Source organism: Canis lupus, chromosome 12 (assembly GCF_011100685.1).
Source record: "Canis lupus familiaris isolate Mischka breed German Shepherd chromosome 12, alternate assembly UU_Cfam_GSD_1.0, whole genome shotgun sequence".
Taxonomy (NCBI): domain Eukaryota; kingdom Metazoa; phylum Chordata; class Mammalia; order Carnivora; family Canidae; genus Canis; species Canis lupus.
The window spans coordinates 30,306,554-30,378,642 of NC_049233.1; the positions used below are offsets into that span (position 1 = coordinate 30,306,554).

At 35.1% G+C, this 72,089-nt stretch overlaps 1 protein-coding gene and 1 pseudogene across 1 annotated transcript; both read left to right on the forward strand.

The window, feature by feature from the left end:
• The first annotated feature begins 26,586 nt into the window (after positions 1–26,586).
• Positions 26,587–28,341, forward strand: LOC119876849 (pre-mRNA-splicing factor 18). Its single transcript, XM_038553348.1, has one exon. It carries the CDS (start codon positions 26,671–26,673, stop codon positions 27,697–27,699), a length of 1,029 nt encoding a protein of 342 aa, XP_038409276.1. The 5' UTR covers positions 26,587–26,670; the 3' UTR covers positions 27,700–28,341.
• Positions 28,342–53,831: 25,490 nt separating this feature from the next.
• LOC119876864 lies at positions 53,832–54,980 on the forward strand (annotated as a pseudogene).
• Positions 54,981–72,089: the final 17,109 nt, after the last annotated feature.

Here is a 72,089-nt window from a genome sequence, read left to right on the forward strand (position 1 = left end):
GACAGGACCCATGAGCAGAAAGAGCTGCATTGGGGTTGAGACTTTACAGATGACTGATTATATACTTTCAAGCTGGGAGGGAGTTAGGGATAGCATAAGTCTCTAAGGAATTTTGGAAGCAAGGTTTCCAGGATCCTGAGGCAGCTGGTTATTGTTAGGAAAAGGTCATTTATTACTGTTTAATAAAACCTTAGTCATGAGACCCTTCACTTGTATGTTATATGCTTGGGGGATGATTGCCAATACATATCTTGGGAGGTAGCGATAAAGGAAGTTGCCAAAGGAATTCTTATATGTAGACTCAATGACCTGGGAATGGGGCTAGGACTAAGGTTGCCTCTTGCCCTTAGCATAGTATTAACATTGGGGCAGCTGAGTTCCTAGAGGAATGTCACTCTGCCTGTCTCAAGGACTTGTCAACAGACTGTAAGAAGTAAGGAAATTTAATTTTTCTTCTGCCTTCATTTCCCACATCATGAAGACCTCTTGAATGGGACAGGAATTCTTGCTCCCTGTCTCAATTATCTTGTTGTATTTCATTAATTAGAAAAATTTCAATATCCTCGCTTTTATTCAGGCTTGTTTTATTATTATTCTGAATGGAGAAATAATAAAGTTTTACACACACACACACACACACACACACAAAAAAAAAAAAAAACTTCTGTTTTCTCTCCATACTCTCTTCCTTTTCTATTTCAATACTCCTTTACTCTTGTAAAGAATTTATAGAACATTCAACGCTGATTTTTCTCATTTCTTCAATGAGAATGATACTATTTATGCCAAACCTGAAGCTTACAGTTCTCTACATTGAAATATGTCCTTGAATCTTTATTCTGAATTTGTTTTCTTTCATTTATATTATTATCCTGTCAGTTTTATTCAGGTCAAAGTAGTGACTGAAGTTGAAAACACATGGTTTATGATCGCATTTTTGATATTTCATGTACATTTAAATTTCTCAGGTTTTGAAGATAACAAGAATTCTTATTAAAACTCATTGAATGCATCTTAGAAAATGTTCTTGCTTTTTAAAGAAATCACAAGTAAGACACATGCTTGTCAAACAAATTTCCTTCTGTGACAACATGATAGGCTTCGTCGATAGCAAGAAAAAGCAAATATGATTCATCTTGTCTCCAGGAAGGCAATTCTTTCTCTTTCAAATAACTTTTTTTTTTCATTGACAGCACTGAATGGTTTAGATTATGTTATTGTTGTGTAGGTATTCTGCTGGTCAGGAACATAAACACAATGATTAACAATTCATAATTCAGTATTGATTTAGAGGAGTTTACCAGTTCTGCCATTCTTCACCTGATATAATCTATAATATTTTTAGCAATAGCTTAGAAAATAGAATGTCAAACCTAAATGTAGCTTAATTGGCTAGAAATTGAGAAATTAGAAAATAGTATTGCAGTGAAAAATAATCTTGAGTTCTTTTAATAATCGATGTAGTCATCATTTTCCTTGAGAATCCATTCTGACCTACAATTCTAGATGAGGAGCCTCTCCTACCATGTTTGGATGTATTCATCCAAAACCATGTGTTATCCTCTTATTTCATTATTTTATACATTTACTAGTTGATTTGTCTGTATTAAAAAACAAAATTCAACTGAGTAATTTGAAGATCTAATTGGCTTTATTAAATGATTCATGAATTGGGCAGCATCCCATGTAGCAATTAGAGAGAAGCTCCAAGGAGTTGGACAAAATAGAATGTTTTATCATGCGGATTACCTCATCTTCCTTTGGGGATGGAAAGGGATATGTGACAGATTACCTCATACGTGCTTATCAGAAAATTCCTGACTAATTGGTAAAAACTTACATTTCTGGGGGACATTGAAACTACGATCCAGTTAGATATTAAGTTCTGGTTGGTGATTTGGCTGAAGTGATGCCATTTGGAGCTTGTGCTTTTCTTTTTAACATCTGTCTCCTCCACTTGAGTAATAGCTCCTAGAAAGTGGATAATGTTTAGATGAATTTGAATCTTCAATAACTCATATGTTTGAACTTAATACATTTATACTGAATTAATGAGATATGCTGACTTTTTTCATACAATGTTCACCCAGAGGTGATTATTAGTTTCAATGGAGGAAGTAATTTAATGAAGTTTAGAGCTCAGAACATCCATGATTTTTACAGGTCTTTAGGAAATAAAGTTTCACAGAAAGTCAAACAATAGGTATGTGCATCTGCATTTTCAGAGTTAGAAACCTCTAAAAAGTTAGGATGCATGATCTAATCATGTAGTTGACAAATGTTTATATTAGACACTTTTCTCTGCCAGGCTCTATTCTAAACGTCAGGGGACAGTGTTGTCCTATCCTCACATGCTTATATTTAAATTGGCAAGAAAGACAATAACAGTTTTAAAAAGTGAATGGATAGTATACAAGAAAGCATTAGGAACTCCGGAAGAAACTAGTGCTATTTTAGATTGAGTGAGGATGTCCTCTGCATCAGTGACACCAGAGAGGAGGTATAAATCAAAGAGCAAGTGGTACAAATAAATATCTCAGAGAAAACATTTCAAAAGAGGAAATAGCAAATATGGAGGACTTGAGGTGGGAGCACGCTTCACATACTTACAGAAGGATAAGAAGACTGATGTGGAAGCACATGGTGACCCAGGAAAAAGCAGGAAGATACTGTTTTAAAATACCAGAAAGAGGCATTCTCTAGTTGTAGGAAGGGAAAAAGTTTTCCTCACTTCTCTTAGGGTCCCTGGCTGGGTCAGAAAAGTAACCTAAGGAAGATAGATTGCCAAGAAAAGCAAACCAATTTCATTGAATGTTTACATGTACATGGGAGCCTTCTTTTCTTTCTTTTTTTTTATTTTTATTTTTAAAGATGTCTTTATTTATGATAGACACAGTGAGAGAGAGAGACAGAGACAGAGACACAGGAGGAGGGAGAAGCAGATTCCATCATCCCAGGAGCCTGAAGCAGGACCGGATCCTGGGACTCCAGGAGGAGACGCCAAACGCTGAGCCACCCAGGGATCCCTAGATGGAAGCCTTCTTTAGAGAATAAAGACCCAAGGAAGTGCCTGAGCAGGATGCATTTATACCTTGTAGGTAAATAATACATTTATGACGAATTGACAAAGCAAAGGGGCTTGGCTAGGGATAACAAATGGTGAAGTGTCTGGGAAGATAAGGATTAGGTTAGCAAGGTTTGTTTGTACAGATTTCTCATCCCCATATTCCCTGTCTCTGGTGATAAAAATATCTCCCCTCCCCCTAGTTATAGGGAGAGCTCCTCTCACATGAGAATTTTGTGACTTGTGTCAGGAAAGAAGAGTTAAGGAAGTGAAGTCAAGAGTGAGCTCCTTGCTTCTACCATTTTCTCAAATTTCTTCAGTTTAAGATATTCAATATGTCAAGGGGTTATATTTTAGGGTAGTATTATCTTCAACCCCATCACAGACCATGTAAGTATTTGGATTCAAGTCTTAAGTGAATCATGAAGATTATTATAGAGATCTTTGAACAAGGCTTGACATGATCTGACCACGATTTTTAAAAGTCTTTACTGTTTTGTGGAAAATAGACTTTTCCAAGAAAAGAAATTAGACAAAACAAAATATAAAAACACAGAAAAAAGGATAGGTTTTAAAAAAATTCTTTGTGAACATTTTGAGCATTTTCATGCAAATGAATTAGCAATAAATAGATGATAAAAGTCACTAGGCCTAAGCTAAGTTTTACTAAACTTTCACAAAATAGATAATCAACTATATTTAAAGCTATGTTAAACAGTAGAAAAAAAATAGAAATACTTTGTATCACAAAGTTTTATATACTTGATTATGAGCTTTTCCTTAGAAGGAAAACACAAAGAAAGAAAATTATAGGGATGCCTGGGTGGCTCAACAGTTGAGTGTCTGCCTTAACCACAGGGTGTGATCCTGGAGTCCCAGGGTCAAGTCCCACATCAGGCTCCCTGCATGGAGTCTGCTTCTCTCTCTGCCTGTCTCTACTTCTCTCTCTCTCTCTCTCTCTCTGTGTGTTTCTCATGAATAAATAAATAAAATCCTTTTAAAAGGAGAAAATTATAAATAAATCTCCTTATGGACAGATTGGGTATTAATTGGAGTAACAGCATCTCCAATCCGTGTTGGCCTTAGCCATGTAACCTGGAGGCAGCAGGGCGCAGTGGAAAGAGCAATAGCTAAGGAGCCAGGCAGGCCTGGAAGGTTGTTAGTTTCCCCATTCTGACCTCAGCTGTATGACCTTGGAAAAGTCACTGAACTTTTCCAGATTCCTGCTTCTTTACCTGCAAAGGGGAGGCAAGAGGAAATTAGACCACCTAATGTGTTTACCAGGGTCCAGGTAAAGCTAAACATGGAAGGTAAAGGTGAAGACAATGAGAAGCAGACAAATTCCATATGTGTTAGAATTAACTTTTCCTGGAAAATATTATGTGATAAGTCTGAATTCAAACTCTCAGCAATTTTTTTTCTCAGCAATTTTTAACACTGACAATGATTTAAAGTTGCCCATCCAGTATTTTATAGTACAAAAACCCCAACATTATTTATCTTTGAATTTTTGATTCATAAAAAGAAATACATATTTGGTCTTTGTCCACTGTTCCTAGCACATAGCTCCTAAAACCCTGAAAAATTCCTATGTAAGAGCCTTAGGGTCCTCCTTTGTTAGAATGTTTAGTTTTGTCCCCAGTTTCTGAAATTACTCCAGAGCAAGAAGCTGAAATAAGTGTCTTTTGTCATTCATAGCAAGACCCTTTCTACTAGGCTGAGTTTACATTAATGATAAGACTTTTGGACAGCCTCTAAAGCTGGGAACTGGTTGCCAAGGGAAGCAACCATATGATTAGAAGGTTGTAACTTTTAGCTCTAATCCCTGACCTCTCCAGGAGAGGAGAGTGAGTGAAGATTGAATTAATCATCAATGGTCAATAATTTAATCCATCATGACTATGCAATGAAACCTCTACAAAATCCTAAAATGGTGGGGTTCAGAGAGCTTCCAGGTTTACCTGCACAGAGGTTCTGGGAATGTGGTGCACTCAGAAGAAACCATGCCCCTTCCTGCATATCTTGTCCAATGCATTCCTTTTATCTTGCTGTTCCTGAATTATATCCATTTATAATTAAATTTGCAACCTACTTAATAAAATGTTTTCCTGAGTTTTGTGAGCTGTTCTAACAAATTAGTCAAACCCAAGACAGGATTGTAGGAACCTCTGATTTATAGCCAACTAGAAGCATAAGTAACAATTGTAGGACATCAAGTTGGTGTCACAGAATTGCTGGGGTTGGGGGAGTCCCTACCTATCTAGTGTCAGAAGTGCTATGGAGTGTTCTAAGTGTGAGTGAAGTAGTGGAGAGTGAGTAATGAAAAACAGGAGTACTCTTTTTATTTATAAGTTTATTTCCAAGAGATTTTAATATAGCAATTATAATTTCTTAAACTTAAAATGTCATAAAAAAAGAAGAAATCAAATGCATGTGAAGACTCAGATGTTTGCTGAGAGTCATGTTACTATCTAATTTTTAGGTCTATTACTTGCATAACACTAGTCACAATTTTAAATGTTTGATAATTCTATTAAAATTTCCATTCTTGGGATCCCTGGGTGGCGCAGCAGTTTGGTGCCTGCCTTTGGCCCAGGGCGCGATCCTGGAGACCCAGGATCGAATCCCACGTTGGGCTCCCGGTGCATGAGCCTGCTTCTCCCTCTGCCTCTCTCTCTCTCTGTGTGTGTGACTATCATAAATAAATAAAAATTAAAATAAATAAATAAAATTTCCATTGTTTTTAGGGATGCCTGGGTGATTCAGTGGTTGAGCATCTGCCTTCAGCTCAGGTCATGATCCTGATTCCCAGGATTGAGTCCCACATAGAGCTGCCCACAGGAAGCCTCCTTCTCCCTCTGCTTTTGTCTTTGCCTCTCTTTCTGTCTTTGTTTCTCATGAATAAATAAATAAAACCTTTAAATTTTTTTCCATTGTTTTTATTCAACATGTACTATTCAGAAAGATGAAAATTTAGTTAATTTTATAAAATTAAAGACTATTTTCAGTTTGCCAAAAAATCCATGAATTAAATTTATAAAAAAATAAAATAAATGTATCTAAACAGAATAGTCAAGCTAATTTAGAAGAATAAAGCTGAATATTACTAGATATTAAGACTGATTATACAGTGACATGAATTAAGAAAAGGTAGTACTGGCACAAGGAAATATACAGAGGCCAAAAAAAAAAAAAGAAGAAAAAAAAAAAAAAAAAAAAAAGGAAGAGCCTAAGTGATAAAGTAGGCAGTTTGTTAGATATGAGCAAGTAACAAGTGTTTTCCAAATGATAAAAATGGAAGAAACCAAGGTCCAAGCAGCTGGGAAAAACACACATGCATTCTTCCCTATAACTACTGCTTACAGAAAACTATAGCTTCATTATAATACATTTACATTGTGGTTTTGACACCCCCACTTCCCCACTTCCCCGCTGCCCCGCTGCTATGACAGTTCTGACAAGGACCATCTAAGGTAAAAAACTCCCCCTCCTGACAAGTAGGAGGAGTCCCTTAGATGACTGGCTTCAATGTTAGTCAGGAACCACTTTAGCTATGACCCATAACCTACTCAAACATAAAAAGAAAAGACAAAACAACCCCAAGTCCTGGTGCAGCTGCCACCCTTGGTGACTGCCCTCTCTGCTATCTTGGGAGTGTGCTTTCCCTCAAACTACTATTAAATTCTTGCTTAAGAATTTAGCTCTGAGTTCCTTCTTTGCTGAGCTCAAGAACCAAGGCTAGAGCATGAAACTCACTGTGGACTTGGGGATGGACCCAACATAATTATAATTTATGTATGATTTATGTGATTCACTGGGAGAAAGACAATCTGTTCATAAAGAGTATTGTGTCAATTGTATATCCATCAGGGAAAGAGTGAATCTTACTTCTACCTTACAACACTCAAAAATTAGTTTAAAAATATGAAATTGTAAGGGAGAAAAAAATAATTTTTCCTTTACCTTTCTAGGTTCTTGGCTAAGATGCCCCGTCTCATAATAAAAGACAGATTAATATTAGAAAAACAAAAATGGAAGTTTAATAACATATTTATCTCCTTTATACATAGAAGAGACCCGGGAAAACTAAGTAACTCCTTTTTTTTAATATTTTCTAATACTTTTTATTATTTAAAAAAATGCGTTAAAATATACAAAATGCAAAAATAACAAAGGAAATTAAAAATCACTTCAATCTCACTACCCAGACATAGCTACTGATAATGAAAAATGGAGTAAGTCTTAAAGACAAAGTCCATCTAGTCAGTTCAGATGAAAGAATGAACACTAGTGATCATATCGCCCCAGGCATTGCTGGACTGGCCAAAGAACATGCAGGCCTAGGTTCAAGAGATGGGAGTGCTTGTTTATCACTTTAAGGTACATGTGGGAATGCAACCTCACTAGCTTAAAAGTAATCATCCAAACAAAATCTCTAACATAAAAAATAAAGATATTTTTTCAGATTTCAAGTCTCTTGGGAGGTTACAGACCTCCAAGGGACCAGATGAAATAGCACCAGAGCATCTGCTAGCATGACATCCAATCAATGGTCTCCATCTTCTCAGGACACCCTTGCTCCAAAATAGCCCCTTAAAAACTCTCACTTGCAAGCCATTGAGGACTTTGCAACTTTTTAGCATTAGGTCCCCATTCTCTGGAATGACATCATACTGATAAACTACCTATCTTTCCTCACTGCATAAGCTGTATGTCAGTCTTACTGGCAGATGGACTCTCCTTTGATCTGGTTACACTCTCTGAAACAGCCCAAGCCAACAGCTTAAATACTATCTCAGCTAAAGACCAAAGAAAATGTTGGGAAAAGAGAAGTTACCAGGCAAAGTTCAGTAATCAGGGATATGGTTTTTTTATAGATTTCAGTCCTTACCTTCTCCATCAATAATAATTTTTAGAGGTTTAGACATACTCCTCTTCCTCATACAGAGAAGTAGTTACCCTTGTAAATGGCGATTTGATTTGTAAATGTAAATATCTCTTTACAAAAAGTAATTTCTACTCAGTTTTCAGAGTTTTTCCTATGTCCACTGTTTCTTATTTTCCTTTTTTAAAGATTTTATTTATTTATTCATGAGAGACACACAGAGAAAAGCAGAGAGATAGAAAAAGGGAAAAGCAGGCTCCTCGCGGGGAGCCTGATGTAGGACTCCATCCTTGGAGGGAGATCACACCCTGAGCCAAAGGCAGATGCTCAACTACTGAGCCACCCAGGCGTCCCTGTCCGCTGTTTCTTAAAAATTATCAGTCTGAAATAATTCTCATGCCAAACAGGCACATTTTAGGGTGGTATATTTTGCTCCCCTTTCAAAACTGAAAGCACACTCTTTTAGAAGAAAATATAAGAGAATGTCTTCCTGACCTTGGGGTAGGCAGACTTTTTAAAAAATAGAAGTACAAAAACATTAATCACAAAGGAAATAATTGATAATATGGATATCATTAAAATTAAAATTAGGAACATCTGTTCATCAAAAGACACCATGAAGGTGAGGTACAGATAGGAGAAATACTCAAACACATCTTACAAATATGTTCAAAATTCCTACATATCAATAAGAAAAATAAAAACCAATCCAATACAAAAACGGACTAAAGATTTCAACAAACCCTTCACATTGAAGGATAGTCAGTAGTCTATAAACAATTAAATCTTACCTATTTTATTGGATATCAGAAAAATATAAATTAAATTCCTATGCTACTCTCATATACAGACCCACCAGAATGGCTAAAAAGAAAAAAAAAAAAAAAAAACAGAGAATATGTATTATTGGTAAGGATGTGGAAAAATCAGAACTCCCATACACCATTAGTAGGAGCATAATGTGGTACAATCATTTTGGAAAATTGTCAGCATCCCATGATTAGCAATTCTATGCCTAGTAATAAACCCCAAAGATATGAGTGCTTATGAAATCACAAACATGTACAAGAATTTCATAAACTGGTAATAACCTAAATGTAAATAAATATACCATGACACATTACTCTGTAATGAGAGTAAATAAAATATGCTACATGCAATAAAATGGATGAATCACAGAAACAAAATACTGAAGCAAAAAAAGAGGACAGTATGAACCTACAGTGTTAGAAATTGGAAGCATGGTCACTTTGGGCAGGGCAGTTTCTTCAGGTGATCATTCTGGAGACTGGCAATACTCTGTTTTTTGTTTTGGAGTTCTGGTCATACTGGAGATGTGTTCATTTCATGAGTATGCATCAAGCCATTTAATCATTTGTTTATTTTTTTAGGTGTATACTTACCACGTCCAGCACTGCTACCATAGTCGTGTCACCACACCCCTTACCTATACTTCCACAAACTACCAGTTCCTTATTTCCCTTTCTGTTCAGATCTCCTATAATATGGGCTCCTCATAGCCAGAGATCATTTAAAACATTCCTCCATTGGTTGCCAGTCTAAGTATGAATCCAGTTCTTTACCATGGTTCCTAATCACTTCTCCAGTGTCTGTAACTGATGTCTCCTCTATGGTCTTTTTCCTTCAGACAATTTTGCCTTTTTACCATTCTTCAAATGCACTGCACACAGTCATGTTCAGGGACCTTGAACATGCTGTTCCCTCTGGTTGAAATATGCCTGCTTTCTCTCGTTTCAATAAAATCTCTTGAATCTTGCCTTCCCAAAGAGGCCATTCCTGACTTCCCATCTAAAATAGCACCAATACAATCTTAGCATTTACTTTGCTTTATTTTTCTTGATAGTACTTATGAGCACCCACGTTTATTTCTAATTGTTTACCATTTCATTTCTACTGGAATAAAAAAGAAACATTAGGCCTGAGTCTATTTTGTTTTGTTCACTTTTGTGTCTAGATTTCCATAAAGAATATCTACATATATGTCTGTCTTATGTGTTTAAGAACTATACTGACTGGATTAATGAGTATAAAATACTACATAGAGAATAAATAATATATTATTTAGAAAGTTTGATATATCCAGAAAAATTGGCAGTCGTTTACTATATATATGTGTGTGGTATCTGTGTGCTCACATGTGTTCATGAGTATGTGTACATTCACATGTGTACATCTATCTGTTGTTTCTGCTGTTATGCCTAGGGAGATTTCCTAGAAATGAATACTTTCTACTTAGTAGCCATAGTCAAAATCTGTTTGAGCAAAGGGATGAGAAAAGGACAGTCAGGAAAGGAATACAAGAAGACAGAAAGGAAAATCTTCTAGAAAATATGTTTTCTTTGATATGTAAATATCATTCAAATATAAAGAAATGGGCTTATTGGTATAAATCTGAACTTCAATTGATATTGTAAATTAAGCATACATGCACACACATATACACACATGCATGGACTCACACACACATACACTACCTCACATACATCCTAAGCAGTCACATTACTTAAAGGAAATATATATTTTAAAGATTTAATTTATTCATGAGAGACACAGAGACAGAGAGGCAGAGACATAGGCAGAGGGAGAAGCAGGCTCCGTGCAGAGTGCCCAATGTGGGACTCAATCCCAAGACTCTAGGATCAGGCCCTGGGCCAAAGGCAGGCACTAAACCACTGAGCCACCCAGGCATCCCACTCCAAGGAAATATTAAGGCTATGTCATTAGTCCTAGGATCTCCAATTCTGGTCAAAAGAGCCACCACTTAGGTTCCTATTCCTGAATGATAGCTAGGGAAAAGTACAAATGAGTTTATAGCTCTTCATTTATGGAGAGAATCTTATTTTTAACTCCTAATGTTCTTTCCCATCATTCAAGGCAGGATATGAAAGGACTGTGAAACATTTGCATATCTAAAGGAAATAATCAGTTTTAATTAAACATTTTGATATTAAATTATTCTAGTTTCCTTCATAATTTCAGAATTACTATTTTAAAACTTAAAATAAGAATACTGTATGTCTCTGACTCCATGGAGTTTTTGTTACTTTCCCAGTAAGAGTATGCCTACAATTTTACCCCATAGCATTTTATTCTTATTGCTATTGTTGTTCTTATCCATTTTTATCTTCTGTGTATGTCTGCTATGGACTGAATGTGTCCCTCCAAAGTTCATATGTTGAAGCTTAATCCCCAGTGTTTGGAGTTAGGGCCTTAGGAAATTAATTAGCTAATAAGGATGGAGCCCTTACCAATGAGATTAGTGATCTTATAAGAAGAAACAGAAGAACGCTTGCCCCTTCTCTCTCCAGTCTCTTTCCAAAATAAAAAAAAAAAAAAAGGAGGAAATCATCTGCCAACTGCTGACCAAGAAGCTGGTGGTTTTCACCAGACAATAGATTCTCTAGAAACTTGTTCTTAGACTTCCCAGCCTTCAGAACTGTGAGAAATAAAGTGTCTGTTGTTTTAGCCACCCAGTTTATGGGGATTTTTTGTAAAAGCCTAGACAGGGTCCCTTGGTTGGAGCAGTTGGTTAAGTCTGACTCTGTTTCAGCTCAGGTCAGCTTGTGATATCAGAGCTGTGATCTCAGGATCACAGATGGAGCCCTGTGATGGGCTCTGCACTCAATGGGAGTTTGCTTAAGTTTCTGTCCCTCTCCCTCTGCCCTTCCCCTCCCTGCTCTCTCTCTCTCAAATAAATAAACAAATCTTAAAAAAAAAAAAAGCCCAGACCAACTAAGACCATGTCTTTTAGCACATATTATTACATTATATTATCAGATTTTTAATTTCTAATAATGTAACATAATATATTGTAATGCAATATAATTTCATCTTGACTTTATTGTCTAGCAGTGTTCAAGGAAGGTGTTTAGGGGATATTTATTGAAGTACTGGAAACTATATTTGCAAACATTAATTTGTATTGTATTATGGTTAAATTTCTTATGAGGTCAATTACTGGTATTTTAAATACTTTAATTTGTACTAGGTTCATCTGTTTAACTGACTGTGACTTATATCCTTATACTATATTTCATCTTTTCTACTTTTTACTCATTTATTTTAATTAAACCATTATAGTGTCATTAATCATGGTGGTTTCATTAAATCTGATGACCCATACATCATAGTAATATTAAGGGCTGTTAATACATGGAAATTTTACTTCATAGTTGAAGAGGAAAAATAGATTTAAAGTCATAAGTCAATAACTACATATCGCTATATTAATGATAGGGTAAAACTAAATATTGGAGTACCCCTTGCACTGGTTAAAGTGACTACTCAAATTGGAGGAAACAAGCATCCTTACTGTTTATCACTGCAAAAAGAATGTATATGAGAAGGACATTTTCCTGCTCAAATTCTAATATTGTATGCAGAAAACAATGAAATGTAACCAAGTCATTAAGATGTGATATCAGTTTACCAAAGAGTCCAGTTCTATTTTTTCTAAATTATCAGTTACTCATTAGTTAGAAAATAAACTATTTTCCTGGTCTTAAAAATAAATTACCTGCCAAAATTCACTTGAAATGGTTAATATTGTAGCTTCTTGAAGGTATAATTGGCATTATAGTGCATTATTCTAAATTTCAGGCTGATTTTTGTACTTATTTGTATTTTTATAAAAATTTCTGTCTTTGCTCACAACAAAGTGATAAAATTAGACTCATTTCTATCAATTTTGTATATGTGTGAAGGTGTGTATCAACATTCTTCTTCCTTACCCTTCTATTCTTTCTATAACCATGTAATATTTTGGGGAGCCAAATTTTACCTAGAATCCCCCTCCTCCCCAGATTTAGTGAACTTTGAATCAAGGAGATTTTAAAGTAAAAACAATTATTTAGGGGGCACCTGGGTGGCTCTGTGGTTGAGCATCTGCCTTTGGTTCAGGTCATGATCCCAGGGTCTGGAGATCAAGTCCTTTATCAGTCTCCCTTCGAGGAGCCTTCTTCTCCCTCGACCTTTGTCTCAGCCTCTCTCTCTGTGTGTCTCTAATGAATAAATAAATAAAAAAATTATCTATGGATCTGTAGAACTTTTGTATTTGAAGCACATTGGTTTTAGTTGTAGAAGATACACACATGTACTTATGCACATATGCATTCACACCCACACATACACAAATTCAATCAGGCCAGAAAGTCAAGGTACATAAAGCTTTTGCTATTTAAATTGAAAATTATCTAATTTGTACTTTACCCATATAATTTAAATATGTATATTTTACATTTGTGCATTAATTAATTTTATACATTTGTGTATATACAACAGAAAATAAATGTAGCTTTTATAAAACATTTTTTAAATCAAAATAATCATTCATCGGAGTTATCTTTGTAACACTAGTCGTATTTGTCAGAAATTGAGGTACTTGTTTAACAAAGAAAAGATTCTGTAGAATGTTTCAAAAATTTTACTTTCATGAGTAAGACACTATCCTGAGGGGGTATTGTATCTAGGTTATATATATTGCCACCTTTATTAGGCTGATCTTCCTTTAGGTAGGATTAGGGAATCACTTCTGTGCAAATAGCAAGGATTTCCCTTTAGGCATATGCTTTCATCAGCGTATAGGCAGGGTTCATTCCCTAAATTAATATACTGCTAATGTATACCTGAAACCCTAAAGAAGGGAAAGTGTCTATTACAACACAAAAGTGGTATTCAAAACAGAACTTTACTTGACTGATAACAAGCCTAGATTTCTGCTTTGCCTGCCAGAAAGTTCAGAATTCAGTTAAATGCTGAGATGTAATAACGAATTCAGGTAGATGTGTTTTACATCTAGTTTTTATCTTTGTTCATGAACTTTATATCTCTATATTTCCCTTTACTTTTTTTTTCAGTTTTCCTATTTCAGTAATTTTTAATATTAAAGAATTCCTCAAATTGAAAATCAGTAGAATATAAATTATATTATAATAACCTTGAGAGCCAGCATTTTAATTATAAAAATATGATTTTACTTACAAATACAAAGGTCTTTCAGGTTCTTTTAGTCTTGTCTTATTAAATACCAAATGAGCAATATTTTGGCCTGTTGATTCCTCAATGTTGATTCAATTGGAGGCTAATACTTGTGCATTGTTTAATAGAAAATAAAAACATTAGTATTCCAAAAGCCTAATGAAATCTCAGATTTCCATTTCATGATATACAGAACTATAAGTAGTAGCATCTCTCCACCATTACAACAAAAAAGAACTTGACTAGTGTCAAAATCATGCTTTTTTTTCTGAATGCATTGAAGCACTTTGGTCATAGAACAAGTAATGACCCTAAAATCAAAGGAGAGAAAGTATTTCCAGGGAGAAAGGAACCAAGTCAGGTATTTTCCTGAGACTATGAAACTGGAAATCAATAGGAGCCATTTGGCCAGAATAGCTCACAATGTGGTGAAGGCCAAGTGTGGACTAGAGGAACAATATGAAAATTGGTGGAGTCTGTACCGTCTTGGCAGGTTCTTTCTCCTGAAATCCGACTCATATAAAGTATCTCAGAAAACCCTAAGAAGTGTCACTTACGGTACAGACTTGAGGAAGAGAACAACACCCATGCAGGAGAGTCCAGAAACACTGCTTACATACTTCTTTGGTTCATCTCCATTGTGGAATAAAAGCTTTCTTCCACATAAGACATGCGATAGCTCTAGTGACCTTAAAAACTGGTAAGCACCTACCAATAGGCAATAATTAGAAGGAAACAGGAAGGGTCTAAAAATCTGTTCTTGAAAAAGGAGCAGTACTATCCGCTGAGCCCATAGCTGTAACTAAGGGAGGGGCTGATGAACCAAGGGGGGCACACTTTCAAGCCCCAGATACAGACACAGACCTAAGGCTGAACCAGAAGAGCAGGCTGCACATATCTACAACCTACTTCTCCTCCACCCTCCACTGCCTACCTCATTCTCTAATCACAAATGACAGCAAAATACTAATGAGAGAGGGCTAGAAGAGGAACAAGAGTGTACTGAGACTGATTCCGGGGCACAGAAAAAAGGAATGACCTCCAACTCAGAATTAACAAAAAATGATCTGGTAAACCTCACCCCACCTTATATACAAAATATCTCTACAGGAACTTGAAAACTGTGATGCACTTTGCATAACCATAGCAACAACAAATTTTAAACTTAGTCCATCTCTTATCCAGATTAACACTAACCCCCACACTGAAGATCTAGCCAAAGGAAAAGTAGGCTCTTTTCCAGACTTGGAACTTATTTACTTCAGTGTCTACTGTTCTATACAATATATCCAGACTTAAAGAAAATATTAAGGGACATATGAAAAGGAACTAAATATCACCACAATCTCAAGAGAAAAAGCCATCATCAGTACAGATTTAGAAATGTCATATAAGTTGGAGTTACCTAGCAGGGAATTTGAAATAGATAAGGTGAGGAATGATGTCAGCAAGGTGGTAGGAGTTTCCAGCATCCATCCCCTTGCAGAAACATCGATTTTAATGACTATCCAATGTGAAAATACCTTCAAAAGAGCTAAGGAATCTAAATAAGAGATTAGAGTACAAAAATAAGATGAATCGAAGAGGGTAGGGAAGGTCCTCAGAGACCCACACTCCAGGACCACCCCAGCACCAGGCCCATCCCACAGCCCTGGCCTTTGGGTCAACCCCTGCAGATGCATGCTGGCCCTCCCTTCCCAGGTTCCCTTCCAGCATCTATAGAGTCAGCCTCTTGCCTGATCCCTGCAAACACAGCCTTCAGGCCTGCCCCATTGCCAGGCCTACCCACAAGAACTAAAGCCCCAGGCCACCCTATTGAGGACTCTTGCAGTAATCCACCAATTGACTTACCCAAATTTCCTGATGGGTTAACTAGTGAAGAACTTTCTCTACCAAAGCCAGTCAGTAGAGACTGGAAGAGGTACCTAATTTTTGAAATTTGTGGACATCAACACAAGCCCATAAGGATCACCAATATTCCTAGAAATATGACACTACCAAACAAGCAAATAAAAATAACAAAACTAACGCCCCAAAATGGAGATCTATAAACTGCTCGACAAATAAAAACAATTTCCCAGAAATCTCTAAATTCCAATGCAGGGTGGCTGTGACATGGGGTTTTGATATTGAAGGGGAAATACTGGAGGCTGGTAAAAGGGATGTGTGGTTGGTGAAGAGAAACCCATGGTCTACCTAGAAAAAGCAGGAGATCAGCAGAAATCATGACTGAGTATTCCCATGTAAGCACTCAAAAGTAGAAGTTCAGAAGAATAGACAAAAACAAGCAATCTAGACAGGGCTATTTCTAGACAAGAGTTATGTGGTTCTGATTGCATATTATGGCCTGCCACAATGGGGAAATATGATGTAGTTCTGCCATGTAATTGGCAGGGGACATGCAGTTTGACAGTCATCTTGGGATAGGGAAGTGTCAGGAGGAAAACAAAGGCAAATACAGGTAAATACTATTCCAATGGATTTCCTGAGTTTACCAAGGCGGTACATTTAATCTGTTATTCTCATGAAATCTCAATCCACATTGTGATGTCTTGTTGAGCTTTTGGTGAACTGGACAGTGAGGCCATCCTAGTGACCAGTGAAGTCTTCTTCTGGTGATATATCCCTGCGGTGTAATCTCTAGTTACTTCCAATGATAGTTTCTTGGACTGGGGCAATGTTTTCTGGGGCAATGTACTTTCCAGTGATAAACTTATCTCACTCAGGGATAAGGTCTTCTGGAATGGTGGCCCCCCGGGAAGCTAGTACCTTCCCATGTGGTTATCTAGTTGGGGTGTTAATTATTGTGCCCAAGATCGCGAATCCAAGGAACCACCAAGGAGCCCACACCGATGCAAACACACGAGGGTTTATTTACAAGCTCGAGCTTGGGTCCAAGTGTACCCGACACAGCAGAGCAGGGAATTGGACCCTGAGGTGGTTTTCAGCTTAGTTTTAAGGACTGGTCTAGGGGACCTCCAGAAGGGGTGGAGCAATTCCTCAGTTCTGTTTACATTTTGATATGGGGCCTTCAAGGGCATTGAGCTCTGTTCTTATTCTAATAGGGGCTTCCTGCCCTTGGCTTGGGCTCTGTTTTTATTCTAATATGGGGCTTTCTAGGACTTTAAGCTGTAAACTGTTTTCTTCCTGTAACTGAAGTAAGGTAAACTTCAGCTCTTATTCACAGGGGCCTGGGATGGCTGTACTTGTGCTAACGCTGAACTTAAAGTGGAATGGCCTTAATTTTCTCGGCCTCCACATTAATCATGAGTTGGCGGGTGGGCTAGCTTCTCTAAGTGCTGAGCAGCCTATCTGGTGTCTGCTGCTAGTGGAAAAAATTTTTACAGCTCCTTCTGGTGGTGAGGGACACATTTAGCAAAGGAATAGGCAGTTGCCCTTTCACTATCTGAGGAGCTACACCTATATTCCAGGCGAAGGGAGATCGTTTTAATGCTCTTAGACATTTCTGATATTGACCTATGAGAATTACGGACAAATCATGAAAGCACAGACCCTAAATGGGTTTTATGTATGGCAATCATAGGGCTGGTTAGTTTGTAGCAATATTTGATGTTGGGAGTGGGGCTCCGGGTAAGTGTCACTGAGATATTTCCTCCAGAGGACCATTGCTGTGAAGGAATTCAATCCTTTTGCTACAAAGACTCAGTGGCACTCTAGCCTCAGCCCTTCCAACAGGACTCCCCATCATTCCCCACTTTTTTACCCTTTGATAGAATTTCATTCTGGCTTAAGTTCTAGCCAAATGGGGCTATTGAAAGGAGACATTGCAGGCTTAATGACTCTTGCCTCAAGCATATATTTAATGACTGGGTCTAGGCCTTCAGTGCTGTTTAAATCAGTATTGGTATTGAGGGGTATTTACCATCCTGATCAGAGAGGGAAGACCCAGTGGTATCCATTTGGCTAGAAGGCCGAGAACTTGAAGTTGTTCGGTATTGCATGCATATGCATCCATGCCTATATAATAAAGAGTCTAAATAAAGATAATAATAATAATAAAGAGTCAAGTGGGCCATCACCAGAGAAAGCCATTTGAAGTGAAAGGTCCCAATAGTTTCATCAGAGTGAATTTGTACACTTTTTTTGTTTGCTTTTTTTTTTTTTTTTTTTTACTGGCAACTCCTTGTAGGTTGAAGGGCTTTTCTATCTGGTGTCTGCAACTAGTGGAACAAATTTTTACAGCTCCTTCTGGTGGTGAGGGACACATTTAGCAAGGTAAATTTAGGGGCATTTCCTGGAATGGCAGTGACTTGGGTTCTGGTGTCTAACAGGATCAACTTTTTGGTTTGAATTGAGCAATGCTGTATCATCTCAGGAATAGCAAAGTGCTTCACCAATAGACCCTATAAAAGCATAGGCTCCCAGTCCTGACTCTGTCTATACCCTGCCTTTACCTTCCTGTAGTCTCTTGAGGACATGCACTTTTTCTATGAGTAATGAACCTCTATTTCAGTTTCTCCTATGTTCTTCTTTTGAAATTTTGCTCACCATCTGGCACCCCCTGTTTTACTCAACAAATGGTAATTTAGTAAAGCTACAAGAGTGGCATATACCTTGATTAGATCAGCCACATTCCTTATCCTTTGCTCTGTGTTGTATACCTGGAAAAACACTTGTGTTTGCCTGCTTCTAAGTTCTGTAAGGTTTGTAATAGGAGACTTAGGCCAACTTTGTCATCAGCCATAGGGAAAAACTGTTAGTTCACTAATATAACAAAAATCATAACAAAAATATATATTAAAAAAAAAAACCTTACTCTGTTGGATCCTTTTCTAAGTGTTTTTGTTCACTTTCTTCCATCTCTACATCACCAATATACAAACAAGAATGCTGAGGCTCTGACAACTTACGTAACTTACATGAAGAAACAAATAATATATTAGAAGCTTCCTCCAACTCTACTTCTCTCCATCATATTATTTTTTCTCAAACTCACAATTTCTAGTCAATGCAATAATAATACTTTTTAAAATGATGTTTCAGTTGTGACTAAGGAAAAATAAGTCAAGAAGTCTGCTTTTGTTTTAGGCTTTCAACAGTACTTTATGAAGCAAAATTTGTCTTTAATGATCCACTGGTCCACGCAAAGGTGTTCAGTTTTGAGGAAAAAAATCTAGAACAATTAAATGACATTTCCTGGGTTATCCTTATGCTTAATTGTTTTTTTGTTTTGTTTTGTTTTTTGTTTTTTGGGTTTTTTTTTTGGAATGCGACATGGTTTTGAAATTATGATGGAGAATTTGAAGGTTTCAAATTATTTAACGACTTTCCATGATGGACAAGATTAATACCATGCAAAGATGATATTTTCTTAAAAATTATTATCATTAGGAGCAGTAATATATTTTTCTGAGAAAACACAAGTTTGAAAAGCTAAATTAAACTCCAGGCAGTCTGTGTAGCAGGGAAAAAACAAGACATTTGCGTTCAGACAGAAGTTTGAATTTCAGCTCTGCCACTTACTACTTTTTTGACCTTACGATTATTAAATATCCTCTATTGAAGAATGGCATCTGTGGTACAATTTTAATAATTTACAACCTATTTCAATTCTTCTTACCCCTCCAAAGTAGTTTAATAAAGTAAGAAGTTTTAAACATCAGGCACTTAAAAAGGAAAAAAATGACTATTAATCAGGGTAATAGACTCCAAAGAAAAAAAAAAAAAAGAAAGAAAGAAAGAAAGAAAGAAAGAAAGAAAGAAAGAAAGAAAGAAAGGATAAGATTCTCCAGAGCCTTTTTCTTAATGCCAGTACTGTAGTCTCAGGTTAGATGTCTCCTATGGAATAGAAACATAGACCTAATCCCTTTGGGATGGATAGCTCTTAAAACAGGTGTTTGTTAATGATTCCTCCAAGATTGAATTTGTCTGGTTGGATTTGCACCATTTGATTCATGACAAATATTACTATCAAAAATCATTTAAAATTATGTATGAAATTACCCATGTGCAACTGAAAATGTCTTTCACCATTTCCTAAATGTCTTTCTGAACATCTAAGACAGGCACTCACAAACATATCTTAATCTCTTAAACTTCAGGGGTTTCCTTAATATATATCCACATTTGGAAAGTGTTAACTATACAGCAAACACATGTGCTTCTATAGGTACATGAAGCCTCACTTTCCTAGATGATTTTAAAAAGATAAGTAAATATGTGTGTGACTCCTCTTCCGCCTTTCTTTAAATTCATTTCTAAATTCTTTTGTTTCTCTTTGTGAACCTTCCATTATAAGATGAAATATTACAATTCATGGGTATGTGCTCTTTTCTATATCAAACCACAAGTTGAATAAGAAAAATAATGTAATTTCAAAAAATCTATAGCAACTTTTTATATCATATGCAAATGTATGTCTAGTTAATTATACACTATGTAATATAATAATGCAATGGATTTGCTAGAAATAAGTGTCTCGTGCTTACTTAAATTTTCTGTTGATATAAGTCAGTGCAGCCTTTAGGGCAAATTGAGAGATCAGTCTTTAGTTATAATTGTTGGTAAACCTGGGATAGAAAAACACATAGCCACTTCTATTACAGTAAACATAATGTGACATAAGACACTGAAAATACAATTTCAATATATTTTTTGTCACATTCCACATGTAATCATAAATTCTATTTATATTTACTAATATAGTTTGCAGTCATCACTAGTTCAGTTATAATACATTTACATGATTTTTTCATGGCTATGGAATGTATAACTAAAATACTGTTAAAAAAATCAAGCACTATTATCTGCATGTATATGTATGTGTGCATGCTTATGTACACACACAGATCCTTTTGTAACTGCACAGGAATTCTCTATTTTTGATAAATGCCTATATATACATTTTTTTATAAATGTCCATATAAACATGGGATAATTGACTATAATCTTTGTTAAGTGGTAGTATAAACTATAATTTTATTTTTTAACTAAAGGGGAATAACTTATATAAGCAGCCCTTGACAGAATTGTTCAGATGTGTGATTGCTATTTGGGAGGTGATCCTAGAAAGCATGGTAAGGAAACAGAGGAATGAGAAAAGAATAAGAAGCTCTCCAGTAAGTCTGCATTAAGAAATTAATTATTGCTGTAGGCAACTGGGGATCATCTCATTGGGGACTGTGTATAAGGCTTTGTAAAATGTACTCAGAACTGTTCCAATGAGGGTTAAAGAAGATGGGACAATGATTCACCAGCTCTAGAACCTAACTGATTGAATGCTGTTTATGGAGTGTTAAATCCCTGTGCTTTGATCCTATCTTCACTGGGTGGACTGAAAATGCTCCTGCAGCTAGGGAAAGTCCCTAGTGGTAGACACTGAAGGTACCAAGGGAAGAAGTGAGCCCTTGATGATATCTGCTAAAAAAAAATCACCCCTTGCACCACTCAGGTCCACTTCCACTCTATATTATCTATTATCTATTATTATTATTATTACTATTATTATTATTATTGTTGCTTTAAGATTTTATTTTTTTTATTCATGAGAGACACACAGAGAGAGGCAGAGATATAGACAGAGGGAGAAGCAGGCTCCCTGCCGGGAGCCTGATGCGGGACTCGATCATGACTTGAAGGTCCAGGGATCATGACTTGAGCCAAAGACAGATTTTCAACCACTGAGCTGTCCAGATGCACTTTGAACCCTATATTAAATCAATGGTGATTGACTTAGTCACTGATTTTCACTGATTCTACAACTTGGTGCCTAATCATTATTTCCAATAAAAATAATTATAACTACTTTAGTAGGGAAAATGACATTCCCTGCTCCTAGTTTGTAGTTCAGGTTTGACAATTATCATTTCTCTTTGATACTATTCATTCCGAATCATCCTTACCAAAGCCAGCTTGTCTGCTTATTTAAGTTGCTTAATATCTTTTACCTATAAAATATCTGAGACTTCTGGAAATAATGACCTTGCCATGCTGTGGCTGTTGCACTAGGCATGTAAGCACCAAGAAGTGTTCTAGCGAAACCTTTGAGTCACAGACGTATTTTTGTATTGACTCCATTATATAACAGCGCTACTGACTCTTAATGATAACCAGAGCTAATTACTCCTTTCAGTGACATAATTCCTTTTAATTCCTGCTGATGACAGCATGAAGAGCTCAAAATGTTCAGTTATCAGTCCTAGATCTAGATCCAGATCCTGTGGGAAACCTCTTTGTGCCCCCCAGAAGAAACATTCTATCACTAGTTACCTGGACTCCTAAAATTACAGACACTAATTTGCAAAGGAAGCATATATTTCTAAATAAGTCTGTAGGGTTTGGTGAGTGTAGCCAATTTTATTTTCACTGTTTGGTTCCTGAATCCAGGCAGGAAACCAATTAAGCACCAGATAAGACTATTAGTTTAATATAGACATTGCATTTTAGGCAACATTATTCTAATATTTCTAGAGTCATCCGCAAATTGGAATTTTAACTGAGACTTTAAAAGACCATTCCAGGGCAGCCCAGGTAGGCTCAGCGGTTTAGTGCTGCCTTCAGCCTAGGGCCTGATCCTGAAGACCCAGGATCAAGTCCCACGTCGGGCTCCCTGCATGGAGCCTGCTTCTCCCTCTGCCTGTGTCTCTGCCTCTCTCTTTCTCTCTGTGTTTCTCTCATGAATAAATAAATACAATCTTTAAAAAAAAAAGACCATTCCAATGATTTATCACGGATATAGCTTCTGAATGATATAAAATAAGACAAGTGAATCCTATGTTCTAGTGTACATTTTTCTATGTCCTTCTCGACAATGTCAGCCCCTTGGCCTGAGATATTGTTCTACAGCATCTCATTTTAGTTAATAAGATACCCTGTAATCTTTTTAAAAGAGGGGCTAGTAGAGCAAATGTTGTCAAGGTTAAAGAAATCCATAACTAAATATATACTAATCCCAGTCAAGACAAATTAACAATCTCAAGTTGGAAGTGGTTTTATAGAATCACTTTCCACCCAGTGCCTGTTCTATTTCCTCAAAGGATACTATGACAGTGAGGGCTCAGCATTGGTCTGCCCTACAGGTGAGTCAGATACTGAGCACCAATCGTAGCTACATCTTCTCTGACAAGAGAGAGACAACATTGTAAAGCCCATGCACAGTCTCCATCTCTGTCGTTATGACTGCTTTATTCATGGACCTATTATGGAACCACTGACTTTCCCTGGAAAAGTTATTTTGTGCACCTGATGATTAAGTGCCTCCCATGTCTCCCATGTGGTGGTTGCTAGAGGGCATTCAGAGGAGACTGAAAAATCTTCTCACTCTTCTTCCCACACACAACGTAGGTCTATCCCCATGTCATTTCCTCTATCCATTTGGTTTCGGATCCTTCAATTATTTTTTCTATGTAAGGCTTTGATGATTGAGCCAAACTAGTAACCCTTTCTCCCTCCAGAAATAGATAATGTTAAATGTATGTTCACTGAAAATATGTCAGCCTTCATCGCTACCTTTCAAAATCACCACTGTTTGGAGTTATATAGTGGTAGTGATTCATTTTCATCCTGCAACAAAATATTGATATGACCCTTCCAGGATTCTTTTCCTTTCCTAACAGCAGGCCATAAAGGATGGTCTGTGAGGTCGTAAGTATACATTGAAAGAGATACATTAGTGTAACAATTGTAGTCCTTTTTTTTTTTTTTTTTGGCCTGGATCCTTAAAATTCATAGTTTCCTAATTCACCTAATAAATCAACTAAAACAATAATCCCAAGGGGCTACATGTCTCCAAAATGCTTAAAGTGCTACTAAGGACATAGCCACTTTATTGGTAGTAGATTGTTCTTTATTTTTGGAGAAGTTCCTGAATATCCCAGGCTATCAAACCAAAGCAGCATGCTGAACCTAGTGCTGGACAAGGCAGTAAATCTTTACTTTGGAAATCCCAGTTGAATATTAATAGCTTTCACTCTTCTTTACTGATGGGAAATGAAAATATCATTCTCTTTCTCAATAGGCACATGGCAAGATTCAGAGGCTGTGTTCATCTCTTCTGGCAAAAACAGAACATCTAAGATAGATGCTGCAATTGTGATTAACAGTTGATTAGTTTTATAGTGGCCCACCATCATCTTCCATGGCCCATAAAGAAAACCATAAGGTTTCTAAAAGGCCCATTTCTGTGAATAAAATGAGTTGTTGAGTGAGACATTCTTTATGCATTCTTTAAATGTTTGAGGTTGGTAAATAATATTGTTTCTGATCAAGTATTATGGATTGAGGAAAGATTACAATTGTTTTGTTTGAACATTATGGTTATTACTTCACAGATAGTGAATAACTTGAGGCTTTTCTACAGCCCACATGAACACAATCTCACATAATTATATAAACCATACAATTTTCTTATTGCAACACCGTTTATTTTGCCACTAGAAGCACCTTGATCTATCAAATACCACCCATATCCAATCACCACACAGCTCCAGAAATAAAAAGTTTTAACAGTGATTAAAGTCCTACATTCACCTCTTCCCCCATTATATTCCTCTTTACCTCCACAAGAAACATACTGATTTTTGTAGTAGTTTTACTCTTGATGGTCTTTATTTCACTCCTTTCCCAGAAAATATGTAACGAAGCTTTGCCTTTCTTTATATAAATACGGTCATAGTGTATACATCTTTCTATGACTTAATCCTTACTTGTTTTGTTTGAGATTCAGTGATATTATATTGATATTTAAGATTCATTATGTCAGGGACGCCTGGGTGGCTCAGCAGTTGAGCATCTGCCTTTGACTTAGGGGATGATCCCGGGCTCCGGGATCAAGTCCCACATCTGGTTCCTTCAGGGAGCCTGTTTCTCCCTCTGCCTATGCCTCTGTCTCTCTCTCTGTCTTTCATGAATGAATAAATAAAATGTTAAATTTTTTTAAAAAATCCATTATGTCATAAAATATAGCACAAATGACTTCCATTATCTACTATCTGTTTTGTTCTAAGTCTCTATTTTTCTTTTTTTTTTTTTAAGATTTTATTTATTTATTCATGAGAGACACAGAAAGAGAAGAGGAGATACAAAGCAGAGAAAGAAGCAGGCTCCCCTCAGGGAGTCTGATGTAGGATTCGATCCCAGGAACTTGGGATCATGACCTGTGAGCCAAAGGCAGATGCTCAACCACTGAGCCATGCAGGCATCCCAGATTCTATTTTTCTTAGAATTTTACAGTATTTTTTGACATCTAAAACAACTGTCCTCTCACCTTGTTCTTTTTCATGTGCATGGTTTATTCTTGGCTATCTGCTATTCTGTATAAAATGGACAATAACTATTTCAAGTTCCAGCAGAAATTATTACTGTATTAATTAGGATTGCATGAAATCTATAGGTAAATTTATAAGGAATTATATAGACAATATTCAGTCCCCAATGTATGAATATGTGTGCTTGTATGTATTTACATGTGTATACACTATGGTCTTTTAATTTATTAATTAACTAATAAGAACCATCAATTGCTTTATATTCTATTTTTGCTTTATAATGTAATTTATAATACAAAACAAATTTATTATTGAAGGTATTAATATAAATTATTATAGTTAATATCATATGAAGTAGTAAACTGTTACATAAGCTATTTCTATAACATTTTAAATAAATTCGTAAAATCTATTTAAAAATCATGTGACAGATTCATTTGTCGAGGTTCTTTTTATGAGTATAAATGTTAATTTAAAAAATCATATAGTCTGAATAATTTTTTCTGATGAATAAAAATATAATAGATTTGCATAACATTTAGTATCCTTCAAAATTACCAAATTTCATTAATTTCTAATAATTTATCTCTGGCTTTTTTGCACATTTCTTAACATGTAATGATATACAATTAATTTATTTATTCACTTGAGGAAAAGCGGTTATGTTCAACATTCTAGGCTTATTCCTGATTTTTTTTCTTTTTTTTATTCCTGATATTAAAGAAAACTTTTTTTTTAACATTTGACCACTTTGTCTGTTTTTTATTTTAGAGATCATCTTTGTAGATGTGTTTTATTAAGATAAGTTCCCTTCTATTCTTAACTTGCAAAATTTACTTTCTTTTCTGAAAATCTTGAATTGATGCTAAATTTTCATTATTTTTCTGCAATTAAGGAAAATAATTTTTCTCTTTTACTTTATTAATGTGTTAAATTACAAATACTGACTTTCTTATGTTAACTCAACTTTGCATTCCTGGGATAAACCCAACCTTTCATTGAAAATATAACATATTGGGATGCCTGGGTGGCTCAGCAGTTGATCACCCTCTCTCCACCCAGGGTGTCATCCTAGAGTCCCCAGATCAAGTCCCACATCGGGTTCCCTGCATGGAGCCCGCTTCTCCCTTTGGCTCTCTCTCTGTGTGTCTCTCATGAATAAATAAAGAAAATCTTAAAAAAAAAGAAAAAAGAAAAATAGAGACTTAGAACAAAACTGATAGATAATGGAAGTCATTTGTGCTATATTTTATGACATAATGAATTTTTTTTAACATTTTATTTATTTATTCATGAGAAACACACAGAGTGAAAGAGGCAGAGACACAGGCAGAGGGAGAAGCAGGCTCCATGCAGGGAGCCTGACTTGGGACTCCATCTGGGGACTCCAGGATCAAGCCCTAGGCTGGAGGCGTCGTCGGGGGTGCGAGCTTGGCGGGGGTGGGTCGGCGGCTCCGGGGGCCCGAGGGCGAAGCTCGGGCGTAAGCCGGGCCGGCGACATGGACGTTCTGAAGTCGGAGATCCTCCGGAAGCGGCAGCTGGTGGAGGACAGGAACCTGTTGGTGGAAAATAAAAAGTATTTCAAGCGTAGTGAACTTGCGAAAAAAGAAGAGGAAGCCTATTTTGAAAGATGTGGCTACAAGATACAGCCAAAAGAAGAGGACCAGAAACCATTAACTTCTTCGAATCCAGTGCTAGAACTTGAACTGGCAGAGGAAAAGTTACCCATGACTCTTTCCAGGCAAGAGGTTATCAGAAGATTGAGAGAAAGAGGAGAACCCATCAGACTATTTGGAGAAACTGATTATGATGCTTTTCAACGTTTAAGAAAAATCGAGATCCTCACACCAGAAGTTAACAAGGGGTTGAGGAATGATCTGAAAGCAGCTCTGGATAAGATTGACCAGCAGTACCTCAATGAGCTTGTGGGGGGTCAGGAACCCGGAGAGGAAGACACACAGAATGATTTGAAAGTTCATGAAGAAAACACCACAATCGAAGAGTTAGAGGCATTGGGTGAGTCTTTAGGAAAAGGCGATGATCATAAAGACATGGACATCATTACGAAGTTCCTTAAGTTCCTCCTGGGTGTTTGGGCTAAAGAGTTGAATGCCAGAGAAGATTATGTGAAGCGCAGTGTACAGGGCAAACTGAACAGTGCTACTCAAAAACAGACTGAATCCTATCTCAGACCTCTTTTCAGAAAGCTACGGAAAAGGAATCTTCCTGCTGATATTAAAGAATCCATAACAGATATTATTAAATTCATGTTGCAGAGAGAATATGTGAAGGCTAATGATGCTTATCTTCAGATGGCCATTGGAAATGCCCCTTGGCCCATAGGTGTCACCATGGTTGGTATCCATGCCAGAACTGGTAGAGAAAAGATTTTTTCTAAGCATGTTGCACATGTTTTAAATGATGAAACACAGCGGAAATATATTCAGGGATTGAAGAGGTTAATGACCATTTGCCAGAAGCACTTTCCTACAGATCCATCAAAATGTGTGGAGTACAATGCACTGTGATATCTGTGTGGTGTCTAAGTAACAAGAAACTGCAGTGGACGTGGTACCGACTTCAGGAATCACCAGCAAGAGCGAGGGAAGAACAGTGCAGCCTCCTGTGGTTCCGTTCTCCCCATGCTACTCTCTCGGTTATAAGAAATGGTGTTGGCTCTCCTGTCACCTCTGGCTGCAAACTGATTTTTGTGTCATTTACTATAAATAGGCAAGAAATTAAATTCTGAAGACTTCTCCTCGAATTTAAATGTGTAGACAACTGTCACAGAAGGGGGTCTAACGTGACCTCTTCCCTCTAGACCTGAGAGTTGGCAGTTAGATGATTAAAAAGGAACATTTAAGGATGGACTTAATTTTTTCTGTAAAATATGATAATTTTCACATTGTCTTTTATGTAGCATTTATAAAAAGTATTTTTATATATTTCAACAAAAATATGGAACCATTTAATGAAACTTTATAGTCCTTAAACGTTGCTGAACTTTTGCCATCTTGCAATAGAATTGGAATGTAAATGTTATTACTGTTAACTCAAGTGTTGTTTTTCTTGCATTTCAAGGCTTGCTTTTACCTTCTAAGGAGTGTAAATATTAGTATCTGTCACCTCTCGGGACAGAAAGAATTAACAGGAAATTGAAGTTCAAAAAAGATGGTATGTTATATCAATAGAAGTTTAAGTTAAGGAACCCCAATGCATCGAGGTTCAAGGTGAGATAGTGGATTGTCAAGCTAGCCAAGGACAGGGACGTTGTGATGCCACTGGTTCTTCCCCGACCAGGACTGCCTGCGAGTCTCCCCGTTGGCCTGGCCTGTGCTGACTGCTCCTCCAGACTCCACGCCGCTGGGCAGAGGAGCAAGGTGCCAGGACTCTGGTCACTGCCCAAGACAGTAGGTCATGGGTCTGAGTTGGCACAGACAAGGACTTCTGAATTGCACACAGTGTCCTACCCAGATACTGGTGATGAATTGCTGCGCTCTGCAAGCTGAGAGGACTCAGTTAATAGAGGAAGGTGGGTGAATGGAGTGGACCTGCCCAGGTGAAGTGGGGTGTCGGACAGCAGTAAGGGGGGACTCCTGAGTCAGCACTGCCGAGCTGGAGATTCCCACTCTCCCCCCATGAGTGCATGACCCTGGGTGTCACCTACCCCATCTCCGCCTCATTTGCCCCATCTCCAAGTGGTCTTGAGGAATCGGACTGTACCTCAGCGTGCTGTTGTGGTGTTCAAGTCAAATAAAATGCTTACCACACAAAAAAAAAAAAAAAAAAAAAAAAAAAAAAAAAAAAAAAAGCCCTAGGCTGAAGGTGGCGCTAAACCGCTGAGCCACTCGGGGTGCCCTACATCTTAAATGACTTTTTCCCCAACAGATTTGTAAATATATGGTAATTTGTAAGTGATACCATGAATGGTGCTATATGGGGATATTTTTTGAAATTTTAATAATTTTTTCATGGAATTGGCAGTATTTACCAATTGTTCCATCTTTCTCTGATAATCAGAAAAATGTTGAATAAATATAAAGGAAGCTTTTTTCTTCTGCAGGTTCTTCTAGTGGTTCTCTTTGTGTAATTATCCTTCAGCTATGTTTATTTACTAATTAAATAAGATATATTATGGTATTAAAAGTGAGTGAGCCAGATGAGAGATTTTTTAATTTGGCTAGTAGATTTTTTTTTTCAAAAAAAAAAAAAAAAATTCTTCCCACTGTGTTTCAGTTACTTTAGTGTTTCACTATTTTTCCCCAGCTTTATTGAAGTAAATTGAGAATTTAAAAATTATATATATTTAAGGGCTATAACTGTATGATTTGATATATGTATGCTTTGTGAAGTAAGCACCAAAAGACATATGCATCATCTCACAGTTACTTTTTCTTTCTTTCTTTTTCTTCCAATCGTTCTCTCTCTCTTTCTTTCTTTCTTTCTTTTTCTGAGTAGGTATGGTCGGGTATTGCTGTGATCATAGGAGAGAGGCATGTTGGGAGGCGGGATTTCTTTAGGATTTCTTTCTTTCTTTATTTCTTCTTCTTCTTCCTTCCATCTTCTTCTTCTTCGTTTTTTTTCTTTTTTTTCTTTCTTTCTTTCTTTCTTTCTTTCTTTCTTTCTTTCTTTCTTTCTTCTTTTCTTTCTTTCTTTCTTCTTCTTTCTTTCTTTCTTTTCTCCTTCTGTGTGTGGTGAGAACATTTAACAGCTACCCTCTATCACATTTTAAATATACACTATAGTATTGTTAACTATAGTCGCAATTTTGTATATTTGGCCTCTACATTTTAGTTATCTTTTATAATTGAAGATTTGTACTCCTTGATGAAAATCTTCCCATTTAAAAAAAAAAAAGAAAGAAAATCTTCCCATTCCCACCTCTCCCCAGCTCCTAATGATTATCATTGGACTCTCTACTTCTATGAGTTTGACTTTTTTAGATTTTACATATAAGTGAGATAATGCAGTTCTTGGTTTGCGAATTATTGTCCTGTTTGTGTGTATCCTTAGTGAAAAAGGTGCTTAAAAATCCTTTAAAGATTACATTTATTAAGATTTAAAATATTTGTAAAAATCTATATGATAATTACAAATCTATATGTACCTAACTATGTATGTATTTTGTACCTAATGAAAATAAATGCATCACTTTCTATATATAAACATACTCTTATATAAAAGTGTATCATATTCATATCTGTTTATATACTTAGCCATATGCATGAAAGCACATACATCCCTTTAAAAAGTGTTCTCTTATTAATAGAAGAGAACATTCTGCACAGTATCAATTAGGTATCATATTCTCTTTTAAAATTGAGGTTAATCATTTGTGACAAGACATACAATGCTCAACAAATGTTTATAGAATGAAGCAATTAATATTCTACATGCATTAAAGTGTTTTGCCACAAATATAATTATTAGAAACTTAAAAATAAACTGTGAATATTTTAGAAATATATTAGAAATTTTCAATTTTATGATTTAGATTTTATGTTATTAAATATTTTTTCATTATGACAATACTTTGCTGTAGTATAATTTTCATGTGATAGGATTTTAAAAATCATTGATAGTTAAGCTAATTTTAGCATATAACATTTACACTGTAAATGAAAAATGAAATTCCATATATGTAGTTCACAGAAGACTGAATAGGTTATGTAGAAAAACCTACCACATTTACAAAAATACTATAATTAATGCACAAATTTAACAAAATCAGAAACTAATTAAATGAACAAAACCCTGTATCTATATTCTAGCTATAAATAATTGGAAAACACAATTACCAAAACAAATTCCATTCAAAATACTATAAAACTATTGGGACACCTACACAGAGATGAGACAGTTGTGGTCTATTGTGGAATATTGGAATCTGATCAGTGTAGGGAATCTTTCCCACCATGGAGAGAAAAGCCCAGATAGGATAAGAAGGGAGTCTATATGATATGAAGCAGATTTTAGAGAAATAGGCTCAAATATATACCATCAAAATCACTGCCCATCCAATGTGAACACATAAAATTCAACCCTTCTCTCAACTGAAACACATACACACAAAATTGCACAATTAAAAAACAACTGAAAAACAGGGAAAGCAACAAAATGAACAACGAGCATCACACAACAGCATACAGAAGAATGGCCAAAACATGAATGAAAATATGCTCTACATAATTAGCCTTAAGGGAAATGCAAATTAAAATCATATTTCACAACTACTAACTAGGATAGTTAAAAGCAAAATAGTTGACAATATCAAGGGTAAAGAGCACTGAAATGCTCACATATTGCTAGTAAGACTATAGAATAGAGTGATCATTTGGTGAACTGTTTGGCAGCTTTTTTAAAAGTTAAATGTCTGTCTACTCTATGACCCATTATATTTATCCAAGAAGAATGGAAACAAATATTCACACGTAAAAACATTTGTTCAGCCATGTTTATGGCAGTCTTATTTATAATTACCTAAAAATTAAAAATGACCCAGTGTCCAAAAGATAAGAATGGATAAACAATAATGTGGTATAATTGTACAATGAAATACTACTCAGTGATGTCATTTAAGGAATTTCTGATACAAAGAGTAAATATATGGACTAATCTTGAAAACATTATAAATGAAAAAAAGCCCAAACCAGAAGAATAGACACCACATAGTTTTCTTTTTTTTTTAATGATGGAGAAGGCATTTATTTTTTTTAATTTTTTTATATATATATCCTTCTTCTTTTAAAAGATTTTATTTATTTACTCATGAGACACACACACAGAGAGGCAGAGACATAGGCAGAGGCAGAAGCAGGCTCCAAGCAGGGAGCCCTATGTGGGACTTGATCCCAGAAATCCTGGATCACACCCTGAGCTGAAGGGAGATGCTCAACCACTGAGCCACCCAAGTGTCCCCATGACATAGTTTTCATAAAAATTTCCAGAGCATTAAAAAATAACTGGACAAAAGAAATCAGAATAGTGTTTAGGTCTTTGGTGCTTACTAAACAGAGATGGTTCTGAGTGAACTAAAATGATATGAGAGGAGGTCACTGGGACGAGGTGATTGTCAGTTGACCTGTGAGCTGGATTTCAGCAACTGGAGGTTCTTTACCCTCTTCCCTGCCATCGGAATGTGGAGTAGCACTCCCGGTATTTGCTCCAAGGATATAGCCTTGAGATAGGGATGTGGTATATGAGACCATCTGGTTGGTCTACATGACTGAACCCAGTTAAGGCTTCTATATGAACTTTTGAGATTTGACAGGTGTGTACAGAGATCTACTCATCTTGTGACTTCCCAAGACAAGCCCCATAAGTAAGTTCCTTTGCTTACTAAACCTGCTACCTATGAACCTAGAGTGGTCTGCATCTTTCTTTGATCTCTCCCTGTCCTCTGCATATGAGGCCAGTTTCAGATTTCACCTACAGTTCCCAAGCCAGTTACAAACCAACAACCATTGGTGAGCCAGCCAGGAAACAGGAAAAAAATTAAAAAAATGGGCCTTGGCTTAGAGGTATCCATGGGGGAAATCCCATGTTGGCTGTCGACCTCCATGTGAGGAGACTGGTCTGTATGTCAGATACTTTTGGACTGCCACATGAGTACAGGGAAACCCCTAAAACACTGGCTTTTTTAAAGGATTGGTTTGAGCAAATGTGCATAGCACACTGCACCAAAGAAGAGAAACTGGGCTGACATCTGCTGTGGGCAGTTCAACTGGACACTGATGTCCAACTGTAGGCTGAAGCTCAAATTGGAAGTTGGAAGAACTGAAGTTAGGGAAGGAACATGTAATTGTCCTCTATTCTGTGAGTTCCAGGGTTGGCAGACAAGGTGGCAAGTAGAAATTGGAGAACTTAAAGTGTCATTTTATAAAGCTCAAAGTACAAAATACCTGGGATTAAGACTCAGATGCTTGTGACAAAGCCTAATTAGGATGCTAAGAGGTGGTAGGATGCCTGGGTGGCTCAGCAGTTGAGCTTCTGCCTTTGGTTCAGGACGTGATCCCAGGGATCTGGGATGGAGTTCCACATTGGGCTCCTTGCAGGGAACCTGCTTCTTCCTCTGCCTCTGTCTCTGCCTCCCTCTCTGGGTCTCTCATGAATAAATAAATATATATACACATATATAATATATATATATATATTTTAAAGAAGGATGCTAAGAGGTGGAATCTCTGAAACAAGTGATAAAAATGAAGAGAATGTTGTGCTAATTGATTATTTTATTTTATTTTTTTTAATTTTTTTTATTTATTTATGATAGTCACAGAGAGAGAAAGAGAGAGAGGCAGAGACACAGGCAGAGGGAGAAGCAGGCTCCATGCACCGGAAGCCCGATGTGGGATTCGATCCCGGGTCTCCAGGATCGCGCCCTGGGCCAAAGGCAGGCGCCAAACCGCTGCGCCACCCAGGGATCCCTGTTGTGCTAATTGATGAGAAAATCTATGAAATGCCCCATGCTTTCTGGCACTTAGTACTAAGGAAAAGTTTAGATAATAATTACCCCAAACTCCTAGGAGAAAATTTAAATTCTTTCCCCATCCCTTGAGGTTATAAATCTTATCACCTCTTTGAACTGAAACACCCCAAGAGATAACCAAAAATTTGCCCTCAAAGACAGAAAGAAAAAAAAGGTGTATGTGTGGGGGGGGGAGAAGCTTTTTACAATACATACTGATGTAGAAGTTTGTCTGCCAAAATTAATTTGTAAAAGAACTAAGTTTTTTCCAACTATGTAACTTTTTGCATGTGTTAAATTCCATGGGAACCATTGTTAAGAAAGAAGTGATGCTATATCTTTAGGATGTATTTGAATACAATTCCTTTTTTTTTTCTTTTTAATTTTATTTATTTATGATAGTCACACAGAGAGAGAGAGAGAGGCAGAGACACAGGCAGAGGGAGAAGCAGGCTCCATGCACCGGGAGCCCGACGTGGGACTCGATCCCGGGTCTCCAGGATCGCGCCCTGTGCCAAAGGCAGGCGCCAAACCGCTGCGCCACCCAGGGATCCCTGAATACAATTCCTAAAATATGATATAGTCCTGGTATAATATTATCAATCATAATTTAAAAATCTCTGTCATAGAAATAACTGAATTCCTTTATCAGTTGCACTATAATGAACTTTCTCTCATCAGATCTTCAACCATAGATACTCTCAGGAGTTCTGCAAAGGAGAGGATTGCCAGTGAACTCACAGAAAATTTAAAGCCCCTGCAACACCATAAGAGTTTAGAAGTCATCTAGTTACATATGATGCATATTGTCCTAGAAGTAGTGATTGATAAGATTCCAGTTTACCCAACCACGAAGAATGTGAAAGAGGTGCAAGACTTTGCAGGGATTTGGGGGTTGGGAGGACTTTTCATCTGGCACAATGCCTCTATCCGTTATACCACCTGATAAAGGGCACCTCTTGGACTGAGAATCAGAACAAGCAAAAATACTAGCAAAGCATATTAAAGCTTTGGACATCCTCTAAACAGGACTACCACTTGAGTGAAATGTGTCTGGGACTCTGAAAGGCATGGGTCAGACAGTAGTAGAGACAACAAAAGGGGAGAGTACTGCTAGGGTTTGGGGCCCAGTTCTGGAAGAGGACAGAAATCTGACACAAAGCTCACAAAGCAATAAGCATCTAGCTGTGTACACAGTGCTGCTCCAGCTAGAACCTCTCATACAGCAGCAAGTGCAGTAGCCAGAGATCTGAGCTCAGAGTGGTTTAGCTGGTGATCACTCATGAGCCTTGGCACTTAGCTCTGTACTGAAAATTGGGCCACTCTAAAAGGGATTAACCCTATTAAACTTAAAATTAAAACTCCCAGTTATTTTACCAGCAAAAAAAAAAAAAATCTGTTTATTTGAAAACAGCAGAGTATTGCAATTCAGGACAAGCAACCTATATCAAAATCATAGGCAAGCCCTCAGAAGAAGCGAGAGGAATACCCTCTTATAGAGGAAAGGGGTAGCTAGAAAGTGTGTTAAAAACAAAAAGATTGAGTAAAGTGGGTGTTCAAAGTATAATGCCTTCTCGTTGACTGAGTTGTGACAGTCTCTCATTGGCTGGGTTGCTAGCTAAGAGAGGAAAGACTTTCTTCCTCCTGCTCCGGAAGTAAAGTAGTTGACCAAACAGTATCAGCTTGCAAGGTGTATCTCATCCTGTTGGGTCTGCAACTGACAAGGTATGGTAGGGCACGAGAGCACTCCTTGCTGGCATTTAGATGACATTTTATTTATTTTTTTTAATTTTTATTTATTTATGATAGTCACACACAGAGAGAGAGGCAGAGACACAGGCAGAGGGAGAAGCAGGCTCCATGCACCAGGAGCCCGACGTGGGATTTGATCCCGGGTCTCCAGGATCGCGCCCTGAGCCAAAGGCAGGCGCCAAACCGCTGCGCCACCCAGGGATCCCTTAGATGACATTTTAAATGAGGTTTCCTTTGAATAATTTTCACAACCGTATGGCTTTAACAATGGGAAGTCCAAGAGTGGATGATCATGACTAAACCCTTGGGGGCTTAGGATATGTGAAAGGACAGTGGGTTCACCTGCAAGAGCCTGAGGCAGTCCTTACTGTCTTCAAAGTCTCAACCCATAAGGCAATGATACTGCCGCCTGGCAATTAAGAAGCTGATGTCCTAACAAGGGTATAAGACTCTTTAGTAGATAAAGCAGATTGGTTACATAGACTGAATGGCTACCATAGTGCCTGATATGGCACACTGCCAAGGATCTCAGATTGCCCTTGAAATCCAATGCCTTGTTTAGTGCAGCATGTTGTGTATGTTTTAAACAATGTCCAAGGCAACTGCCAAAGAAGTTTGGTCATCCACTGGAGTTTCCAATTGGAAAGGGATTCATGAATTGATTTTATTGTCTCTCTGCCTCCTATTGAGGTATTAAATATGCCCTGGTGGGATGCCTGGGTGGTTCAATGGTTAAACATCTGCCTTCGGCTCAGGCCATAATCCGGGGGCCTGGGATTGAGTCCTGCACTGGACTCCCTGCAGGGAGCCTGCTTCTCCCTCTGTCTATGTCTCTGCCTCTCTTTGTGTGTCTTTCATGAATAAATAAATAAAATCTTTATAAATAAGTAAGTAAATAAATAAACAAACAAGAAAGCAAGTCTTGGTTTGTGGCAACACTACATCTGGCCTAATCTAAGCTTTTCTGTCACTATGCAAACCAGGCTACCACCATGAAGGGATTAAAGGAGCTAAGTACCATGTATAGGCATTCTCATGGATGAGACAGTAATCAGAAGTCACATTTCAAAGGTCATGATGTACAAGGCTGAGCAAGAGAATATGATATTAAATGGAGGTTCCAACCCCTACAATTCCACAAACAACAGGACTGGTAAAAAGGAAAAATGTAATACTAAATCAGGAATTTAAGTTATTAACAAGTAAAATAACTTTGGCCTGGTGGACTAAAGTGCTGTCCCAGGCTTTAATATATTTGAATGATTAATCTATAGGGCCTGTTGTCCCATATGCCAGACTGAGAGCCCTTGCCAAGGCACCCGATATTATAAAGTTATGGAAGTTGTGGGAAACAGTCATTGCCCTGACTCACCATTGATTAAGTCTCTATACTGCTGAGAACACCAAGCCCCATCACACTGAGAAAGAAATTATCTACTGAAATTTGCAAGGGGATATCCTTCAACGATGAGTGGGTTACTTCACACCTGTGGATAAGGAGGTACCACTTAATCCCCACTGGGATCCTATTGCCCTGCTACAAGCTGGACCTGTTGAAATGCGCTATGACTGGAATGGAACACATACCAGGGGAGAAGGTAGGGGTTGTGGTCTGGCATATTCTTCCCCCAGTTAGCTCCTCACTCCTAAAAATGCTGCTTCCCCCAGCCAAAATGTATGCTATGCACAACCAGGTCAAGTTACTAAAGCTGCCAAACTCTCTCTTTCTAAGGCCAGGTAGGCGTGTTCTGTATTCCACTGGTGCAATTATTTGTCTGCTGTCCTTGTTCTCTCCATGGCCTGGAGGATCTTGTAGCACACATAGAAGACCTTACTAAATTCACCAGCAAGTCTTGAATGATAACAACAAAGCCTATCCTTACTTATTCTAAAATGTCTCTAATGAAAAAAAGGTGCTCTTCAAAATAGAATGGCCTTAGAAATTATTACTGCCTATTGCCTCACAAGGAGGCACCTGTGCTATTATCCAAACAGAATGGTCTATATTCATACCTGATGAGTCTGCTAATATATCATTATTAAATCACGTGAGGTTACAAGTCAACACACTGAGTGATCCAACCACCCGTGTAGGGAACTTAACAAATCAAGGGTTTGGAATATGGGACTCTTAGTGGAAAATGTTGTCACTGACTTTGGGAATCATTGTTTAATCTGTGTTTTCTCTTACTTGTTTCTGTATTGTTGCCGTGTCATCTTTTTCCAATGCAGCCAAATAGCTGCCAAAGGAGCCTTTATGCTAGTGAAGCCCCTTGCTGACAGCTCAGGGCCCATTGCAGAAGAAGGAGGCATGTGTGACTATAAGAGCTGGTCATAGGGGATGGAGGTGGAGTATTGGGAGAGGTCACTGAGAAGACATGACTGTTAGTTGACCCATGAGCAGGACCCCAGCAATCAGAGGATTTATCAACCTCTCCTGTGTCTTTTCACTTGCCTTCCCCACTCCTAGAGACTGCCCCAAGAATATAGCCTTGAAATAGTGATGCACTAAGATCAACTGGATGGTACACAGGACTGAACCCCTAAGGCCTCTGTATAATCTTTAATGTTTGGTGGGAAGGTGTGGAGATCTACTTGTCTTGCAGCTTCCCAAGACAAGCCTTGCAAATTTCCTTGCTTATGAAATCTTCCACCTATGAATGTGGAGTGGCCTAACTTGGTCTCTCCCTTCCCTCCACATGAGGGCTGCTAGTTTCAGATTACACTCCAGAAGCTCCTGAGAAGATTAGGAACTGACTGACTGGTGAAGATGCTTTTATCCATACTTCTTTCTTTTAAAGTTTGTGTTATTGTGTCCTGACAGATCTTTGCCTTCCTTGAGGCTTCCAAGATTTTTTCTTCATTTTTCTTCTAGATGCCTTACAATTTTAGCTTTTATTTTTTTAATTAGCTTTTGAGTATTTATGAGGTTGAATCAATATTTTTTATCTGTTATTTTGATAAAAACATTCAGTTGTTCCAACACAATTTAATGAAAAGAGTTCCTTTGTCTACAGAATTGTTGTCTTTGGAAATAGCTGTTAAGTCTGTTTCTATACTCTCTATTCTATTCCACCACTACCACTTCAATGTTTCTATCTTAATTTTTAGAATTTCATACTAAGCCTTAGAATATGGCAGTATAAATTTTCTTTTTCAAAATTACCTTACTTACTGTATCTAGATCTTTTGTGTTTTCATACACATTTCAGTGCGATTTCATCATTTAATATAAATGGCTTTTGAGGTTTTGGTTAGGATGACATAAAACATGTTAAGTTGGTAAGAATTTAAATCTTAAAAATATTGTGTCTTTCAATTCACATGCTTGAGATATCTATTCATTTATTTAGGGATTCTTTATTTTTTCCAGTGTCTATAATTCATCTGTACTATGGTTTCTCCTATCTAATCTCTGCCTCATGCTTTCTACTGCTTCTTAGATTTGCTTTACGCTTTTTTTTTTTTTTTTTTTTTAGCTATTCTTCATGTTTACTATTTAGTTTCTTACTGATGCTGTACACAAAATGTAATCATAGTGGCTTAAAACAGTACAAATGTATTATATTACAGTTCTGGAAGTCAGAAGTTCAAAGTTAACCTCTCTTTCTCTTCCTATCATCTTTGTTTCTGCTTTTACTATATCTCCTTCTCTCACTCTGAAACTCCTTATGATTATGTTGGGTCTACCCAGATAATCCAGGATTGTCTCCCAATCTCAAGGTCCTTCATTGAATCACATCTACAAATTCCCTTTTCCATCTGAAGTAGCATATCCATAGCTCTTGGGGAATCAAGATGTAAATATCTTTGGTGAGCCATTTATTTTTTTTTATCTACCTTACTGTTTTCTGCCTGTAGCAGGAAATGGAGCTAAAATAATAAAAATTATCCCTATAATATAGGAGCCTAAATACTATTAGGAAGTTTAAACTACCCTCAAAAAAATGAGGAGTTGCAACTCAGAAGTTTTAGTAAAGGAATGACATATCCATATATAAATTTTAGAAAGATCACTTTATTCCAGCATGGCAAATTAACTGGTGAGAGGAAGATTATAGACAAAAGAACAATTAGGAGAGTATTGTAGTGATAAAACAAGAGGCATTGTTTTATTTTACAATAGTTACAATGCTATCAGAAAGAAGTAGACAGAATTAAGAGGTATTTAAGAGGCTGAATGAGATGTCTTCAGAATCAGAGGTCTAATACTCTGGTCTATTAAACATGCATTTAAGTTGAGAAAACCCTTTGTTCTTACTGCTTGATTTTCTGATATAAATCGAAGAGGTAAAAACAAAAAACTTACAATTATCCATATGTATGAATTTTGCAGTGCAACTCCTATCTTCTAATTCCCAATAGCATGGAATCAGCTATTCCTAAAATCTGGCACCCACCCTTCACACAAGGAATTACTAGCAAATGGGCATGTAGTTTCATTCAGCTGAACCAGATAGATTAGCTCTAAAAATCTATTGTACCTATAGTCAGCAATCGTATATTGTACACTTAAAAATTTGGTAATAGGATAAATCTCAAAGTAGTGTTCTTACCACAGTAAAACAAGATAACAGCAGAGTGTTCTTACCAAAGTAAAATGTAATTTTATTTAAAAATGGAGCAGCAGTTTTCTGTGGGCAGTCAACATTAAATGGAAGATAGACAATGAAATTATGAGATAGTAAATAGATATTAGAGGAAAAAGTGTTTCCTGTTTATATATTTTTCTTTTCTTTTTAAACGATTTTATTTATTTATTCATGAGAGACAGGGAGAGAGAGAGGCAGAGACACAGGCAGAAGGAGAAGCTGGCTCCATGCAGGGAGCCCCATGCGGGACTCGATCTGGGGACTCGATCTGGGGACTCGATCCAGGGACTTGATCCGGGGGCTCCAGATGATGCCCTGGGCCGAATGCAGGCACAAACCGCTGAGCCACCTAGGGATCCCCCATATATTTTTCTTCTTTAAGAGAGAAGACTTAATTGGTTTTTATTAACTAAACACTTTCCTTTTTTTTTTTTTTCAGCTTTGTAGTTACTGGAAAGCCAGTCACTAATTTAGCAATAAGTTCACTTTCAGTTCTCATTTTCTTTGTTTTCTGGTATTTCTTTTTTGTTTCTGTGTCTGTATACATGTGTGTGCACGTGTGTGTGTGTGCATGCACATGAATGTTCCCATAGATATTTTAGTGCGAAATTGTGAAGAACTGCATCAGGGCTAGATGTTATTTTGAAATAGAAATGCCTTCTCTTCTTTGTGGCAAGTGGAATGTTATACAATCTTTTCAAAATATGCATTCTTTTATATCAAAGATTCATTAGAAATACAATTCTTTATAATACTTTACTATGTCATAATTCATATTGGAAGGCAAAAAATGTTTCCTACCAGGGTCTTCAGAAAAGAGATCTGTCAGTTTTTTTTAGCTAAGGTTGAATTTTTATGCTCCTCAGGCTTACAAATTAAGGCTTAATAATTTCTTTTTGGCAGTAGCTAAACTAGAGATTCTAAGGTGCTTACCAGAAATCTCAAATTGTTCATCATGTATCCAAATCCACATTAAGGCAAAATGCCACCTTTTGCAAATTAAGTCCTAGCAATTTTGCTAAGTAGCTCATGAATCCCCATCCAGCTCTGCATATTGTAGTCCCCTGGTGGTCATAGCCAAAGGAGGAGGTGAGTAAGGAGCTAGGCAAGTTAATGAGTACAATAAAAGGAAAAATCTGTGGTTTTGTTTTAACACTATTTTTTCTACTTATGAATTTTGTTCCTTCACACTCCTTTCATCATAAATTTATTATTAAAAAATGGAAAGGAAGAGATTCTCCATGAGCTAATTTCAGTGTACAAACATGTTTCAAATGTCAATGTCTATTTAAAAGGCTATACTATGAGTTATAGAAGAACATTCTGTTTTTGCTCTAAGAATGAATTTACTTTTATTTAGTTAAAGATTAAGAAAATAACATCATTGCACAATATTGATGAAAAAATGTCAAATATCCGGTTTACATTCTCATGGAGCATAATGCAATCTGATTTATGGAGATTCTTAGTATATTGCTACACTGTTGTGTTAGTGCCATAGTCACCCCAATTAATAAACTTGACAAAAGTGAATGATATCAACAAAGTAGATCATTTTGTTAACAAGAAACTTTTCTAACACAAGATGGTAGAGGTTTACCAGCATTTTTAGGTTTTTTTTTTTGTTTTTTTTTTTTTTTTATGTAAGCCTGGAGGATATCTCCATATTATTTTCCACACAAATTTATTGAATGATAGTTATTCCTCTCAAAATATCATTATTTTAAGGTAGGTTAATTTTATTGAAGCTAATTAAACTATGCATTAGTCGAAATATTCATTAAAAAAAGATTATTTATTTGAGAGAGAGAGCATGAGCAGGAGGGGCAGAGGAAGAGGGAAAGAAAATTACAAGCCGACTCAATGCTGAATGCAAAGCCTGATGTGGGGCTCAATCTCAGGACTCTGAGATCCTGATCTGAGCCTGTTGAGATTATGATCTGAGCCAAAACCAATAGTCAGACACTTTATATCATTTTATCCTAAACTAAGAATTGAAATAGTGTATGTAAGATCTTCATAATATCATAGTTTTTATTTAGAGGTTTCAATTAAATAATTCTCATCTTATACATAGATATACCCAAGTCCCACAGATTATCCCTCATTTTTACTTATAAAATAGGAAAATAACTTGTTTGAAAACAAGCCATGTCAATGGAACCAAAAAATAATTATATGAGAATTAGGTAAATCTTTGATTAGTGAAGACAGTTTTGTGAGAGATGATTCTGTTATGAGAATAAAACTCCTTGTAATGTGAGAAGCATTTTGTTTTTGGAGGGTTAGGTTGTTTGGTAATAGCTCTAAATTTAAATGTGACTATCACATTTTATTTAAAGAAATTCTATGTATCTTCTACAAACCCATTGCTAATGTAGAGTTGTTTGCACCACTTAAATTATCTAATAACTTTTTATTTGTATGAACTGTGGTTGCCCTGATACATGTTTTACTTCAGTCAAACTCTTCATACACTTGAAAATCTAATTAACTTTCACATGAATGAAAATCTCTCTTCTTAGGGAACAAATTTGAAGAGGTATAATGTTCTTCATCTACTACTTTTTCTGTTCTTTCTTTTTTCTGGTTTGAGGTCTCTCTATCCAAAATTATTTCTGCCTATGTTTGCTAAAACAAAATTGAAAGTTGTGCTAAGTAAAGCACAGAGGGAATTAAATTGCTATAAACTGAATATCTGTATCTCCCCTGGAAATTCATATGTGATGAGCCTATTCTTTAATGTGTTGGTGTGGGACTATAGGAGGTGATTAGGGCATGAGAGTGGAGCCCTCATCAATAGGATTAATGCCATTATAAAAGAGATTCTAGGGGGCTCTCTAGGCACTACCATCTTGTAAGAACACAGAGAAAAGATGGCCTTTTATGAACTAAGAAGGGGGCTCTCATCAGACTCAGAATATTGGTCTTCGATTTTCCAGCTACCAGAATTGTGAAAAACAAATGGTTATTGTTTATAAACCACTCAGTCTATGAAATTTCTGTTATAGCAGCCCAGACAGACATCAGTTATATCAGAGTGTTATCATATGATATTTATGATAATGTGCATATAGATGTGCTATATACTTTTTTGTATGTATGCTATAATAGAGTATGAGTTCATGTGTATTTCAAGGAGTTCAGAGGTACAGGCTCTATTAGAACTTGAAAACAATTAAATCATTTTTTGATTGACTAATTATTTGATTGATTTCTTCATTTATTCTTAAAAGTATCTACTGTTTAAAGTACACTTGCTTATTGCAATGGGTCATTTGACTAATATGATAAATATTTATATTATCTAAAATATAAAGAAAAAAATATTAAAGAGTATTCCTGCACTTTAGTTTTGATCAATTATCAACATCTGACAAATCACTTGATCTTTTTTGAGGAAAGTTTGCTCATTTGTTAGATAAGAAGGGTATATATAGTAAATGACATCTAAGCTATTTTTTAGCTATATCATGCAATTATGTTAGTTTTGACTTTGCTTTTGCTGTAAAGCTTTTGTTTTAGCTGCAGTGATCACTAAGGACATTATACTTCTTATGTCACTAAGATAAAGGAGTTTTCATATGCCTCTGAAATAAATTAAATATTTATTATGACACTAAGAGAAATGCTTATCTTTTACTAGGCATCTTTTAACTTTCCATTACTGGAAGAGATGCACATATATTAAACAATCTAAATCACAATATATATAATTTTTCCTTTTTATCATTTAAGGAAATTAGATCTAAAAAAGATTGTACTATTTTCCTTTGTTAAGACACAGAGTAAAAAAAAAAAAAAATGACATTTTATATATCCAAAATCTTTAAACTGCTATGCTACATTGTTTTACAAAAAAAGTTTTTTTTAAAGATTTTATTTATTTATTCATGAGAGACACAGAGACAGAGAGAGGCAGAGACACAGGCAGAGGGAGAAGCAGGCTCCATGCAGGGAGCCGGATATGGGACTTGATCCGGTGTCTCCAAGATCATGGCCTGGGCTGAAGGCAGTGCTAAACTGCTGAGCCACCAGGGCTGCCCTGTTTTCCAAAATTGAGGAAGGGAAACAGATTTGTTTGTTTACTGATACAAAATGAAAGGTTAATTGATAAAATTCTTCGTGAACAAATTTCTGGCCTTAGATTTTCAAAAGAATTGGAGATTTTCCTATAAGTAGTGTTATATTCTAAAATTAGTTTCCCTAAATTTTGAGTTATCAGTAATAAATGTGACTTGCTAAAATTTGTTATGAGAAGTCCAAGTGGATATATGAGAGTTTAAAGAATGAAATGACTCTTAAAAAATATTGCTTATTGCTGACTTGTTCTATGATCAATCTAATTAGATTTAATGGATGGAGGATCTTTGAGTAAAAAAAAAAAAATGGTGAAATAGTCCTGAAGCATCATTATTAATGTCAGAGGCAAATATAAAATTTATTTAATATTGAAATCTTACTTCTAGGAGATAACTTTTTTCATAGAAGAAAAAATAAACATTATTTTTAGGGCACATTCAATTTGTTATTTATTTTTCAGGAAGTTGTTTAAAAGTCTCCTTGTCTGAAAAAAAAAAAAAAGGTCTCCTTGTCCGAATTACTGAGTTACCCAGAAAATAATTGTCTGTATTTGCTATTCTAGCTTGAAGTGAAGTAATTTATAGTTAATTTATAATTACTTCATGATAAGGATTTTTTTATAATTTATTATTCATCACCAGTGAGAAATATGAAAAATAATAAAACTTTGCCTAAAATGTTTACATATAGTGTTACTCTTTAACTGACAAGCAATATAAATTTGAATAATTTTTAAACTGAAGTTAACAGGAACACAATGACATTTGTGACAGTCTAACATAACTTCAGTATACTTGTGTACTGTTAAAAGTTAAATTCTATTTTTTAAGGAATTAGTCATTAATTGCTAATTAGTGTTCTAATGAGCAATTTCTATTAAATTCCATAAACTTTAAATATTCCATGAAAACTATAAAACATGATATATAAAACTCTGAAAATAATAACATTGATCATATTAAAGACTTTATATGCTCCAGTGTTGGTTATCATTAACAATAGAGCATTCCAACTTAATAAATATGCAAGCTACCAAACAGTAAATTTGCATTTCCTATAAATTATTAAGCATAATAAGTAAATGTAAAATTGTATCTTTCTTATCTATGGTTCCATTGACAAATTGGTTTTGGATTTTAAGTGCAAAAATGTCATTTTGAATATCAGTGAAAATTAGACATATTGTAAAATCAGAAACTTTTGGGAATTTGGAAGTGTCCATTTTCCAATTCAATGTATAATGAAGATTTTTTTTTAAGAAGTAGTATTTCTTCCAGAACATTGTATTACTTTAAATATTTCACCTATATGAAAAAATATATATTTCACCTATAAATACAACATAATTTAATTAACTACTTGTATATTTGGCATCATAAATAGGTAGCACCATGTTTAAAATTCTTCACTTAAGTCTATGCTTCTTTTTAGTACTTTTCTTAAGATCACTCATAAGAGCTTTTATGTCATTATTACTGAATTGTTTTCGGATGTGCTAGTAAATTCTTTCCAGAGCTACAAGTCTTATTTAATCTGGTTTTAGCCTACTTTTCCAAGCCCTGTCTCCACCTCACCAATACTGGCCTTCTTTTAGTTCACTTGACATAGTAGGTTCTTGTTTTTTTCCTAGGCTATCCCCACAGGCTATTCTTGATACACTGGGTGCCAATTCCTCTAACCACTCCACCTCTAATCCCTGCTTTCCTTACAGATGTTTCCTTAAATGTACATTCCCAGGAAAGCCTTTGCTGTTCTTTCAACTCCCCAGATCATGTGGTAGTATGGAACTCTGCACTTTTCACCACGCTTACCATAATTCCTAAATGTAAATATATGTAAATGAAAAGGCTTTCATAGTATTAGATATATGTGTAATATTACCAAACATCTTTTGTGAGTCCAAATTGATGTTGATTTCTCTTCTTAGATCTATTAATTTAGTGAATTACATTAAGTGGTTTCCTAATATTTAATAACCCTTAAATAAATCTGGAATAATTTCTTTGTCGTGTATGTATGTATGTGTATACACACAAATGCACATATATATGTATATGTTCATAAGGTGACTCTAGATTTATAATTTAATGGGATGTTTAAAATCTATTCACTAAAATTTTATTTAGGTTTAGTTGCATGTATATTTCAGGTGACATGATAAATATTTATGTATCCATCCACCTGGGCTATATTTATCAGTTTTAAATTTTAATCTTATAATTGCTTCAGAAAGGAATTTGGAAGTTTTCGCCCTTTTTAATTTTTAATCTTCTCTGTATCTATTTATAAAATATCACAATTTTCTGGCCTTTAATGATTTTATAAAATTGCCCTAAAATAACCTGTGAGCTAGTACTCAGATAACTTTATATGTTTTTCTTTGAAATTGCTCTGTACAACCTTGTAAACTCTATTAATTTCAAATTTTATAACTATTTTTCCTAGGACTTAATCTGAATCATCTAGTTCAGCAAGTGTTTTACATGGAGTTCAAAGTAGTGATGATTTTTTTTAAATTTTTATTTCTTATTTCACTTTGATTAGTTCTTACTATTTGTTCTTTCTACTTTTTGATTATCTCTTTCGTTGAAGGTTTTTAAGGAATCAGCATTTCATTTATTATTTATGATTTATTTATTCACTTACTATTCCTACTATTTTGTTTCTCCCTTTAAAAAAGTTTTTTTAAAAAATGTTATACAATATTTGCTTCCTTCTGCTTCTCTTATGATTTACTTTGATGCTGATTCCAGATTTCCGATTAAGGCATTGTATTTATTGATTTATATTATTTTATTTTTATTGATGTAACTGGTTAAGGTAATGGATTTTCTTTGTATTGTTGTTTTGAATATATGCCACAGATAAATTGTTTTTTTTCTTTACTTTATTTTTTTGTTTTTTTTTTTCTAATTTGAGAAACATTGACATTTCTGCTTATATCCTTTCTTTGAACAAGAGAGAAAATATTTTTAATTTTAGTGTGGAAGGCCATGTTGTTATTTATATTTTTAGAATTATAATAATGATCTGAGTGTTGTTTTAATCCACTAAGCTTGTATGTGTTATCATATAATAATAGGTAACTGATAACAGGATATTTATGGTTATTTCCTATTCTATTTCTTGAAGTTTGTGTTTTCCTGATTTGTGTAATTTCTTTCCTTTGTCTTTTAAAATTTGTGCCTGGGTGGCTTAGTGTGTTAAGCATTTGACTCCTGATCTAGCTCAGATCTTGATCTCCGGGTGTGAGTTTAAGCCCACCATTGGTCTCCAAGGTGGGCCTATGGAACCTAGTATAAAAAAAAAAAATGTGTTTTGCTTTCAGAAATACTAATCATTTTTCCTTTAGTTATAATTATTTTTCATCAAAGTAAAAAATATGAAAAACAATATTTATCTCTCTGTATTCCTTAAATACATTTTTTCAGAAAAAATGAATTAACAAAAAAATAATATTCTTAGTTTGGACAGCTCAATATTGTGAAGATATCAGTTTCTCTCTAAAACATTCATAGCAGCACAGCTTAGGAGAGCAGCACAGTGAAAACATGCATAGGTCTACTACCAGCAGGTTGGATAGAGAAATGGTAGAACATTCATGATGTAAGAGGCTAGCCAGTTGTGAAGACCAGCCACACTTGCTTCAGACACCTGAGACGACTCAGTTTGCAGTAGTACAGTGCTCTATCCTCTCTGCTGGATCTACAAGATAGGGAAGGGACAGGCTCCTCTACAAGTTCAGTAAGGTCCTGTGGTTGGAGTTCCTGTCCACAAAGTCATCTCTTCCTTGGTACTCAGACATAATGAGGAAATGCAGGTGCCCCACAAAAGGTCTTGGGGAGAGAGTTGACCAGTCAAATCACGGAATAATACTGAGTCTTAAGCTAGACTGGGATGGGGGCAGCCGGAGCCCCCTGCTAGGCATTCTGCACAAGGGCTCCCCAGGGCATGACTGTGGCTGGAAACAGAAGGGGTACTGGAAGATTTCCAAGGAGCTAAGTAGAGGGGCTTGCTGAAACCTATCATCCCCCTTCCCTCTCATCCCTGGAAACAGAGGACCTGGGGGGTCAGCAGCTAAGTGGCCCTTGCCCAGCTCAGAGTTAACTTCTTGGCCTCCCCAGCATTGAGGCACAATTGCTGGAGTTGTTGCTACAAATGGCTGCTTGCTGTCCTGAGTATTTAGTCCCTCAGTGCTTGAGCCACTTCTACACTTGGCATTTGTCTCTAAGTGCTTCTTTGGTTCCCATTGCTGTTCATTGCTTTAGACCATGTTCCTGCCACTACTGCCTCCAGGGGGACTTGAGAATGGTGGCAGTGGTGGCAGGGGATGCCAATAGACATTTAGGTTCTTGATCTTTATTTTTGGTCTGTTCCCTATGCCTGTGATTTTACCCACAAAGTCTAGAGCTCATATCCTACCCTCCATCTCATTCCCACCCAACTGGTTCTGGGACCTTCTCTTACTCTTACCACATTTTTTTAAAGTAGACCACGATTGCCTAAGTACACATAGTAATGCAGTAGTGAAATGTGAATATAAGTAGAGAATTTAAATGATAATCATTAACAACTTTTATAAACACATATTTTAAGTATAATTTTATAGATTTTTTTATTCCAGCCTTCTACATCTACCTTTTACTTGTGTTACAGAACAACTGCCATGAGTTTGAATTGGAAATGTTTCACAAGAGTGAAAGTGTTTATCAACAAGTTAATGTTTTAATTTCATATTTTATCATTGTGCTTCTCAAATGTCTAAAACTTTCCCTTGCTATCACATTGAGAACATGACTGTTTTAATACATCATTTATTTTGACATGACATAATTTGCCAGTGCTTTTGGTTCTTTGGAAAGAAAGCTTTCTAAAATTGTAACATTATTAATTCTCTTAATTTGTGCATCAATCTCACTCGTATGACATATTGGCAAGAGAAATGCTCTGAGGATATGGGGATAAAAGAAATATCTCTGAAAGAGACACAATGCCACAACTTTGGCACCGGTAATTCTAAGATAGTCCACAAGATTTCTACTTCCCAGTGAACAGACCTGTATAAGTCTCTCCCTTTGAGTAACAGTGGGACATATAAATACCATGGAATACTGTCATGACTGGGTTATGTTATATGGCAAAGGGTAAGTGATTTTGCGTATGTAATTAAATTTCCCAATTAGTTGACTTTAAGTTATCAAAAGGGAAAGGGTGCCTGGGTGGCTTAGTTGGGTAAGCATCTGGAATCTTGATTTCAGCTCAGGTCATGATCTCAGGGTCCTGAGATTGAGTCCTATGTAGGGCTCTGCACAGAGTCTGCTGGAAACTCTCTATCCCCCTCCCTCTGCCTTCCCCCATGCTCTCTCTCTCACTCTCTCAAATAAATAAAATCTTAAAAAAAAAAAAGTTATCAAAATGAAACTTTGGGTGAGTCTAAACTAATGAACTGAGCCCTTAATAATAAGCTCTGGATTCAGAAAGAGTTGTAGAAGTTAATAGCTGCTGAAACTGATTCTTGGTTGGCCTTGAAGAATTGAGCTTCCATGTTATGGATATCACATGACATGGAATGGCAGGTGTCCTCAGTTACACAGCTGTAAGAAACCAAATTCTGACAGCCGGTGAGTTTAAAAGAGGAACCTGAGTATCACGTTGGATTGCAGATCCATCCAAAGCCTTAAATTTAGCCTGATGAGACCCTCAGCTGGGGACCACCTAATCTGTGGAGTAAATCAATCACATCCTGAAGAATAGAGTTTTATTGAATTGCTGTAGATTTCTATTAACTTTGCTCTTGTCAGTCACAGGAAGAAAGGCTGCTAAAGGAGGAATCAGATTTTGTTTGTTTCCACAAAATATCTCTATTCAAATATTCTGGATCCATTCTTTTTTTTTTTTTTTTTTAATGGATCCATTCTTTCTAAATTTCTATCATAACTTTCAGTTAAGGAATCTGGTGGAAATGTGAATTCAAATTGCATTGTACTTCTGCAGCCATAGTATTAAATTTGGTATCTACTTAATTTTTTTTAAAATTTGAATTAATTTAATTAATATATAATGTATTATTGGTTTCAGAGGTAGAAGTCAGTGATTCATCAGTCTTATACGATACCCAGCTCTCATTACATCATGTGCCCTTCTTAATGTCCATCACCCAGTTACCTGATCCCCCCACCCTCTTCCCCTCCAGTAACCCTCACTTGGTTTCCTATAATTAAGAGTCTATTATAATTTGTCTCTATCTCTGATTTTGTTCTTTATCTACTTTTTAATGGCATTACCTTGGGACTAAACAAGAAGAAGATATTTTTAAGTGTGTTATAGAATCTCTGGGGGTCACTAACCATGCCCTCAGCTAAATTTAAAACCCTAAAATGTTAGTTTGCTTTTAAAAAATAATTCTCTACAGTTAGAAACAGCCCAACTAGAGATACAATACTTCATATTGATTGTGGAATTTATCTAAATTACTGGCATACAATTGCTCTTAATATTCTTTTAGAAACTCATAATTTCTTCTTGTTATGCATTTCATGTCAGCTTATATTTCCAGAGCACTCTGTATACTTTCCTTTATACATACCTATTTTTAAATAATTACAAATGTAACACTATAATGCAGATTTCAATAAAAATTCAATTATTTTTATCAGTTACTTCATCTGTGTAGTTTGCATTTATTTTTGATCCTAAGACAATATTATAAAAATGTCTCTATTGTCTATGAGAATTTCCTTCCCTCTTTGAAACACTGCCACATTTTTGTTTTACCAAGCTTCTCTATTTGTGGTAATTGCCAGTTTAATGAACTATTCCTGGCATTCTCTGTCTTACTGAGAAGAGAAAGATGGTAAAAGTAAATGAGTTATGAGTTTGAAATGAGTTATTTCTTGGTTCAGTGAATACATGTGTACTATGCAGAGCAGAAGATACAATCAGAGTCAACAGAACACCACTGAATAAAAAATAATTTACCTTATTCTTCCATAATAAAGTCTGGGATAGAAATGCTCACAATGCCCACTTCTTCACTTGGTAGAAATATAAAATATATTGGAGTCAGCATAGAACAAAATTAAAACACACATTTTTCTGATGTAATAAAAAATAGTTTGGAAATCCTATTTAAGGTCTACAATTTTAATCTACATCATAAAAGAATTGAAATTAAATAGAAATGCAATGAGTCTATGAGTTAGTTGTTTGTTTCTCCTTCTTAATACTTCCTTTTCTTTACCATAAAAAAAAATACTTCCTTTTGACTTAATTAATTCAGTGAAGTCCAATTTAGGTCTTTTTTTTTTTTTTTTCTTTTAAAGTTGGTGCTTTGGAATATTGTTTAAAAAGTTTAGCCAATGCTAAGTTCACAAAGATATTCTCATATGTTATCTAGAAACTTTACTGTTTTAACCTTCACATTTATATCTATATTCCTTTGAATTTTGCATGAGGTAGAAAAAAATTCATTATTATTTTTATAAATGCAGATATTCAATAGACCCAGGACAGTTTAATGAAAAGTCTATGTCTTTATGTGTTAGAGAATAATGCTTTCGTTAGCCATGTGACTGTAAATCTGTGAATTTATTTCTGAACTTTCCATTCTGTTCCATTTGTCACTTTTCTATATTTGCATTCTCTCTTTCTCTTTTATACAGGTATCTCCTGCTTTACAAAGTTCCCATTAGGTCACTTCACCTCTATGAAAGACCTTAGCATTTGGTATTGCTAAATGAAAAAAAAAAATATGAAGAGGATTTTCACTTTTATGAAAAAAGGTGAAAAGCAAAAAGTGTTCAGTGTTTGTTTTGCAGTTAGTCATTACAGGCAATGTGCATCCAGAGCAGAGGTGCCTCACCAAGCTCCTTTCCCTGGACTATACTCAGCCCTACAGCATCAAGCAATCCTAGCTTTGAACTATGTCTGTGAGCATCTGTGCTTCATCTCAATTTATTGTGTGCATCTCTTAGCAACGTGTATATCCTAAAGCATCAGAAATGAAGTTGTTTGGGGGTCTGGGAATGCTCAAAAATTGCCTATATAATTAATGATAATTGCTTCTTTACCATTTTGGCTTATGACAGTTTTCATAGGAACGTTCTACTTTCAGATAGTAGGGGATACCTATATTTTCATGATTCTATCTTATATATTTTTCTACTTCCTGAAGAACTTTGCTCAGTTTTCTTTTTCCTGTTGGTTGAATTTATTTTCATTTTTAGTGCAGTTTTGCTGAGGAAAAAAGTCTTACAATTTTTTTTTTGTAGAGAATTCTTTTGTATGAATCTTGTAGAGAATATTTTTATATAGACATCGCTTTTATATTTTTAATGAATTTAAAATTTCATATCAACAGTTTTCTTTCAATCTTTTAAAATATTTTTCTATAATACTCTGCTTTTATTCTTTATTATGAGTGATTCATTTTCAGTTTGCTGTTTATACCTTTGAAGTTCAACTGTGGATTCACCAATGCCAACTTCTCTTAATATATTCTCAAATTTCACTTTCAGAATTTTTACTATCACATGCCTGCATTTGCTTTTTTGTAACTCCCTGAGAGAGACTGAGAGTACTCATCCCGAATTACCCTTATCATTGTCCACTAGAGGTAGAGGTAGAGGTTCCACATCAGGACAGACAAGCTGAGAAAACCAGGGGCTACTGTCTCTGCCCACTACCCTACTTGTAACACATAATCTCACTTGAGAGAAGTATACCATTGTCTTATCCCCAACTCCAAAGTGGTGGTAGAGATGTTTTGGTCAGGGGGAGATGTAGACCTTAAGAAGAAGAGAAAGATCAGTAATTGTCTCTAAGCAGACTAACTTGTTCTCTTACAGAACTCAAGGAAATCATCATTGAAACAATGGGGATTTTGGTTATAAGCAATTAAGAGGCAGATAGCTCCATGATAATAGGAAGTTAAAATGTAGAAGAACTAGAATTTTAGCAGAGACAATTGAGAAAATAAGCAGTTGAAATGAGTGCTCCTCAGTGTCAGAACAAGGCTCAAAGACAGACCTCCAAAGACTACCCATGCAAAATTTATTTGGGTCTGACTGTGGAACAATTTATATCTCAGGGTTTTATCAAAGCAATAATCAAAAAGAGCGACCAGTTGGCAATTTGAGGGCTAAGAGCTGAGTGTAATATCAATAGAAGCAAATCAGCTAAAAGCTTAACAGATCAGATCAGGGAAAGAGAAAGTCAAAGATAACCCTGGGAAAACCAACACCATCCTATGTTGATTGTAACAGTATATTAGAATACGCCCTGAAAAGTGCTAGAAGAGGCTGAACACTTCAGCAGAAATAGACTTCACTGGAAGAGTCTACCCATCAATAAAGCAAGTAACATGAAGAGCAACTAGAAGCAGCTCCAGAGAAGGGTGGGAATTAGTATACAGAACTACTAAAAGTTATTATCTGAAATGAAAGAAGTCACACATGCAAGAACAAAAATTAAAGTATGCAACAAAAGCTGCCTCTTAGAGAACTCCAATGCCAGAATAAGCAGTTATTATAAAGAACTAAAAGGACATGTGTTTACAGCAGTAAGGAATATATATTAACTATGTCTTGTAGTATAGAGAATATCAGTAAAAAAAATAAAAATGTAAAAAAAAAAGAAGTGGAAATTCTGGAGTTTAAAAGTTTAATCATTAAGATACATTAGATTACTCCTTTACTCATTAGATTACTCGTCCTGCCATTGATGTCACTGAGTAAGCATCATTAAAGTCTTCTCTCCCACTACTATCATGTCTAAGTCAGAGTCTCCCAAGGAACTTCAACAGCTGCAGGAGCTCTTCATCAGAGTTTTGAGCTTTGAAATAACCAATGAGAGTCTGAGGAGCCAATTTGAGCAATAGAGAATGCTCATAGACTGTGTAGTAATGACATATCCAAACACCAAGTGCTTCAGAGGCTTTAGGTTTGTCATTATGCCACTGTGGAGGAGGTGGATGAAGGAGGAGTCATGAATGCAAGACAACACAAGGTAGACGGAAGAGTTATGGAACCATAAAGGGCTGTCTCAAGAGAAGATTCTCAAAGACCTGGTGGCCACTTAACTGAAAAAAAAAATCTGTTGGCATTCATAAAGACACTGAAGAATATATTCTGAGAGATTATTATAGTATGGGAAAATTGAAGTGACTGAGATCATAACTGACCAAGGCAGTGGCAAGAAGAGAGGCTTAGCTTTTATAACATTTGATGACCATGACTCTGTAGACAAGATTGTCATTCAAAAATACTATACTGTGAATGCCCACAACTATGAAGTAAGGAAAGCCCTATCTGTGCAAAAGATGGCTAGTCCTGGGATCCCTGGGTGGCGCAGCGGTTTGGCGCCTGCCTTTGGCCTAGGGCGCGATCCTGGAGACCCAGGATCGAATCCCACGTCGGGCTCCCGGTGCATGGAGCCTGCTTCTCCCTCTGCCTGTGTCTCTGCCTCTCTCTCTCTCTGTGTGTGTGACTATCATAAATAAATTAAAAAAAAAAAAAAAAGATGGCTAGTCCTTCATCTAGCCAAGAAAGTGATGTGATTATGGAAACTTTGGTGGTCATGGAGTTGTTTTTGGTGGGAATGACAACTTTGGTCTTGGAGGAAACTTCTGTGGGTGAGATGACTCTGATGACAGTTGAAATGAGGGTGGATATAGTGGCAGTGGGGATGGCCATAATGGATTTGGTAATCATGAAAGTAATTTTGGAGATGGTGGAAGCTGTCATGATTTTGGCAATTCAAGCAATCAGTTTTCAAATTTTGGACCTGTTAAAGGAAGAAATTTGAAGGCAGAACCTCTGGTCCCTATTGTGGTGGAGGCCAATACTTTGCCAAACCATGAAACCAAGGTGGCTTTGGCAGTTCCAACAGCAGCAGTGGCTATGACGGTGGAAACTGATTTCAATTACTGCCAGGAAACAAAGCTTAGCAGGAGAGAGGACCCAGAGAAGTGACAGTGATCTACAGATTACAACAGATTTGTGAACTCAGCCAAGCACAGTGGTGACAGGGCCTAGCTGCTACAAAGAAGACATGTTCTAGGCAATACTCATGTGTATGGGCAAAAAAATTCAAGGACTGTATTTATAACTTAATTGTATAACAGGTTATTTTAGTTTCTGTTCTGTGGAAAGTGCAAAGCATCCCAACAAAGGGTTTGAATGTAGATTTATTTATTTTTTTGCTCCCGTGTTGTTGATTGCTAAATGTTATAGTCTGACCATGACTCTGAATAAATGTGCCTTTAAAAAAAAAAGTTGAATAGTCCGGAGGAAAAATTCACTGAAAAGACTCAATAGTAGATTTGAACCGGAAGAGAAAAATATTGGCTTATGCAATCTGAAGAACAGAAAGACAAAATAATTAAGTAAATAAAGAGAACTTTATAAAGGTATGGGACATCATTAAGTATATCAGCATATGCCTAATGGGAGAAAAAAAGGAGAGAGAGAATGGAGTAGAAGAATATTTAAAGCTACAGTGGCTTAAAATTATTTTGATGAAAAAAGATTAGATTGGGCTAGACTTATGGATCTGTGAAATAAAACTTAGAGTGCACAAATAAACCCTAAAATCTATGATCAATTGATTACCAACAAGAGTGTTATAATATCAGGACAAATCTGGATTATTGTTTTCCATTTAGGCATATCATATTGAATGGACATAAATGGCCAAATTGCTTCTGGGGAAGGGAACATGCATCTAGAGAAAGATCATGAAGCATCTGGCAACCTAATTATATAAAATGGATGTAGAAGGTGAAGTTGTAAAGTTGGCCTAAAGAAGAAAATATGTAAAAGTTTTGAGAGAGATTCCTTTACATATAAGAAAGCTCACTGGATTTTATCTTTAATTGCATATAAAAGTATAAGTAGAGAAAACAAGCACCCATTTGAAAAGATACCTTTCAAACTTAAAAAATATTGCTAGATGAAATACACTGTTTATCAGAAGAATGTTCAGGAAGAGTCTGATTAACAAGCTGCCATGGATACTACAGAAGATGTATTTATATAAAATGAAAGTCTACACTAAGTCATGTTCCTTCCTAGTATGAATGTCAAAGCTTTTATCATTTAAGTCCTTATTTTATAGCTATATCTATACTGGTAAATAAGAAATTTGAACTAGAGTGTTACAAAACTAGACTATTATGAGAAAGAATGTGTTTATTTGCCCTTTCAATTTACAAGAAATTATTTGATAGATTGTGATGATGTAATAAAAAAAATTGGTCTTGACCACACATTCATATATATATATATATATATATATATATATATGTTATGTATATATATAATTTTTCACACACATATGCATTTTTTCATTTCCAAACAATTAGCATCATACTAATGAAATCTAAATTTAGCTACTTCTCCAACGTTGCTCTGGGAAAATCTTGATCTTTGCATGGTTTGAAAGAACTGATATTTACCTGGTACATTGGACTTCCCTTAATAAATGACAATATTTTGCATAATAAATTAAAAAGAATTGTCAATAGCATTCCCAACAACAGTAGCAAGTTCAATCAATTTATTTACCAGATAAGGAATTGCCATGGTAAAACAGTTAATTGGTAAACTCAAAGTCATTAATTTAAGGAAAACTCAAAGACTAGAAGCATTTGTTTATCCTGCTTTCTCTTATGATTATTCCCCCTAGATAATTTCCCATTTAATTTTCTTTAGACTACTTTCTCTGAATAATACTTGAATTATAAATGTTACTTAAATTTTGGCTTTATGCCAAAACCCAATGAATATGCAATTAGAGCAAAATATTATTTAGAAAGGAACCTATGTGCTCCATTTTTTGCTTTGTTTTGTTGCACTGACTTTTAGATAAAATAAAAACACACAGACATAATATGGGAGAAAATGGAAGATAACAAAAGACTATTTATCTTCCATATCCTTAGACAGATATATCCTACTGATCCTAATAATGGCGAAAAACAATTATTTGTGATGAGAGAAAGTTTTGTTTTGATAACCTAAAATGTTTGAAATGAAGTAGGAATGTATTTTGTTATATTGAGACTTGTGCTTGATTGCAAATACTTATTTGAATAGATACTCCAATTGTCCCTCTACCAATACTATCATGGAGTTAGTAAAAGTAAGGAAGAAAAAACTATTTTAACTCAATCTCCCATGAGCTACTTACAAAGAACAATCCAATTAAATGCTATTAATTCAAGGTCCATAAAGAAAAATATGAACGATATATTAGAACTGCAAAAGAGGGAGTAGAGATACTTTCACTCTTCTCTTTAATCCTCAAGTATTTGACCCCAGGCAGTGTATGCATATGGTCATGACAGTCTCCAGAACGAATGTGGGCAGTGACAGATGCTAATTTGATTCTTTGAATCTGGCTTGAAGGGCACTAATATTCCTATAAAGTTATTTGTTTACAGGGAGAAAGTCAAAGTGGCACATTGGGATTCAGTGAATTAGAGAAGGAAACAGGATAACAAGATACATTAAAGGGTTACAAAATTTCATGAAAAGTACCTTCCTTTGGGCTAAGGATGTTTTACATTTTACTTTGGCAATATAGAAGGAGTTTTATTTTCTAGGAGATATAGAGCCAGTCAAAGTGTCATTCTGCTGCTTTTTATTTATGAATTCAAAACAATATAACAGATCACCACACTAATTATATTGTATCAACACCTTGCTTGTTAGACATATTTCTTCTTTCATGTATGTTATAGTTTAGTTTTTGTATGGAAACCTAAATATTGGATTTGGCTTTCAAGAAGGATGTGTATTTAACATCTCTTATAAACCTTCATAGAGAAAAATTACTTGATTGTTATTAAACCCAATTCCCAATAGTCTTATGTTATTTGAGGCATATTTAATGGAAATATGCACTATGTTTTTTATAGCATTAAGCAGCAACTTGGAGCAATTTTGGAGAAACTTGGTTAGTCGAAACTTTCCAAGTATTATAGGATCCATTAGATGAAATAATGTAAAATGCACATCTCATTGAGACTTACCTGAGAACTATTACTAGCAATGCAACTGTTAACGTTATTCTAAGGGGGAGAGAATAAATTAAGAGTATAGTTTAAGCCCCAAATTCTTGAGGCAAATATAGCTTGTTCCCAATTCCTAAAGTCTTCATTTCAATGGTAGAACTTATTTTTTTAACCCAAGTTGGTTCATTGGGAGCAAATCTCAGTTCCCTTTGATTCACTACTTTATTTCACTGAGACTAAAGATTAGTAAAATTACAACTAAATTTTGTGTTTATATTACCAATGATTAATTTGCTTTTGTCATAACTTGTTTTCCTAACACAGAACTTGAATACCAGGCATGAACTATTCTTTCTTTATATCTGAAATGACTTAAGAAATTTCCTCTAGTATAGTGTTCCTGGCATTGTCCCTGAACTACATCAGATAAATACGGGAGCAAAGGTTTTCAGGAGTATTTAGTAAAAATGAAATAAATCAGAGCAAAGAAATAAACCACTAAAGGAGATTATATGACTTCAGTGTATCTTAAATAAATAGCATGTATAAAAATATAAAATCTTAACTAAATACTTCAACACAAAGAAATAATTACATAAAAATGGAACCCATTTTCTACATAAGTTTATAATGGTTGTTCCTATTCTGGCTGGTCTTTTTCTTGGGACCCTTTCTCCCATCTAAGCCTAAACATGTTTTATCATTTTACCAAATGCGTAGATGCTGATAGTCAAATCATGAAGAAGATAAATATGGTCAATGAACTTAGAAATAAGATTGTGGTTAAAGGACATAGATAATGCATCAGTCCATTAAACACATAGCAAGAGCTAGGTTAGAACAGGCTAATGAGGGGCATTGTTTATGAAGAGATAGGGAGAATTCTTTCAGGAACCATTAAAAGGATATAAGAGTACCGTAGGAAGAAAAAAAAAACAAAACAGAGCACTATAAAGTAACTGAACAAAATCTGATATGACCATAACAAAAGGAGCAAGGAGAAACATGAGTGATGAGGCTAGATGGTAACTGAGTCTAGATAAGCCAAGGACTTGTAAGAATATATCTGATTATAAAGGGAAAATAAGATGAAGTACTTTAAATTGGTTGGAAATGTATTACTTAAATGTAATATGATCAGTTTTCATTTTTTTCTGTTACTAAAAGTAAAATATTCAGCTAACTTTATGAAATTATTGATTTGTATTTAATTTGATTTGTTTTCTATTTCCATCTATCTATTCACTATCTCTTCATCCAACAAACATTTCAACATGAATAAAGTCTGGTAAATTTGAAGTAGCTTACAAACTGAGTTAAAAAGGAACTTTGGTTTATGTCAAATAGATAGCATCAAAGTCTCTATTTAAAACTAATTATTAGAAATGAAGTTCCAGGAAATTATATTCAAGGATTCATGATCAATAATAAACAAAAAGTATTCAAATATTTTAAAACAATTTATGAAAGTGAAATCCACGTAACAAAATTAATCATTTTAAGCAAACAATTCACTGACATTTGGTACATTCACAGTGATGTGCAACCACCACTAGTATCTAGAGCCAATGAAGAACTCGTTAATTATTTAGTAGTGTCTCCCTCTCTCCATCCTCTAATAACCATGAATATGCATCTTATCTCCATGGATTTAATCTCCTGGATATTTCATATAAATAGAATCATGTGATCTTTTGTGACTATTTTTTTCACTTAGCATAATATTTTGGAGGCTCATTGTAGCTACCACATTGTAGCATGTATCAATATTTATTCCTTAGGTGACTAAATAATATTCAATTATATGTGTATATTATAATTTGCTTATCCATGCATCCATTGGTGTTATTTTGAGCTATTATGGATAGTGCTGCTATGAGCATGCTTAAACATGTACTTGTACTTGTTGAATTTTAATTTTTTTGTAGTAAGTGCCTAGGAATGGAATTGCAAGGTCACATGATAATTCTATATTCAATTATTTGAGGAATCACCAAACTGCTTTCTAGAGTGGCTAAACGATTCTTTCATTCCCACTAGTGATGTATGAGGACCAATTTCTCCACATCTGCATCAACAGTTGTTTATTTATTTTTTAAATTATTATAGCTACGCTGCTAGATGTGAAGATGTATCGATAGTTTTGATTTGGATTCCCTTAATGACTTATGATGATATAGTTATACTTCTTCTTTTCCAATGTGGATGACTTTGATTTTGTTGCTCACCGAATCGTTCTAAGAACTAATGCATATATCTTAATTACAACCCTTTACAATAGTCTTTTGTGGGACTTAGTTCACATTACAGTGGTTTTGAACAATGTCTGTCACTTTTCCACTCTGAGAGAGTTCCAAGTTAGGCAAAAAGTTATGAACGCTTCGCAGCAGTCCTTCACATATCCTCCAGAAGACCTAGAAAGGGCAGATAAGATACAGTCAGCTTCCCTCAGGACCAAGGACAATGGAATGCCACCAGAAGAATGCAGGCTGTCACCTTCCAAGAATGCTGCTGAACTCATTGAGGAAGTTAAAATGCTACAAAGCTTTGTTACCATTTTTAAGTTGCATTTTTCTATATGGGGCATTTGCTTAGTTTCTGTAAAGTTTTGCCTTCCTTCAGAGTTAAGACAATGTTGTTTTTGACAGTGCCTGCTTGTTTTTTCCATGTTTCGGTAGAGGGATGGGCATTTGGGGCTACAAACTTTACCATTTTCTGATAGTACTCTCTCTCCAAATCTTTTTTTTTTTTTTTTTAGATTTTATTTATTTATTCATGAGAGACAGAGGGGTGGGGGGAAGAGGCAGAGACACAGGCAGAGGAAGAAGCAGGCCCCATTCACGGAGCCCGACATGGGACTCTATCGGAGGTCCCCAGGATAAGGTGGTGCTAAACCGCTGAGTCACCCGAGCTGCTCCTCTCTCCAAATCTTTTTATTTGTACTCTCTGTGTTTGTACGGTGCTGAGTGTATATGTATACAGTTACTCCATATTTTGTGTAAGACCTTAATTTACTTTTCTAGACTTCCTTAGAATCACTTAGCAGTACAACTTCTAACATTTTCTTCTGTACCATCTCACCTTAGGAAGCTAGCTAAGGCACAGACATGACACTTTGCAGGTTAATAATAAAAAATATTGGAACCTACTTTGTTCAAGCAGGTAAGTATATCGAATTTGTTCTTTCCATCGTATGACTCTCAGAATTTGTCAATGTATAAAAGCCTTCAGATATTTAAAATATTTAAAATGGCCTAAACTGGAAAAATTCTTTTGTCAATAAACTGTGGAATGATGTCCAATTATACTTATAGCTATATCTTAGTTTAAGAAATTTCTGCAAAATATGCTGTACACATATAAAATGTATAACATTATTATTAATCACTGCATGAAGGTTAAGAAACAGAACACCTCACACCGTAAAAGCTGGTAAAGATAAATTTCTAGAAGGGAAATTATACATGTGGGAACTGTGAACATGTAATTTCATGCCTCATGTAAACATCATGAGTGTACACATTATGTGTACAAAATGCACAGCAGCAGAATATACAAAAGGTATATTCTGATATCAAGCAATCAAATTAATTAACTTTTAAGGCATGTTTAGTTCCATGGGAATAAAAACTCATAACATGTTCAGTTACAAATTCCTGAAACTTAACTAAAATGTACAAAAATTAAATAAATTGCTAAATTTTATTTGTGTCTCTTTATATTTTTATGTTAACTGATAAAATTGACAATCTGTTGTTGACTTTCTAATGTCTTCTGTGGTGCCTTTGTGCACAGAAGAAAGTCGCTAATTTTATGATTTGAGATTAAAATTCAGGCCATTAAAGGTAGAAATCCCAAATTATAGTTCTTTCTTAAGATTTTCTTTTTAGTTTACAAGTCTAATTTGCTATGTTAACACATAGAAAAATATTAATGATCTCCATGAAGTGGGGAGTGTTTACAATTTAATTATTTTTTTCTTAAACTTTGTCACATAAAAATTAATGTATTTGACTTTTTAGGAACTCACATGTTTGCCTAACAAATTAAATCTTCCAAAGTACTGACAAATTTGTGTAAATATAATAAATTACACATAAATGAAATGAATATGATAAGTTTTAAGATGTTCTATATATTTCAATAGTGCCTACAATCATAGTAAAAAAAGAACTTAAAACTTTAAATCAGTTACTCAATAACGTATTTTAAATTTGCATCACAGACTAGATTATTACTCTAATATGCCAACATTTTTAAAGTTTTAATATTAACCAAACACAGAATATTTTTCTTCTCAAAATATTAAACTAGAAGTTTCATTTATTTTATTATCAATATACTTAATTCAAATCTCCTTAACTCTTAAAAAGGAATACCTCCCAGGAAAATAGATATATTTATCTTCTCATTTACTGTGTATGTTAACAAATCAGATCTACATGCTGTGTTATAAAAGAGTGATGTAGATATCTAAGTTAATATTTTTTAGGGTCTTAAGCGTCAGATCCCATCTTTTCTCTTTTCTTTTTCTTTTCTTTTTCTTTCTTTTCTTATTTTTGGATGATTATTCTATACTGTTTTTTTTTAAGATTTTATTTATTCATGAGAGACACAGGGCAGGGGGGGCAGAGACACAGGCAGAGGGAGAAGCAGGCTCCATGCAGGGAGCCCCATGTGGGACTCGATCCCGGGTCTCCAGGATCACACCCCAGGCTGCAGGCGACGCTAAACCACTGAGTGTGTTACAACTTTATTTAACTTATTATTAATAATGTCACAACAAGTTCAAAGGAGAATGCACAGAAACACTTATAGATTAGGGATATTAAAATTAACTTGAAAACACAAAACTGACTTTTTTGCGCTGGGGAAAGTTGGCCAGAATTCATTTATATGTCTATATCCAATCATTTTGCATTGTTCCAAAATATGGACAATTTATGGAGTTTTGAAATAGTTTTTAAAACTCAGTTAGATGTAAGTTCCCCCACTTATGCCATTAAAACTTCAAGGAACTGGACTGGTGAGAAGTTCAACCTTATTCTGGTAGTAGGACAGGTAGATAGGCAGACTAAAATATCTGAGTCCTATTCAGTGGGTAGGTCTATGGCACATAGCTATTTAGAAAGATGGCCTTATGGGAAAAAAAAATCAAACTTCTGTATCAATGAAAACAATGAATCAAAATTAAATTTAACCAAAATGAGCCAAAAATGCCACCAAAAGGAGAACCAGCAGGAGATAATGAGACCCAAGATAGAGACAATTAAAATACAATTTTTGGGCCAATATCTCCCTAAAAAATACAGTATATCATATCTTAGATTAAGTAGAATAAAAAAACCTTGAGTTTCAATGTGATAATTCACAATTTATTTGATACCTGATTCAAAATGAAATTTAATTAAATTTCTCAAAGAGATTATCCTTTATCATTTTCTGATTCAGTGAATATACTATTGCCATTTACTGTTGTATTATCTAACAAAATGAATAGCAATCTGATTTCAACCTCCATTTCTTACTATATGCAAGATATTCAATTTGCCACCAGAGTTAAAAGTCAAGATAAAACAAAACACTTAACCTGTAAAGCCCCTATATTTTATCTAGAAAGATAAATTTGGAAAATGCAATAGTATAGATTGGGGTCAAATATTCTGCTCACAACTTATATTACTCTTGAAAATTTGACTTCCCTTTGCTCTAAACAATAGTAAAAATGAATATCTATTAACATTATTCCATTTTTTTTCACCTAAAAACAAATGCAGAGTACAGATTTAATGTTTCTGAGAAATGCATATAGGTGGGATAGATATTGAAATTTTAAAATATTCAGTTAAAATACATTATGTACTTCAGATTAATTCTATACTATTTTTTCCTAAAACATTTGATATGTCTGAAAAATTTATTTAGCTAATCTGTCATTAATGATCATGGGTTATTGTAAATGACTCTGGCAAAATATCACACAATTTAAGTTACATTGGCATTTAAAATTTCAGGAGACATCCGAATCAATTTGATACAATTATTTTGTACTGACATTTGTAATGGTTAGTGGTTAATCTTCAGCTCATGACATAGTTGATCAAACTAAAATTGCACATGAGTAGCCCTTTCAAATTGTGATAACTCATTAAAACTTGTGCCAGTGCAGCAAAAGAATATAGGTCTACCAGAGAGTATAGAAGGGATAAAAAAACACTTTCTTCTAAAAGAAGATAGGTGATTTTTAATTAGAATAAATGTAAGATTAACACCTCCAATATATTCTATCATTTTTAACACAGAAATGGCTGAGGTCCCAAAAATGAATATTTAGTTAATTAAGTTAATTAAGTCAAAGCTTTAATAGATATAGGAAATATCAGCAAGAATGAAGAAAAAAATAATGTGGAATGACCTGTTGTATCAGTAAAAGATGACTTTTGTAATAAAATGTCTACAATTAACTGGTACTTTAGTTGTTCTAAAGGTGGAGTACTCAAATCATAAGATTAAAAAAAAACCCTATATTTAATTTAATGAGGTGTCCAGTACTCAAGCATATGATCAAAAAAAAAAAAAAAGATCCCTATATTTCATTTAATGAGGTAGTTACTTTAATTCTCATTATTCCTCATACAAATTAGGGTCTTCCGTCTATGGAAAAAATGAAAAAAAATGTTAAATATAAAACTACAAATGCCCATCTGGTTTGAAAAATTATGATATACATTAGCTAAGATTCCATATTTTTATGCATTTATTTCCCAATGATTCAACAATGAAAAGTCTAGTTCAATAACTACTCAAATACATCTTTTCTCTTACCTCATATCCACTCTTGAGTTTTTAATAGTTTTGTTTTGTTACAGAACATTAACTTGCATGTTAATTGCAAATATTAATAAAGGTAGATGAGTGAAAAAATTTTAAAAACTGTAGCTCTAAAATGAAATAAAATAATTCAGATAATTCCAATATCCAAACATGAACACTATTAATATTTTGATATGTGATCTTTATATTTTAACTTTGTGCTTACATACACTTCTAAATATAAAAACAAATATGTTTATATAGATAAATATGTACAATGTTTAGATACATCCATAGAAAGATTCCTCTATAGACCATCATTTTTTAATGAAATCATCAAAGGCCCACTTTTCATTCAATGATGGGTAGGTGATATTTATCTTTGTCAATGTGACTTTGAGGATCTCATAGAAACGTGTTGTGGTGGTGGTTCTGCTTCTTACCAGCTCCATAACATAGTATAAGTTCATATGACTATGAAATAGGAACAATAATAATAGTATTTTCTCATACAGATGTAATAATAAAACAAGGTCATGCATAAAAGTACTTCATGCCATACCTATCCCTCTCATAATATTTATCCTTCTCTTCCACATTAATCTTCTCCCTTTCTTCTTCTTCAAGAAATCTAAACATTCACAGTTGTTTAATGTCCTTATTTCATCAAACTAATTCTAATTGGTTATTGTTAATTGCTGTTTGCATGCTATGCATTTAAAAATTTAGGAAGCTTTTAATGTATGTTATGAAAAAATAGTAACATAGTAACAATCTTTTTTTATTATCTAGTACAAATTCTCCAGTATATTGTCTTAACCTTATATTCTAATTCTATTTTGAGGTAGATTTTTTTTTGTTTTAGCTATTGTTGAGTGTTTTAGATTTTCCACTTTTGAATTTACTTGGATAATTTACATTTCATAGAAAAATGTTCCATTTAAATTATTTTTTCAAAACTTAGCAGACATTCTCTTGATCCTTCCTCATAAGTTCAATCTCTTGTGTATATAAAACAAGAAACTTCCTATTAGTTATGGATATGCTGTATTTTCAGAGGAACATTGTAATAAAAGAGCATGAATTCATTTTTTGATATTGGAATGTTTATACAGCTTTTAAGACTCATTTCCCTGTTGCCCTTTTTTTTACCTCAAATTTGAGCTGATGATAAGAAAGTTCTAAAAATTTTTCCTTTGGTGCCTCCAGAAGACTCAAACCATGTGAGGCCCTATGGCTTATGAAAACCCTAAACTGGCCCCCCATCTAACCACCATAAAAACCTCAAAACAAGTTTCACTTATTACTGTTTCTCAGGATATTTTCAGATTAGCTTGGGACAAATGGCCTGTTCTCCCACAAAACCTCTTTATGTGAGTAATAAACCTTTTCATGCCATTTTGTGTGTTTGTGTTTGTGTGTGTGTGTGCATGTGTGGGATGATCAGTCTTAGCATTCAAACCAATTGGGGTTGAAGTCCATCCTATTTCTTCAGGATAGCCAAATAAATACAAATATGACAGTACTCTTATAAACAATCTTTTACCTTATCATAAGTAGCTTAACATAATTAATAAATGTATTAAAATCTCTTCAAAATTAAGTTCATTCCAGAATTTAGACCCCCATATTAATTTTACTGGCTATTTAATGAGATAAAGAGGAGAGCTTGTTCACATATATATGCTGTTATACAAATAAATAAAATCCCTATCACTCACTTTTGTTCTCATTCCATTTTTTCCTACAATTGTAGATGCTGAGTCTGCATAATTTCAAGATTGCTTTTCTTTCATAGACTTAAAATTTATTCACATTCCTTGTGTAAATCAATTTTGCTAGGTCTCATCCCTCTAGACCTTTATGTCTAATCAACCTAAAGGCAAAAGAACATCTGAATATGATGCTAAACAAAAACATAGGCTAACTAAAATGCAGATCTCTTTATATATATAGCATTATGTGTCTAAAAGAAATAATATTATACTATTATTAAATAATAATATTGTGCTAATTGCATACACAAAATCATTTTCAAGTCTATTTTTCTTTCCCATGGGTGGTTAATAGGAAAGAAATTACTTGGGACACACAACTCTTCTGGTATATATTTGAAGTGTCTATTAAGATACTGATTTTTCTTCAACTCAGTCTTTTTTCCATACTGGGAATAAGGAACTTATGCTGTCCATGGTACTTTCCCTACCCCAGCTGGCTATTATGGATAATTGGGGGTTGAGCATGTATTTGGCACAAACATAAGAGCATTCGGTATCCAGAAGGGCCTGAGAGAGCAAGTATTGTGAGTTTAGGGAACCCTAACATGCTTGTTCCAGTCTCAGAATCCTTCCTTGATATCCCTGACTATCCCACAGAGAGAGACCACTAAAAGGATTTGCTATTCACTTCATCCTTTCCCTCCAGAATTTGTGTCTCTTTTAGATAAAGAAATTATGTATTTATGGACCTCTTTTTTATGGCTATAATTCCTTATCACTTTTCCCTGTTTTCATATCATACAAGTGCCAGACCTAGAAACAAAAAGAATGTACATTTGAGTTGCTCAGATCTATCATGTTGAAATTATTAACTAATAAGGAAGCATACACAGAGGGATACAGAATCAAAAACTGAGAAAGCAAAAATCCAATACCACACCATCATTTGGAACTCTACATTCAGCTATGTTCAAACCTGTCTACCACTAAATGTATCAGATTGGTGGGAAAATTGCCTCAGCTTGTGATTGAATTGTTTTTTTAGTAGAATTAAAGTTTTAAATTACTTTTTATATTTTAAGGACAGTTTCTTCCCCATACAGCAGAAATTCTATTTTTTATATGAGTCAATCATGTATCTTTAAAGAACATGTGTTGAGTTAGATATATTTTGTGCCTTTAAAATGATGGGTGAGGATTTTTTAAATTATGAAAAAAACATTTGGAGTTTGGTAATTTGCAGATAATATACCAATCCTTGTTTATTTTCTTCATTATTTCACTATTATATAATGTGACAACTAATTACATTATTGACAATCATTCAAAATGTATTAGTAAAATGTTTTTTAATGAGGGTGCTCATTTATCCAAAAAGGAGGATCTTTCCTAAACTGCAACCTACCTTTTGACAACCTATAGCTTAAAGATTATATTAGAAAGTTAACTAACATCATCACCACCTTTTATAAAATAGGAAACAGGCGAGAAGAAAAAAATGTATTATTGGTTATTTATTTATTTATTTATTTATTTATTTATTTATTTATGTATTTATTAGAGACAAAGAGAGAGAGATTGAGTATGAGCAGGGAAAGTGACAAAGGGAGAGGGAGAGGGAGAGAGAGAATCTCAAGTAGACTCCTCACTGAGCTCCATGCAGGGCTCAGTCTCAGGACACTGAGATCATAACCTGTGGTAAAACCAGGAGTTGGATGCTCAACTGAATGAGCTAGCCAGGTGCCCCTGGTTAATATTTTTAAATATCTACATAACAAAGCAAAAATGACATAATTATAGGCATTATGGGACATTTGGGTGGTTCAGTAGATTGAGCATCAGACTGTTGATTTTGCTCAGGTCATGATCTCAGGATTCTGGGATAGAGCCCCGTGTAGGCACTGTACTTGATGGGGAGTCTGTTTGAGGATTCTGTCTCCCTCTCATCCTGCTCCTCACCACTGCTCATGCACTCTCTCACACTCTAAAATAAACAAATACATACATAATCTTTAAAAAATTCTCTATCTCCCTCTTCCTCTACCTCTCATCCCTACTTACACACACTCTCTTTCTCTCTAAAAAATGAATTATAGACATTCTGATTCTCATTTCATAGGTAGTTGTAAAGCAGTGTTTATTACCTTCTTCTTTCACTATTTACCCCAGGGTCACTTTGCTTTGAGCTGACATGTCAGGAAGTACTTCAGCTAGACATCATGACTTACCTGTTGGGGTGATTCAAACACTCATTTCCAGAGGTTTAAAATTCTTATTAATCTGGACTAAGTTGAGTTTTACTTGTTTTCTTTCAGTTTGTACCCCTGGAGATATTAAGAATAACCCTTTTCCAACCAGAGAGTTCAATGGCTTCTTAATATATGCCTCTCTACCATTTGTCTTTGATTCAAATTCGTATTGATAGTAGGTTTACCCCGGGCAGTTACTTTGAATACTCTGAAATATTAATGAAAGAAGATCCCAATATACCCAGTGAAGTCCCCACCACTAATCAATAGGAATGCAATAGTCTGCTCTGGAGAAAGCATTCTTCTTTTTGTAACTAAAACTCCTAAGCGATCAAAGCAGCAGGAGGCAACGCACACACACATACACACACACAATTTCTAAGAAATATTGGAGAAAGGAACCACTTCTTTTTTCATCTCTTGTTTCCTTGATCCATGTGTGCTGGCTAATGGAGAAACAATCCACAGATCAATTGTATCAGAATATATTCCATATCTGTTGAATATATTCCAATCTACCTGGCGAATTAGTTCTTGGTGATCATATACAACGATTGGGCAATGAATATAAGTTTTTCCTAACTTTCTCACTTCTTTTGTTGAAAATGTGTGACATAATCAGAAATCATTCTATTTGGCATATAAAGATGGTGAATATGGTATTTGTTAATTTCATTAATGGTTGTGCAGGCCAAAGAATTACTGGCAGAAAAGGCAATAACACATGGATTAACCTTTCCAGTGAGGACAAATGTCAACTCTGCATCTCTGATGTAACCAACCTAATACTAGATAGCTGTCCATTCCCTCCAGAAATGGTCATCACAACTGGTAAGATTGAGTTTGGTGAGATAAAGTCCATGTGCTCAAGCTCATGCATAAACTTCATCTTTCTTGAGTCTATTGAGCAATCAGTGGGATGGCTGTGGAAGAATTATTAATAGAATGGGTTATTTTGTAACGTGATTATTGAAAATCTCTTCTGCTACTTGGGGGAGCATTCTCATAAAACACAAATAAGCATACATTCATTGGTCCATTCATGAGACTCTCTATTCACTTGAATCTTCTTCATACCACCACATTAGTAATCTTTCCATTTGTTTCTTCCAAGTGCTTCATCATGAAGTCAAACCAGTAGCAACTGTTTATGAATAAATTCTTCTAGCTATGTCTCTATCCAGGCAAATTTGACATGTAGACTCTTTGCCAAAAATCTATTTATTAGAGTCTTACTTTTTCACTGTTCTTCAAGACCATCCATGATGAGGAACATAATGCTGTCACAGTTAATTTTTATCCAATGTCAAATATTTAATATAAGTAATTATAAATCAAGCCACATTTTTTTGCCAATTCTTCAAAGGACACATATGTGTCTCTGTGTGAATGTGTGCACACATGTGTATGTACATAGGAGCATATACAAACAAATGTGTGTTTTTTTTCTCTGAGTTTTAGATTTGAGAACTTCAGTCTAGAGTAAGACAAATTAGATAGCCTTCCAAAGCATGAAAAGAGTGCCCAAACCTCTACATGTGATTACAAGTATGTGGGCAGACTAATTCCACTTGTAGAGAAATAGGGGAAGTGTTATGTCTGGCTGAAATCAGAGACATACACCTTATTCCTTTCTTTTAACCTTATTTTTAAAAAAGAAAAATAATTGCCTTCTGTTTAAGGAGATATCTATGTTTGTTAGAGTAAAACCTATAAAATTAAAGGAGTCCAACTTAGCAGTTTCAATATTACCTTGCAGTTTAGAATAGATTGTATAATATAAAATTCCTACTGAAAATAATATTGTGATGTCATTTCTTTTCAAATGAAGATGATGGTGCGAATTCATTTTGAAACTTTAGCATATGTAGATAATATCTCCTGAGCAAAATAAAGCATTCTTGTATTTGAACTTAAAAATTTCTTCTTTTGAAAGAGTGGATAAAGGTAAGGGAAAAGAAAAGATATTTCAAAGTTGAATAAATATTGTCTTAACTTGAAGCCTTATCAATATTGTTACAGTATGACTAATCTTTACCCTCTTTAACATGGTTAATGTGAAAACCCTGACTTCATGAGTAGTCATGGCTGTGAGCCAAGCTAAATATTTCTGCCTTTTCAAATATCTTAAAAATCCTAAATAGTGTTAGAGATTTTACTGTGGAAATGGAAAATCTATTTTATTTTCCTGCTGTTATTTCCTGAGAAAATAAAGATGACTCCTCCTGGAAAAATTGAGAGGTGGGGAAAAGATAATGGATAAGGTCTAAGGAATAAGCCTGACTGTGCTAGTCATGCTAAATCCCCCACCTGCTAGTAGAGTGATATTTGACAAGTTTTGCTTAATCTGAAAACAAAGATAGTATATATACTATAAAGGCTGTTTGAGCATCAAATGATTTGAGTATAAAGTGATTTAATATTAAGAAATTAAATTTACCTGTCACATATCAAAACTCAATAAATGTTAGGTGATAATATTATTATGAGAGCTTTTGTCAGATTGAATGTAATTAAATATAAAAATTAAAGATAAAAAATTACTCCTAGTAAAGAATCAAAATCAATGTATTAGACATGGCATTTTTTTTTTTGTTTTTGTCCAGTATAATGTCATCAAAATATATTACATTCCATTCAAACTAAGGTCAAGAGAAACAAATACTTCTTCTTTAGAGGTACATTTATATGCAAAATCTGTGCCTTTAGTGATTTTTGTGCAGCAGATCAAAACAAGTATGGTTTAAACTAGATAAATGACATTTTATGAAATCACAAAATGTGCCTTTAAACAGCATAATGGCTTTAATGCATTTTAATTAGCTATCTGGCAAATCAACAGATGTACATGACCAAGCTTGCATAATTTATCTACTAACAATAGTGTTGGTCCTTTTTAAGAGCTTGTAACACTGCCCGCATTAACAGTCTTAATACATCATTGATTTCTGGCCTAACAATTTGCAATGGAGTTTTAAAAACAGTACCATTTTGAAAATGTCAATAAAATGTATGTTTTCCTTAATCTATGCAGATGCATAGTCTAGTACAAGTAATTTATCAGAACTGATGCTAGGGTCTGTCAAAGGATATGTCACATCTTGGAGTTTTCATAGATAATGAGTTATAATCTATACCAGAATCAAATGCCCCAATTTATTTTATCTTTTCTCAAGGAATCATTTTTATTCATGAATTTGTATAGCATATTGGTTTAAGGGTCACATTCT

Excerpts from the sequence above, each read along its gene's own strand:
- LOC119876849 (XM_038553348.1), top strand. The coding sequence starts at position 26,671 with ATGGACGTTCTGAAGTCGGAGATCCTCCGGAAGCGGCAGCTGGTGGAG.